Source organism: Suncus etruscus, chromosome 4, assembly GCF_024139225.1.
Source record: "Suncus etruscus isolate mSunEtr1 chromosome 4, mSunEtr1.pri.cur, whole genome shotgun sequence".
NCBI lineage: Eukaryota > Metazoa > Chordata > Mammalia > Eulipotyphla > Soricidae > Suncus > Suncus etruscus.
In genome coordinates this window covers 12,188,006-12,258,815 of record NC_064851.1, presented here as the reverse complement: position 1 = coordinate 12,258,815, position 70,810 = coordinate 12,188,006, and the positions used below count along the sequence as shown (strand labels likewise).

The 70,810-nt window shown below is 45.4% G+C and overlaps 3 protein-coding genes and 1 pseudogene across 4 annotated transcripts in view; 3 read left to right on the top strand and 1 right to left on the bottom strand.

Annotated features, from left to right (window-relative positions):
* Positions 1-2,059, top strand: part of FGF6 (fibroblast growth factor 6) — an 18,182-nt gene extending 16,123 nt beyond the window's left edge. Inside the window, 1 exon segment of the mRNA XM_049772124.1 lies at positions 1,883-2,059. Within this exon segment, the coding sequence (XP_049628081.1) occupies positions 1,883-2,059 (177 nt within the window).
* A 16,461-nt stretch (positions 2,060-18,520) lies between these two features.
* Positions 18,521-20,494, top strand: LOC126006549 (pre-mRNA-processing factor 17-like). Of its 2 annotated transcripts, none has more exons than XM_049772022.1 (2): positions 18,521-19,089; positions 19,324-20,494. In XM_049772022.1, exons 1-2 carry the CDS (start codon positions 18,521-18,523, stop codon positions 20,492-20,494), a joined length of 1,740 nt encoding a protein of 579 aa, XP_049627979.1. The 2 variants fall into 2 exon arrangements, with proteins under 2 accessions (XP_049627979.1, XP_049627980.1); XM_049772023.1 differs by having other exon boundaries at positions 18,792-19,103; positions 19,338-20,494.
* A 31,660-nt stretch (positions 20,495-52,154) lies between these two features.
* LOC126006945 (ubiquitin-conjugating enzyme E2 variant 1-like) lies at positions 52,155-52,585 on the bottom strand (annotated as a pseudogene).
* A 4,276-nt stretch (positions 52,586-56,861) lies between these two features.
* Positions 56,862-68,821, top strand: FGF23 (fibroblast growth factor 23). Its single transcript, XM_049772482.1, has 3 exons — positions 56,862-57,057; positions 65,124-65,227; positions 68,384-68,821. Exons 1-3 carry the CDS (start codon positions 56,862-56,864, stop codon positions 68,819-68,821), a joined length of 738 nt encoding a protein of 245 aa, XP_049628439.1.
* The last annotated feature ends 1,989 nt before the right edge of the window (positions 68,822-70,810 follow it).

Genomic DNA, 70,810 nt, shown 5'->3' with positions numbered 1-70,810 from the left:
AAAATGTGTCTATAAGGGCTGAGCAATAGCACAGTGGGTAGGGCATTTGCCTTGCACACAGCCAACCCAGGTTTGATCCCTGGCATCCCATATGGTCCCTCAAGCCTGCCAGTAGCAATTTCTGAGTGCAGAGCTAGGAGTAACCCCTGAGCACCGCCAGGTATAACCCAAAAAAAAATGCCTGTCAGGGAGATAGTCTTGGGTGGGGGTGCATCTTCCTTTAAAGACTAAACCTGGATCCCTGGGTTTCCCACCTTCTCCCTTCCTGGTACCCTATCCTCCATTCCTTCTCAGCTACTTGGTGGCAAAGGCACGGGAGCAACTCCTGTCCCCAAGATCTTGGGCAGGAAAGAGTCTTCTTTTCTAGGAATAAAGGAGGACATGGGTGATTTATGGGGAATGAACGTGTTGATGGGCTGCAGGATGTCAGCTGAACAGGTGGTCCACAATCTCCTCTACCAAATTAGTTCCCCAAGGGGGGTGATCTATCACAGCCCCAGACTCCACGGCACCACCTGCCACTTCAGAAACCCCATCCTTTTTCCCCTCTTCTCCCTCCTAAAGCACGAAGCTCCTCACCTCATTGTGTTCACACTTCCCTGGGGGAGTCTGGATTCTGGAAGATTACCAGGCACCTTTCTGGGCTCTGAATCAGAGCAAAGAAAGACTTTTTTTGGAAAGGGATTGAACACCTGGAGGACAGACAAGGTTGGCCCAGAGAAACACACCCAGGGAAGAACTTCAACACCTCCAAGTTTCCCTTTTCCAGAAAGGCTCCCCAGACACACAGAGTGCAGGCAAGAGAACCAAGGCAAAGTGGGGAGAAAGGGAGGAAGCCTCCCAATGCTATATAACCAGGAAGAGCAGGAACTTGTTGAGTTAACACCCCAACTCTCAAGCCCCCCTCCAATCTGCTCTTCTTTTTTCTGGTTTTTGGGCCACACCCAGCGGTGTTCAGGGTTTACTCCTGGTTCTGCACTCAGAAGTAGCTCCTGGCAGGCTCAGAGGGCCATATGGGATGCCCGGGATCAAACCCGGGTCTGTCTTGGTCTGCCACATGCAAGGCAAACACCCCACTGCTGTGCTATTGTTCTGCCCCTCTTCCCAGTTTTAAATGAGATTAGATGAAATTTTGTTTTATTTTGTTTTATTTTAGAGCACATCCAGTGGTGTTCAGAGGTTACTCCTGGCTCAACGCTCAGAAATCACTCCTGGCAGGCTTGGGGACCATATGGGATGCTTTCCGCATGCAAGGCAAAAGCCCTACCTTCATGCTATCTCTCCGGCTCCCCAGATTAGATGGAATTTTGTTTTGCTTTGCTTTGGGGAACATCCAGTGGTATTCAGAGGTTACTCCTGGATCTGTGCTCAGAAATCGCTCCTGGCAGGCTAGGATGCCAGGAATCAAACCCAGGTCTGTCCTGGGTCGTCCACTTGCAAGGCAAATGGCCTGCTGCTGTGCTATTGTTCCAGCCCACAGGGGTTACTCTTGGCTCTACACTCAGAAATCACTTCTGACAGGCTCGGGGACCACATGGGATGCCAGATAATGGGGTCCATATGGGATGCTGGGGATAGAACAGGATCTGACCCATATTGGCCACGTGTAAGACAAACGCCCTACAGCTATCACTCCGGCTCCTCCACTCTGCACTTGACCCTTCTTTCTGGTCCTTTCTCTGTTTGGGATCAAGTATCATGCTCAGTAGGAAGTGGTTGGAACAGAAGCCGGAAGCCCAGGAATCTAGTAGTATCTGTTCGGGCACCCTGGCCCTTAGCTTGCTGTAGGCCCATAAGAGGGAGGGCTAAAGCTATGGCCACCCTACACTTCCACATCCTTTGCTCCAACTCTGAGTCTCTGCTCTGTCTGCTTCTTTCCCAGCCCAGCTTCCAAGAGGAATGCAAGTTCCGAGAAACCCTCCTGCCCAACAACTACAACGCATACGAGTCCGACCCACATCAAGGGGCATACATCGCATTGAGCAAATATGGACGCGTCAAGCGGGGAAGCAAAGTGTCAGCAGCCATGACGGCCACTCACTTCCTCCCCAGGATATAAGGACACCCCCTCTCAAGCCCCTGGGAGAGAAGACTCATCGGTGGAAAGCCACATGCTTTCTCTTGGAATTTTGCACACATGATATGTCCCCTTCACACACACACACACACACACACACACACACACACACACACACACACACACACACACACATGAATGCCAGAGGCCAGTGTCTACTGTTTCCGGGGAGGTGGAGACAGAAATTTGGGGGGTCCCCTCAGCCACTGGACTCCCCCAAAATATCACCCACCCAAGAGAGAAGTGAAGACAGCCAGCATGTAAAAGTGGCCACACTCTGAAATGCTGAAGGAAAGGAGATGCACCATCTGTGTGTTGAGGGGGGTCATGTGCTTAGAGAAGGGCCAGAGTACAAGGCCTAGTATGGATGCTGAGCTTCAAATCTCCTTGCAGGGTGGGTTTGTAGGGTGCTTTTTTTCTGCCTCTTTCCAAAATCATCTTTCCACTCAAACCAAGGGGTAGTAAGTAGGAAGCTGTGGAACACAGAGTAGGAAGTGGAGCAGGCCTGGGACAAGGTCCACTTCCTGCTGGGAGGGCCTTGTGCTTAGGATATGCCATCTGGAGAGGGGCAGTGCCTGCCACAGGAGGGCAGTTCAAGCAGGTTGGAAGCAGCAGGAGGAGGGATGTTTTCTGGTGAGCTGTTGGGCTGGAGAGTCAGAGCTAGCCAGGACTGCAAGAATAGGCCACGGTTAGGCTTCTTTCCAGCATCTTTGCCTACGTTGAACCGGATCTTATTTTAACCTTAGATGACAAGGATCCTAATCAGGGCCACTTCTTTGGCGAGGGACTGAGCGGGTACAAAACAGGCCCAAAGGAAGTGGCGAGTTTTGGCTTACAGAGAATCTCTCTGCAGCCACATCCAGGAACCTTGCCCAAGTTCTCACCGGATACCTTCACTTCCTTCTTGATCATCTTCCCCCGTGTGCCTCCACCCAGGGTCCTGGAAGCCCTAAGCAGGACCTGTGACCTCCAGAGTTCTCCCCCCATGACACCTGACCCCCACCTCCCCAACCTCAGCCAAAAGAGAAGAGTGATAATCCCATGAAATCAAGTAGACAAGCCTGAGAGGCTCCATGCAAGGCCTTCCCTGTCCTCTATGCTTCCTGGCCTTGGTGATTATTTCAAGCGGAGGTTCCCCCCAAGAGACTATAAACGTGCTCTGCCCTGGAGCCTGTGAGTTCCTAACCCATCGGAACATTCCTAAATCTGTAGCAGGAGAGAGAGCCCAAGATCGGAGGGCAATTATTTTCAGCACACGGCAACCATGGAGTTACAGAATGACCTGGCCCTCCCCTGCTCCGCTAGGCCTGAAAGATAAGCCCTCATCAGCTGCGAATTCCTTCTCTCCCACATACCTCTCTATTTGCAGATGGGCCCCTCTATAGATAGATTGGAGGCGCAAGCCTGGAAGCTGCAGATGAAGGCTGCAGTGGGAGAGGCAGACAGCACAGGGTGAAAAGGGGAGCACAGAGAGCAGATACTGGGGGGGCAGGTATACCCCATGGTGTCAGAACTCAGGTGTCTGTTTGCATATGCTTGAGTCTTGCACAAAGACTGCAGGGAATTGAGGGCTCAGAATACAGGCAAAGAGGCCCAATTTCAGTCCATCTTAACTATTAGGAAGATCTGTGGGGCCCGGAGAGATAACACAGCAGCGTTTGCCTTGCAAGCAGCCAATCCAGGACCAAAGGTGGTTGGTTCGAATCCCAGGGTCCCATATGGTCCCACTTGCCTGCCAGGAGCTATTTCTGAGCAGACAGCCAGGAGTAACCCCTGAGCAACGCCGTGTGTGGCCCAAAAACCACACACACAAAAAAGGAAGATCTGAAGGGCAGGTCTGCTGGAAGCAGAAGACAATGCTTGAGTCTTTCAAGAGGTCTTATCTGAACCTATCTCATTATCAGTCTGGTCAAAAGGGATCATCGGCATGGCTGCCCTGTAACACCCAAGTTCTATGCCTGGTAGACAGAGGCAGGAGGCAAGGAAAGGAGAGAAAGTGGATAATCCGGGAGCTCAAGAGAAGGGAGCTGGGGCCAGAGTGATTGCACAGGGGGAGAGCGTTTGCCTTGCATGTGGTCAACCGGAATTCAATCCCCAGCATCTCATATGGTCCCCTGAGCCTGCCAGGAGTAATTTCTGAGCTCAGAGTTAGAAGTAACCCCTGTATGTGGCCAATTCTCATCTTGGCCCTCCATGTAGTGTAGCTCAATCTTCCAGAAAAAGAGAAAGGAGGCATTAAGCATTTTAGGGGCCAATGCCAGGCTGCTTTCCTCCTCCATATTTCTGTAAATTTGGCCAAGCAGTCTCTTCTAAAAACTCATGGAAGTGCCCCCCCCCATTTTTCCTAAGGAGTTTCCCCAAGTTTTCATTTAAATTTTTCATGCTGGGATATGAGAAGGAGAAAGTACTGATCTGCTAAGAATTAGCATGAGGACCATGCAGCTAGGGCTCTTTCTTGCCTTGCATATCTGCCAACCTGGGTTCAATCCTAGCACCTCCTATGGTTCCCTGACGCCTCTAGGAGTGATCTCTGAATGCAGAGCCAGGAGTAAGGAAGCTCTGAGCAGCCCTGGGATGTGGCCCAAAAAACCAACAAGAAAGAATCACTCAGGAATGTCCACATTACTGGTACTAAGAGCCATTCTCTCTGATATTGGGGTGCAAACAGCCCTGTTGGGTAGCACCTGGAATCTCTTCCCAAAATTGGAAAGGAAGAAATGTACTGTTGATGCTGTCAAATGTCCTGGGCAGAGAGATTCTCTCCATTGCTCTCTCTTGAACTTACACATAATTGAAGCTTCACAAACTTGAGTGTCCAACCTCAGAGAAGGCAGAAACAGGGGAAAACTCTGGGTACAGGAAGGCTAGGGATGGCCAGTTCCTTGTCTCTTGCTTCCATGTCTGAGCTCATGTATGAAGCTGTCTCCTGCCTCATCCCTGAGTCCCACTGAGTTCTGAACTCAGTTGTCAGCCCACTGGAGTTAAATGGTTACAGAAGATGTGATAAAGGCAGGAGGTTGAAGGAACCCTCCACAACTTTCCACAAAGCTGTACAGGAACTGACGAGTCCTCCCACCCCCAAATTATGAGCTACAAGTCTCATTTATAGATCTGAGTAGGCCTCTCTACTTTCTTGAACCTTCTTCAAGCACAACTTTAGGAAAATTAAGGGGGGTAGGGAGATGCAGGAATCCCCAGTTTTTTCCTCTCTTCCAGAAAAAAAGATGAGGAAAGAAAGTATGTGTACACCCTTCAAGATAGACTTCTCAGCTATCTTGCAGTGTACCCCCCAAGCCTCTAGGCAAAATCTAAGCCCCCAATTTGCAGTCCATCAATGAGGAAGTGGTCCCATTCTAGCTGTTGATTTGTTGCCATATATGCAATCCCCTCATGCCCTTTCCTTCTCCACTCTCTGGGAAGTTTGAGCCTCCCTGCCAAGAGCAGCCTAGATACCCATCACAGATTCCCATGACACCCCGTGAAGCACCCCCACCACCATGCAATAGGTGTGTAGCTTGCATACAACTACCTATACATGCATGCATCTACATGCACACATTCACACATACAGGAGCAGGCACTGCAACCCAGGTCAGGACCCCTCAAAGGCTTCAGGAGGTAACAGTCTCCCTGTGTATCTGACTCGGGCTGTAGCTCTCTCTCTTCTGGAGGCTGGAGCTTTGTCCATGGGACAGTAACCCAGGCCTGGTCATCTCTCCTCATTCTAGTATTGCTTGACATTGTGGATTTCTGTCATTGTCGTCCCTCTGGAATCAGTGCTGGTCTTACATCTCATTCAGAGCAGCTCACTCAGTCTTGTTCAGAGGGAAGGAAGAGGAAGGAAAACTCAGGAGCTGTGTTTTCCATCTCTCTTGACCAGAGCTGCAAGTCCATAATCTTGGCCAATCTGTGCCATTTTCACTGGTGCCATCATAGCTTCTAAATATGGTGGCAACAGCCTCCAGGACAACTTCCTGACCCCTCTATCCCTGCCCCTTTCCCCTGTAGGGCACAAGCTTTAAACAAAGCCTCCTGGGTCAGTCTACCCCATCTCTTTCCTTCAAAGACTCTGCATTAGCTCTCTCTGGGGAGCCATTCTCTGTCACTTGTCACTCCCATACCTGGGACCTGTGTTTCTCATATTTGTGCACCATCACCAAATCCTTGCCCCCACAGCAAAGAAATACTGGATCTTTCCTTGACTGTGCAAAAAGTTGAAAAGGTGGTAAATAAGACAAATGGTCCAACCCACACAGGACCAGCCTGAAGTGGGATGAACAATGCCCAGAACAGCTCCAGGTCCCCAAACCCACAGAACCTTATTTAAATACCTCAGGAGCCTCAGAAGCCGCCTCCTGTCAACTGCCTTCCTGTGGTTCCCCTTCCTCAAAACCAAACAGTCCCAGTTCTTTCGTGTGCTTGTATAATGGGATACCTCTATTTCATTTTTTTAAAAATATGTATGTGCTATGCACAAACCATACCTTGTTCCAGGGGGGAAAAAAAGTAAAAGGTCTTTTTTTACATTCTTGCAAATGGTGTGAGTCCTCCCCTCCTCTTAAACCTGACAGCAAAGCTCTGGATGGCGCCTCATTTTCTATTCCTTTTCTTCTCGGAGAAAAGTGGAAAGCACAGATCCCCTTTCCAAAACCTGTAGAGATTCCAGAGCCATGGGGGTCACTGACACTGTGACATTGTGGGGCTGAGGATTATTCTAATTGGTGGCATTGCAAATTAGGAAAGGCCTATAAAGTCATGCATTGCTAGTGGGCTTGGCAAGTGGGTTATTATAGATCCTTGGTGCCATGAATTACTAGGCAGTAGGGAAGTCATCAGGGTCTTTTTGATTCAACCATAGTATTTGAAAATGAAATGGGGGAGTCCTCAGCTCAGCAAAATGAGGCCATTCCAAATCCAGGCCTTGAGCAAAGCCAGATGACCACATTTTGTTTATTTGTTTGTTTGTTTATTTCTTTGGTTTTTGGTGTTTGGACCACACCGGCAAAACTTAGGGGTTACTCCTGACTCTACACGTAAAAATCGCTCCTGGCAGGCTTGGGGGACCATATGGGATGCTGGGAACAGAACCCTGATCCATTCCAGATTGGCCGCGTGCAAGGCAAATGCTCTGCCTCTGTGCTACCGCTCCAGTCCCAGATAACCACTTTTTTTGTGACTAGACATTCCTTCATTCTCTTTGTCACTCATCAAGGAACAATTACATAGCCACTCCTCTGTGCAACATTCTGGGGTAATTTGGGGGAGATGACATTGTTTAGGTAGACATCCCAAACTCTCACAACAAAGTTGTATCTGTAAAAAAATAATCACAAAAAGGCCATGTGACTCAATGATAGAGTCCAAGAACGTGCATGTCTGGGTTAAATCCCAGTCATTGTATGATTCCCCACCTCAGCACCACTAAATATGGCCTTGGTGGCTTCCCAAGCACGGCTGGTACCCCCCTCCCCCAATTACCCAAAACAGCCCAGAAGCTAAGTTGCTTGCCTTGCTTGTGGCCAACCTGGGTTTGATGTATTCCTCAAGCTCTACCAGGAGTGATCCCTGAACACCGCCAAGTTTGACCCAAACCTATAAACAAAAACACCCCTGCAGCCCTCACAGAGAGGCTACCCAGAGTCTTGGATGGGATTCAGGCATCATCTTGGGGCACTTGCCAGTTGCTTAAACAACTGAAAATGCCCTTGCCAGGAGATAAGCTTGCAAGAATCAGCACCAAGCTCAAACTGTGTCAATAGACTGAAAAACTGAGCTAGCTCTGAAGCTATTGTGCCTTGCCCACAGCTGACTCCAGTTCTGTCCCTGGCATTCCATATGGTTCCCCGATCCAACCAGGAATCATCTCTGAGCATAGAGCAAGGAGTAAGACCTGATTATCACTGGGTTTGGCCCAAAAACGCTCCCCCACAAAACAACAACTTAGAAAAATAGATGTAGGATCCCTGGGACAGACCCACACACACATGCTCACAAGCATTCTTCTTCCAAGCTACTTTGGGCTCCTTCTCCTGTGAGGCTGGTCAGAGGTCACACCTTTGAGTGGTGCTCATACACATCTCAGTGCAGATTGGTCTGAAACCACAGTTGGGCCTGGCACCCCAAACAACAGAGCTACCAGAACAGAGATCAGCTCATTTGGTGACACCAGGGATCAATGGCTCGACATTATGCTTGTAAACTCAACTTTCTTCACTACTGTGCTCTCTCTAAGGCCTAACTACTGTTACCTCTCATAATGGTTTGGGTTTTTACCCTTTTTTTTTTCCTTTTTGTTTTTGTTTTGGGATCACACCCAGTGATGCTCAGGGATGACTCCTGACTCTGCACTCAGGTATTACTCTTAGCAGCGCTCTGGAGACCAGATGGGTGGCCTGAGTTGGCCATGTGCAAGGGAAATGTCCTACCCATCGTGCTATCTCTCCAGCCTCATAAGTATTTGTTTTGTTTTGTTTGAATTTGGGGGGTGGTCCCATCCAGCAATGCTGGCTCGGCACTCAGGCATTACTCCTGAGAATGCCTGGAACATATAAGATACATATGGGATACATATCAAACCCGAGTCAGTCACTTGCAAGGCAAATGTACTATCTGTATTCACTGTACTTTCATTCCAGCCCCAACTTCGCTCCTTGTTTTTAAATAGATGTGTTTATTGTTTTTCTTTCTTTTTTTTCTTTTTATTATTTTGGTAGTGAGATGTGTTAAGAGTTTCTTGGTTTCTGAGCGCATAGCCAGGAGTAACCCCTGAGCGTCACCGAGTGTGGCCCAAAAACCAAAAAAAAAAAAAAAAGAGTTTCTTGGTTTGCTAATAAAATGATGTTGGGGGAAATGAACGGTTATAAATATTTTATCAAGAACACAGAAAACTGCAATTCCCCAAAAATCATTTTTATGGGAAGGTGGGAGGGAGTCACACCAGATAGTGCTCAGTTTCTATGCTTGGTGGAGTCACTCTCAGAAGTACCCAGGATATCAAACCCCAGTCTCCTGTGTGAGAGCTGAATTCTCTCTCTCTCTCTCTCTCTCTCTCTCTCTCTCTCTCTCTCTCTCTCTCTCTCTCTCTCTCTCTCTCTCTCTCTCTCTCTCTCTCTCTCTCTCTCTCTCTCTCTCTCTCTCTCTCTCTCTCTCTCTCTCTCTCTCTCTCTCTCTTTCCCCCCCCCCCAGTTTTGTTTGGATTTGTTTTAAACACCTCGTTTCTAAAAAGTTACTTTTTTAGTTCCCTTGCCCCCTCATACTTCACATGGCTGCCCCTATATCCCTATATATTTACACCTGGACTTTCCTTTCTAGGGGTGTCCCTGAATAAGGGATCCTCAAAGGCAAGGAAATGAGAACTAGACCCTTTGGTACTGCCCCCTAGTGGTGGCTTTCTTAATACTTAATGGTTTCTCCTCGAGATTTCAATAAATATCCATTAAATGCCAATTGCGAGATAGGACACAGAAGTTTTGTTGTTGTTGTTGTTGTTGTTGTTTTGGTTTTTTTTTTTGGTTTTTTGGGTCATACAAGGCAGTTCTCAAGGGTTAATTCTGGCTCTGTGCTCAGCATTTATTCCTGGCAGGCTCAAGGGACCATATGGGATGCTGGGGATCAAACCTAGGTGCATGTAAGGCATGCTATTGCTTGAGTCCCTATTTATTTATTTTTGGTTTTGCTTTTATTTATTTTCTGTTTTGGAGGTAGATGCTCAGGGGCAACTCCCAGCTCATGTCTTTGGGGGGGTGTCACTCTGAGCAGTGTTCTGGGACCATTCTATACCAAGATTGAACAAGGTTGCCCATAGCAGAGCATGCACTCCAACCCTTTGAACTTTGTTTTTAAATATGAGAGGAAAGAGAAGAGAGGGGAGAGAGTACGAGGATATGAGGAAAAGAGAGACGACAAAAAAGTGAGAAAGAGAGAGGAGAAAAGAGAAAGGAGAAGGGAGGAGAGGGAAAAGAAATGAGGGAGATGGAGAAAGGAAGAGGTAGAGGAGAGAAGGAAGAGGTAGGGGGAGTGAATAAAGAGAAAAAAAGGGGAAAGAGAGAAGGGGGGAAGAAGGGAGACCCTTCATGACTCATCATTTGAAACCAAGCATCCTCTTGGTGCTCTGAAGTCCAGAAGGATCCATGGCACCAGCACTTCTCTGTCTCTGTTCAACTGAGACTACTTCCTACCTGGCCTGCAGTCCCACTGGTGAGCCTTTAGTCGCCTATCATGATCAGCCTCTTGATTTTCATCTATGTTCCTCTTAAAGAGTGGTGGGAAATTTACAGGGGGGGAGCCTATGGCCCCCTTTTGAGAAATACTGCATCATACTGTAATCCCCCTTTTCTGGGGCTCCCTTTAAAAACCCACAGTAAAAAACAAACAAACAAAAACATTTATAAAAGGGGTCGGAGATATAGCATGAAGGTAAGGCGTTTGTCTTTTATGCAGAAGGAAGCTAGTTCAAATCCCGGCATCCCATATGGTCCCATGTGCCTGCCAGGGGCGATTTCTGAGTGTGGAGCCAAGAGTAACCCCTGAGCACTGCCGGGTGTGACCCCAAAACAAAACAAAGCAAAAAACCCACAGCGAAAGCCAGAAATCATGGTTCCTGCCTGCCACTACTCACATTAGGCTTTCCTGCATATCTGCAACTGGGATAAGCTTTTGTGAACCCACGAAGCTTGGTGAGAGACAGAGAGCAGTAACTAGTAAATATGACTGTATGGCATCTCTGGTATCAGGCCACAAGGACATGCACCTCTGTCCTTCCCTTATACCAGTGCCGGGTACTGGGTACCACAGTGGTCAACTGCAGGTCCTTCACATGACAGCACCAAGGCAGGGGACAGGAATTCAGAGGCTGATTGATGTGTTTGCCCCTCCCCATGCTAGTGCGGTTCTATGACATTAAGGGCTAGGGGAGATATATAGTAGAGGGGGTGACATGGCACTTATCTTATACTGCTGATCCCCAGCATCATATGTGGTTTCCCTGAGCACTACCAGCTAGGAATAAACCCTGAGCACAGAGCTAGGAAATAACCCTGAGTTCCACAGGGGTGGCCTAAACCACCCCTTACCATGTGCTTTTTGTTGTTGTTGCTGTTTTCATTTGGGGGCCACACCTGGCTCTGCACTCAGGAATCACTCCTGTTGGTGCTGGAGAGGACCATATGAGATGCCAGGGATCGAACCCAGTTTGGCCGCATGCAAGGCAAACTCCCTACACACTGTACTATTGCTCTGACCTTCCCCACACTAATAGTGAAAACACTAAATTATCAGACAGTACTGGGATGTATTATGAGTATTCATATATATGTCAATATATTCATATAACAATATATATCAATACATATATCAATATATCACAAGATATTAATCTGAAGAAACAAAATTGGTCATTCAAAAAGCCAATTTGTACTCCTGTGTTCATCAAAGCAGTGTTTCTTTTGTTTGTTTTTGGGCCACGCCCAATGATGCTCAGGGGTGACTCCTGGCTATTTGCAGAAATCGCTCCTGGCTTGGGGGACCATGTGGGACGGGGATCAAACCCAGGTCTGTCCTGGGTCAGCTGCATACAAGGCAAACACTCTACTGCTGTGCTATCGCTCTGGCCCATCAAAGCAGTATTTAAGAAAGCTGAAACATGAAATCCACCAAAAGACATCCATAGGTAACTAAAACAAGAGGTGGGATGGGGTCAGAGAGATGGCTCAATGGGTAGAGCACCTTCAGGTGTGCCTGCATGAAGCTTAGGTATGACCCCAGGATTACAAGGTTCCCCCAAGAACTTCTGAGAGTCACCACCAAGTGCAGAATCAAGAGTAGCCCCTGAGCACTCTCCAATGGGGTCCTTGCCCCTAAACACCAACTAGTGTGTCCCATAAACACACAAACGAACAAAATAAAAAGAAGATATGATTTATACATTCTATGGTTTATATACTCTGCCATAAAAACAATGAAACTGGGGCGGGAGAGATAGATAGCACAGCGGGGAAAGCATTTGCCTTGCACACAGCGCGTGGAGGGGGAGGGAGAAATGGAGGGAGGGAGGGGGAGGGAGAGAGAGAGAGAGTGATGAAGCTGTGTCTTTTGCAAGAATATAGCTGGAAGGCAGTGTAACTCCAGGAAGTGAGTTAGATAAGATAAAAAAAAAAAGGCAAAGACCATTCCAGAGAGTGTCTTTCCAGGAATATCTGTAATGAAATCTAAGAGCTAATGTAATGGTTAGTAACCACAACCTTTAGCTTCTAATGAAGCTTAGTGGTGCTTATCAGAGAGGAAGGAGGGAGGCAAGGAAGGGTCAATCGGACCCTTGACCTGGCCCACAGACTTAAGGCAGTGAAGGCAGAAGACTCCAGCATGCCTCAATACTTCACACAATTCTGTGTGCTAGATGGCAGAGCACGCATGTCCATCCACTCATTCATTTTGTACTCAGTGGCCACTTCTGGCTCTGTACCTGGCTCTCACTCCTGGCAGGCTTGGGGGACCATATAAGATGCTGGGAATCAAACCGGAGTCTGTCTGGGTTGGCCATGTGCAAGGCAAACACCCTACCACTGTGCTGGATCTCCAGCACCACATCCACTCATTCATAATGTATCTTGGGAGGGTAGGGGGGTGGGTCTTACAAGAAATCTCCCAAGCCCTCCCCCCAAGAATTGTCAATCAGGGGCCGGCGAAGTGGCGCTAGAGGTAAGGTGTCTGCCTTGCAAGCGCTAGCCAAGGAAGGACCGCAGTTCGATCCCCCAGCGTCCCATATGGGCCCCCCCAAGCCAGGGGCAGTTTTTGAGCACTTAGCCAGGAGTAACCCCTAAGCATCAGGCGGGTGTGGCCCAAAAAACAAACAAAAAAAATTGTCCATCAACATAGTCTGGCCCCTATGGAGCTGTTTGGAAGTCAATGATTTTTGTTTAATCATTTGACTTGGTGGGAGGCCACACCCAGCCATGATCAGGACTTGCTCCTGTCTCTGCATTCAAAGATTTCTTCAGGGGTACATGAGTGATCCTCTGAGATGGCAGAGATTGATGTGGAGTCAGCTGCTTGCAAAACCTTCACCCATGTACTATTTTTCCAGTTCATTCCACAGTGTTTGGGTGGGGGTTGTTTTCGGGCCACACCCAGAGACGCTCAGGGATTATTCCTGCTCTGGGCTCAGAAATCACACCTAGCAGGCTCGGGAGAACCATATGGGATGTCGGGTCCATCCTGGGTCAGCTGCATGCAAGGCAAACATCCTACCGCTGTGCTATCTCTTCTGCCCCCTCCACCATGTTTTTAAGAACCCTGAGGTGCTAAGAATCAAGCCTGAGCCAATTGCATTCAAGACCCAGATCTTCACCCTTGAGCAAAATGAGAAAATGAGAGAAAGTGAAGATAAAGGCAACAGATACAGTCATTGAATGAGAGAAAGTGAAGACCAAGAGGTCCCCATGACCAGTTCCAATGACCCATTGACACCTCATTTCCCTGCCTCCCCTCTCTGGCTTGCACCTTTATAAAGGTTGGTCTGCCTGCACCTCTGTCTGGTCTGGATTTAGCAGGGCTGGAGGGGGTCCTTCAGCTGTTAGGATCCTGAGTCGAAGAGCAGAATGAGACTGTACAATTGAGATTCCATCAGCTACAAACCACAAATTAGCTAGCCAGGGCTGCCTCCCCAAGGGAGTGACCTCTGCCAAGGTCATAAATCAGTTGATATAGGAAGGGGAGGAGGAGGTTGTAGCTTCTGATGATCTTTAAGATGACTGGCTGTTGAAACCCAACTACAGTCATATTTGTAATCAAAGTGTTTAAATAAAGATATCAAAAAAAAGTCAGAAGAGATGAAGTCATGAAATTTTTCTATACAGGGATGTACATGGAATCTATTATGCTATTATGAAATAAGTCAGAGGGAGAGAGATAGAGAATAGTCTTCCTCGTCTATGGGTTTTAAGAAAAATAAGACATTTTTGCAATAATTCTCAGAGACAAAAGGAAGGAGGGCTGGAAGGTCCAGCTCACGACATGAAGCTCACCACAAAGAGTGATGAGTGCAGTTAGAAAAGTAATGGGGCCGGGTAGGTGGCGCTGGAGGTAAGGTGTCTGCCTTGCAAGCGCTAGCCAAGGAAGGACCGCGGTTCGATCCCCCGGCGTCCCATATGGTCCCCCCAAGCCAGGGGCGATTTCTGAGCACATAGCCAGGAGTAACCCCTGAGCATCAAACGGGTGTGGCCCAAAAAAAAAAAAAAAAAAAAGAAAAGTAACTACACTGAGAACTATCATAACAATGAATGAATGAGAGAAGTAGAAAGCCTATCTAGAGTACAGGCAGGGGTGGGGGGAGGGAGACTTGGGACATTGGTGATGGGAATGTTGTGCTGGTGATGTGGGGAGTGTTCTTTACATGACTAAAACCCAACTACAATCATATTTGTAATCAAGGTGTTCAAATAAAGATATCAAAAAAAAAAAAAAAGACGATTGGCTGTTGTTCCAAGATAGGCTGTTCCAGATAGGCTACCTGGTATGGCCAAGTAACTTGGGGCTGTCTTAATGGAAACAGGCTTGAGAAAGAGAAGCTTAAGATGTGGGGCTGGGTCCCGGAGAGATAGCACAGCGGTGTTTGCCTTGCAACCAAAGGTGGTTGGTTTGAATCCCGGTGTCACATATGGTCCCCCCATGCCTGCCAGGAGCTATTTCTGAGCAGACAGCCAGGAGTAACCCCTGAGCACTGCCAGGTGTGACCCAAAAAAAAAAAAAAAAAAGATGTGGGGCCGGAGAGATAGCATGGAGGTAAGGCGTTTGCCTTTCATGCAGGAGGTCATCGGTTCGAATCCCGGCATCCCATATAGTCCCCTGAGCCTGCCAGGAGCAATTTCTGAGCCTGGAGCCAGGAATAACCACTGAGCACTGCCGGGTATAACCCAAAAACCAAAAAAAAAAAAAAAAAAAAAGGATGTCTAGGACATATGGCCCTTTTAAAAATAGAGTCCCTCCTTGTTCAGAACCTAGAGCCCCACACAGCCAGGACCAAGGTCCTCTCTCATTTGGAAACTACTCTGAATGTATTACACTACCGGGTTATGATTGGGGGGTCAAGGGAGAGCGTCCCCCCTCCACCTACAAATGACCAAATATGAGCCATGCTTCCTAGTGCTTCCTCTGAGACAGTCAATGACCTGAGATGAGATGCCAGAGCTAAATTTAAAGCTTCCCTAAATCCCTCTGGATCCCTCCTGGGATCTCTCTCAGCTTCAGCCCCAATGATGTGTGTGAAGAGACTTTATTTGGGAGGGGGTGGGTAACTGGAGGCCATGCTTGGCAGTGTTCAGGACTCAAGGACCATAAGGGATGCCAGGGATCGAACCTAGGTTGGCTGAGTGCAAAGTAAGCACTCTCCCTACTATACACTGTGTTATCACTCCATGCCCCCAAGAGGCTGTGCTTTGTTTTGTTTGGGGGCCACACCCTCTCCTCTGGCAGTTCTCAGGAATAACTCCTAGCTCTGTGCTCAGAAATCCCTCCTGGCAGGCTCGGGGAACTTTATGGGATGCTGGGGATTGAACCCGGTTCCATCCTGGGTCGACAGTGTCCAAGGCAAACTCCCTACCGCTGTGCTATCACTCCATGCCACAAGAGGCTATATTTTTAGAGCATCCTTCTGAGCAGGACTCTGGCCCTTTTCGGACATTAGCTCATTAGGGGCGGGGTGAGGACCTGGAGAGGAGAGTGACTTTCCTTTCCCTTTAAGGCAAAAGAAGGGGCCCTCTTGGGAGGATGAGAGAGGTGGGGCCCAGGGCAGCTGTCCAGTGTGACCTTCACAGAGACATAGAAACTTCCCAACTGCCCTGTTGGCACCAAGTCCTGGGCTCTGCAGCTTGGGTGTCCAACAACAAAGAAAAGCCAGCTCTTCTCCTAAATTTTTCTTGTCCAGAACAAATCCAGTTGCCAGCTGGCTAACAGTCCCCTCGGGAGCACTTTTAAGGACAGAACAGAAGCTTAGAGAGAAATGTGTATGTGTGTGTGTGTGTGTGTGTGTGTGTGTGTGTGTTTAAATGTGTATGTGTGTGTTTATGTGTGTGTTCAATGAAGCAGAACATGAACCTTTATTTTTTATTTTATTTTATTTTATTTTATTTTATTTTATTTTATTTTGGGGTAGTTGGACCACACCCAACAGTGCTCAGGACTTAATCCTACTTCTGTACTCAGGGACCACTCCTGGCATGTTTGGGAGTTTCTGTGGGGTGCTAGAGATCAAACCCATGTCAGCTGCAAGCCAGGCAAGATCCCTCGCCTCTATATTACCACGCTGACCAGGAACATGAAATTTCCTGCTTTTACACTAGTGGCATCAAGGATATCTTTGCCATGGTGAGGCATAGCCATCCATCCTAGAACTTTTACCTCTTCAAAGTAAAAACATGGTGCCAGGGGCTGGAGCGATAGCACAGTGGTAGGGCATTTGCCTTGCATGTGGCTGACCCGTGATGATCCAGATTCGTTCCCCAGCATCCCATTTGGTCCCTGAGCCTGCCAGGGGCAATTTCTGAGCTCAGAGCCAGGAGTAACCTCTGAGTGAGGCCAGATGTGGCCCAAAAACCAAAAATAAATTAAAATAAAAACCTAGTGCCAGTGAAACCATCAGGCCCTGCCCAGTCTCCAATCTCCCACCCCCAGCTGCTTCCCTCATATCCACCCACTCCAGCTCTTCTCTGACTTCTGTATCCCTGAACTTGGGGTCTCCAGGTGTTTCATGTACTTGGAGCTTGCCCTGTGTCAAGCTTATTTAATAATAATTTATTGTTTATTTAATAATAATGGCTCTGAGGTACTGGGATGCCGCATGGGGAGAGTGAGCCCTTTTTCCTCTGCAGAAAGAGCAACATGCTCAGTGAATGAATGAGGTGAACAAGTAGTATGTCACGAGCCCTGGGTGCTGATTCTACGTGGGGCTGAGGGGAGAGCACCCCCCACTTCTCTTCCTGTGTGGAAAGCAGAGGAAGCTATGGGGAAGCCCTCTCAAACCAACCTTCGATAAACATTGCTGTGATTCCTGTCATCTCTATTTCCCTGTCCGGACTTATGGGAAGAAAATTTCCTCTTCCTGCCTTGTTCTAGGAATCAGGCGGAGCCCTAGAGCCTGGGACTGGGAAGGAAGCTCTAGGCTATTCAGCCTCCACCTCCCCTCCAGCCCCAACACACCCAAAGTGTTTGCTTAGTCCTTGGACACCTTCAGGACAATACCTAGATGTCCTTCAGGAACCTTAACTCTAGAACTTTCCCCAGGGAAGAAGTGAAGCTCACCATCACTCCAGATCTGGTCTCTCATTGTGCCCTATTCCTTGTGGGCCATTGGCAGTCTCTGGGCACCTTCAAAAGAGAACCCCTTAGAAATGTTCTGTGCCAGGGAGAGACATGAGACTGGAAGTGCCACAGCAAACACCATGCATTTCACTAGTCCTTCATATGAGATCTTAGTTTTGAATTTTGGTTTGGTGTTCAGGACTTCCTCTTGACTCTGTGCTCAGGAGTCACTCCTAGTGGGGCTTGGAGGACCCAGAATCAAACCTGGATTGGCTGCATACAAGGCAAGTGCCCTCTCCCACTGTTCTATCTCTCTGGCCTCCAGTCACTCATGAACTGAAACTGTAAGTCACTTTGTTAGCTCCAAATTCGAGATCCATCACACACACACACACACACACACATACACACACACACACACACACACACACACACACACAAAACAGAGTAGACGAACACTCTGCAAATGCATAAGGGAAAATTTTATTTACCAGCATGCTGGGGTAGACCCTTGTTAGGCAACAACCCCGTAGTCAAATTTTCAAATACTCTTATAGGGTCACAGAGGTTTTAAACTATCACAGTTAACCTTTAATTTGATTGGCTATTGTCTAGTGTTTCTTTTTTATGGCTAGATATCTAGAGTAGAATACTGTGGTTTTTAGGGCTTTGGGGTCTGCATCAGCTAAGTAGTAGAGAAGGGGCTCAGGTTTCTACTGAGCTCTCATGGCCTTGTCCATCCACGGATGTTGCTAGTTTATCTAACTATCCTGGTATGTGTATGTAAACATTTTAGTGAGATTATTATGTTACTGACCCTACCTGATCTGTGATTGTGCCCTGCCCTAGGGTGTGACCTGGCATTCTGCTCCCACCCTAGGGTGGTACCTGATTCTGCTCCCACCATTGGATGGTACCTGATCCCACCATTGGGTGGGACCTGATTCTGGTGGATAAAAGAAAGGGTCTATGGAAGGTAGGGGCTTTTTGGCTGGAGCTGACTTGGGTTTTTGCCTTCAGTCTTGTCCTCCGAATAAAGCTGATATTTTCACAAGCCTGACTTCCTGCTAGCTCTTTGCCCATCGCGATTGTAGGACCTGAGAGCCGCTTCTTCCACCCGGGCCTGGTCTCCTTTGAAGATCTGTTGCCATCATGTCGGCAGCAATTGCAGCTCTGGCTGCTTCCTACGGGTCAGGTTCGGGGTCCGGGACAGGCTCGGACAGCGAAAGCTTAAGGTGTCCGCTCTCAGCCGATGACTCTTTGATGCACTTGACTAAATCGCCTTTGGCCAAGCCTTTCTTAGCAGTGGCGGTGGATTCGGCTCCTGAGGTGGCAATTAAGGAAGATCTGGAGACTGGGGTTCATCTTGACCCTGCCGTCAAAGAAGTTAAGTATAACCCAACCTATGAGACAATGTTTACTCCTGAGTTTGGACCAGAAAATCACTTTAGGACACAGCAAATGGCTGCCCCTAGAAATATGCTTTCTGGATATGCTGATCCTGCTCATATCAATGATTTTATATTTGAACAGCAAAGAAGAACTTTTGCCCCATATGGTTGTGCATTATACCCTTCATTGGATAATCATCAAGTAACTACTAAATATATTGGTTCTATAGAAGAAGCTGAAAAAAATCAAGGCTTAACTATTTTTGAAACTGGTCAGAAGAAAACAGAAAAGAGAAAAAAGTTCAAAGAAAATGATGCTTCTAATATTGATGGTTTCTTGGGACCTTTTTCTTTTTTTTTTTTTTTTTTTTTTTTTTTTTTGTTTTTGGTTTTTGGGCCACACCCGGTAACGCTCAGGGGTTACTCCTGGCTATGTGCTCAGAAGTTGCTCCTGGCTTGGGGGACCATATGGGACACCGGGAGGGGGGGGGGTGTTGAACCGCGGTCCGTCCAAGGCTAGCGCAGGCAAGGCAGGCACCTTACCTTTAGCGCCACCGCCCGGCCCGGTTTCTTGGGACCTTGGGCAAAATATGTGGATGAAAAAGATGTAGCCAAGCCTTCAGAAGAAGAACAAAAAGAATTGGATGAAATCACAGCAAAGAGGCAGAAAAAGGGCAAACAAGAAGAGGAGAAACTTGGAGAGGAAAAGACAATCTTACACGTTAAAGGAATGTATGACTATCAGGGCAGGTCCTATCTTCACACACCTCAGGATGTTGGTGTTAATCTGCGATCAACAATACCACCTGAGAAATGTTACCTTCCCAAGAAACAAATTCATGTGTGGTCTGGACACATCAAGGGCGTCAGTGCAGTCAGATTATTTCCTCTCTCTGGCCACCTAGTGTTGTCGTATTCCATGGACTGTAAAATCAAGCTGTGGGAAGTTTATGGAGACAGACGGTGCCTGCAAACATTTATTGGTCACAGTAAAGCTGGCAGGGACTTCTGTTTTAACACAGCAGGGACTCAGTTTCTCAGTGCAGCTTATGACAGATACCTTAAACTCTGGGACACTGAGACAGGACAATGTATATCAAGATTTACAAATCAAAAAGTACCATACTGTGTCAAATTTAATCCTGATGAAGATAAGCAGAATCTCTTTGTGACTGGGATCTCTGATAAAAAGATTGTGCAATGGGACATTAGAAGTGGAGAAATTGTACAGGAATACGATCGGCATTTGGTAGCTGTCAACACCATTGTTTTTGTTGATGAGAATAGGAGATTTGTGAGCACATCTGATGATAAGAGTTTAAGAGTTTGGGAATGGGGAATCCCTGTGGATTTTAAATATATAGCAGAACCCACTATGCAATCTATGCCTGCAGTGACTTTATCTCCAAATGGGAAATGGCTGGGATGCCAATCAATGGACAATCACATATTAATTTTTGGAGCACAGAACAGATTTAGATTGAATAAGAAAAAAACTTTTAAGGGCCACATGGTTGCAGGTTATGCTTGTCAAATGGACTTTTCCCCAGACATGAACTATGTAATTTCAGGAGATGGAAATGGAAAATTAAACATCTGGGACTGGAAGACCACAAAACTCTACAGCCGATTTAAAGCTCATGATAAAGTGTGTATAGGTGCTGTGTGGCATCCTCATGAAACATCTAAAGTCATAACATGTGGTTGGGATGGTCTTATTAAATTGTGGGATTAATGAGGTTAATACAATATCTAGGATCATTTTGATTCAACAAATATTTTTTGTCTTCCTTATCCTTCGCTCTCTCTTCCTAGTCCTTAACATTTAATTTTCAGGAATACAGTCACCTGTGCAAATCATCTCCTTCACCCACAGCTACATGCCTCATGATCTCGGCCTGAGGAAGAAATCCTTGACTGTTGGAGTTTTGTACCCTGTACCAGGCTGCAACCTGCTTTTCCAGATTCAAGTGTCTTTTGCAGGTCTTTTCGGAGTTCCAGACCTCTCATCTTTACAGATTGGCATTGGAATCTGTAGAAATTTCACCTTTTGTAATTTTCTTATAATTGTAATCCTTTGAATTTGATACTACACTTCGTTAGACTATTGTAATTAATGTTTTTCCATCCTAGTTTTTAATCTTAGGAATTGATGTTGTATTACTTTAGGGTTTTGCTTTCTTGACTTTAGGTTAGTGGGTTAGATATTGTTGTCTATAATTTCCTAAATGATGTTTTTGTCTGTTCTCAGGGTTTTCTCCATGGGCGCATCATAGGCAAAATACTAGGTTTAAAAGGAGGTTCTATCCATTTTGAATGGGCCCTCAAGTTGTTTATTTACACAGGGAGGGTCTTTGCCTTAAACATTTTGTTTTGGTTTGTGACTTAAGCTCCCATCTATAAATAATCAGCCGTACTTAATACATCAATTTCGGACATCATATGGACTTCTGCCTGGACTAAGAACTTGAAATAAGTTTAGATACCTATTGATCATCATTGCAGTGGCCCTGCACTGTGCAGGGGTTGTGTGCCTCTTCCTCCGAAATAAGGGCCTAATTCACTGCCCTCAAAGATGGGCTTTCTGGTCTACTTGGACTTTTATGGAAAAGTTGCTTTTTCTCGGCTGCTACTCAACCTTCCTGGCATCTCTTCGAAGGCTCTCTGTCTACGGATTACAACTGGGCTTTCTGATTGCCCCGGGAGCACCCCATCACCTACTAGATCCTTGACCATTGAATTCCAGATTCTCCATCTGCTTTTCCAAGGAAGAACTTACTTGGAATTCTTCATCTTGTACTTCGTAGATCTATTATCTCAGGAGCTTGTAGTTGATTTTTTGACACATGTTTCTGGTTTTAGACACCCTGTGTTTAGGTTAGAAGTTTTTCTTTACATTTTCCTGTGATGCACTTATGCAAACAGCCACTCTTTTATTATTGCTTAGTTTTTCCTTTAGTAATTGTAAACAATATGAATTACTTTTGTATATTATTAATGTTTGTTTAATAAAAACAAACGAGGGAATTGTTCTGTATGTAAACATTTCAATGGGATTATTATGTTACTGACCCTACCCTGATCGGTGATTGTGCCCTACCCTAGCCTGTGACCTGGCATTCTGCTCCCACCATTGGGTGGGACCTTATTCTGGGGGATAAAAGGAAGGGTCTATGGAAGGTAGGGGCTCTTTGGCTGGAGCTGACTGGGGTTTTTGGCTTCAGTTTTGTCCTCGGAATAAAGCTGATATTTTCACAAGCCTGGCTGCCTGCTAGCCTTTTACCTGCCCCATTCACCTCAGAACCACTGGCTGAACAGGATGGCAGACGGTGCCCCAAGCTGGAGGAGAAAGACCTCATCCTCCATCCCTCCATCAGTCAATCCCATCAAGGGCAGTATTGCAACATGTGCCCTTGAAGTTCCTGGAACTAGCTGTTCTGGCCTAGTTCCTTCTGCCATATATTTGAGGCTTGTCATGGCAGCTTTCATTTCTAAAGCAAAGCCAGGGTTTACAGAAACAAATTGCAGTTAGTTTCAAACTTACATTTCTTTTAGGTTTTAATGTCTCCCCTCCCCCTCTTCTTCTTGTTCATGGGTCAATCTTGACCACACTCATACTGTTGTTCCACCTCAGGGCAAATTTCCCATCCCAGGACCCACACCCATGGGGCAGTCAGCTGTAGGAGATCTTGTGGAGCACAATCAGAACCCTCCCAAAAAAATTACACAAGTTAAAATTTAGAGGAGGGACTACTGGGGTAACAGTTTGACCCACAGACCCTCCATCCACAGTCTGAATAAGTGTCCAAATATAGTTCACAAATAAATTAGGTGTTCATTTTTTTTGTTTGTTTTTGGGTCACACCCAGCAGTGCTCAGGGGTTACTCCTGGCTCTATGCTCAGAAATCATTCCTGGCAGGCTTGGGGGACCATATGGGATGCCTGGATTCAAATCACCATTCTTCTGCATGCAAGGCAAACACCCTACCTCCATGCTATCTCTCCATCCCGGGTGTTCATTCTTGCCAGTTGTCCTGCATCACCGCTGTCAGCAGAACATCAGGACTCTGCATTTTGCATTTTGGTTCTAGGTTTTAACGATTTAAAACTGCTATTTCTCACCCTGGGACAGAGCTGTACCCACTCCTACCTTCTAATTGATCTCTGACTTCTTCTCGTCCCTCCACCCAAAGTTGTACACTCATTGCCTGGCACAGGGGAAGAGGACAGGCCCAGAGGAGCCATTACTAATGTCAGCTGCCCAGTGACAGGCTTTCCAAATGACTGCAGATATTCACATTTCACCACACTCAATGGAAGAAAAGAACAAGAGATGAGAGGTCGGGGAAATCGTGCAGGGCCAAGGGCACATGCCTTGTGTGTGACCAACTCTGGCTTGATCTTCAGCATCAAACAGTTCCCTGAGCACTACTGAGCATGAACCTAGAAGTAGCCCAGCACCACCAGTATGAGTCTCTGACCAAGTTAACCAACTATGTTTGAGAGGGTCCCCTGGACCTCCTGAGCACTGATTGAGTGATCCCCAAAGCAAAATAGAATGAGGGATTACACATTTATTTAGTCCTGGAATGAACTGAATGGGATTTATTCCAAAAGATCCATAGGAAAGAAAAGAAAGAAAGAAAGAAAGAAAGAAAGAAAGAAAGAAAGAAAGAAAGAAAGAAAGAAAGAAAGAAAGAAAGAAAGAAAGAAAGAAAGAAAGAAAGAAAGAAGAAAGAGAAAGAAAGAAAGAAAGAAAGAAAGAAAGAAAGAAAAAAGAAGAAAGAAGAAAGAAAGAAAGAAAGAGAAAGAAAGAAAGAAAGAGAGAGAAAGAAAGAGAGAAAGAGAGAAAGAAAGAAGAAAGAAAGAGAGAAAGAGAGAAAGAGAGAAAGAGAGAGAAAGAAAGAGAGAAAGAGAGAGAAAGAAAGAGAGAAAGAGAGAAAAAGGAAGGAGGGAAAGGAGAGGAAGGAAGGAAGGAAGGAAGGAAGGAAGGAAGGAAGGAAGGAAGGAAGGAAGGAAGGAAGGAAGGAAGGAAGGAAGGGAGGGAGGGAGGGAGGGAGGAAGGATTTGAGGTTAACTTAAGCTAATATGCATGTACATGGAAATGTAAAAAATACTATGCCTCTAATGTTTAAGGAGTTACGTAAGTTTTATGGCTTTAGATTGCCTTGTGTGCTGTTAAGAAATATTATAATGTGTTACAATCTGGGGACTTGAGGGACAAAGTAATTGTACATGGATTCTGTTTTATTTACCTTAATGTTCTTTGGCTGAAAGTTCAAAGTTAAGATATCAGCAAGGGGACGTCTTCTGAGAATTATGTTATGGGTGATTGTCCTTCCACTGTAACTTTACCTTGTCCTCTTTCTTTGCATCTTTGTTCTCATAATTAAAAATTTTTAAAATTTAAAAAAAAGAACAAGGAAGGAAGAAAGGGAGGGAGGGAGGGAGGGAGAGAGGAAAAAAGGGAAAGAGGGAGGGAAGAGGGAACGAGGGAGGGAGGAAGGAGCCATTGAGCATCTCCCAACCGCACATCTCACCCCTAGTGAGGCTGGACCGGTCTGTCCATTCCTTGAATCATAACTAACTGCAGCTAGAGCAGAATGAATAGGTGAAGAAATCCCAGCATGAGGAGCACCTGCAGCGTTTTTCCCTCATGGAGGGATGAACACAGGAGAAAGAGCAGCCTGGAGAGAGAAAGAGTAGCCTGGGGCTGGAGCTGAGGGAACCCCAAGATCCTCAGGCCATGCCCTGCTAACAACCACTCCAAGGAGAGTGAGATGAGGCACTGGTCTTTCTCCTGCCAGCCTTCACTAATGCAAAGAGAAAAGGGGGTCTCTCCCCAACCCCTGCTCTCTCAAATCTCTACCCTATTCCTAGCCCAACCCTCTTTTGTGACTCTGTACCTTTGGTTTCCCTTCACTGATCTTCCCTTTTGACATTTGTCTCTTTAGATGAACTACAATTTTACTCATGATTGAAGCCACAGCTCCAAAAACGAGGACCACGTTTGATAGTTTCTCTGATTTTTACTTCCAAAAACAGGCCCTTCTGGGGTCAGAACCATACATAGTACAGTGGAGAGGGCATTTGCCTTGCACACAGCTGACCTGGATTTGATCTTCAGCATCCCATAGGGGCCCCTGAGAGCTGCTAGGAGTGCCAGGAGTTATTTCTGAGTGCAGAGCCAGGAGTAACCCCTGAGCATCACTGAATGTGGGCAAACACACACACACACACACACACACACACACACACACACACGAGACCTTCTGGGACGGTTCATCTTGAAATCCCCTAGGAACCATACAGGAGACAAATTCTTAGAGAGAAAGCTGAGAGATCTCTCTCAAGACTTGAGTGTTGGGTGAACATTGGCATTAATCAACAGGAAGTGAGTAGTTAGTGTTTAAGTAGAGTCTTCCTCTGTCGGCAGGAATCTAGACCTTTTCTCAATCTGTTGGCTTCTCCATCCATCATGAAGCATGTCCCGGGTCTTCACTCAGTTCTATCTCTGAGCTGGGCTGTCCATAAACTCTCTCAGCCTTTGAATTACCTGCCAGTAGGAAGCTGGTCATGGAGTGGGAGTTGAAGACAGGTGCCCCACAAGCATGGAGTACTGCATGAAGGATATGAGGGAGGAACAGCGCCAAAATTCTGAGAGCTTCCAGGACTCTTCTTGGACATGTGAGACTGACCTGGATCTTAAATGAAGAGCAGGATTGAGGTGGCAGAACTGAGAGATTGAGAAGTCTTCCAGGATATGGAAACAGCAAGACCCAGAGGACAAGGTCTGCTCAGAAGCCCTGGTTGGCTTTCAGTTCATGTTTCTTAGATGCTTTTGAATGTGTTTGCTTGTTGGTGGTGATGATGGTTTTTTATTATTTGGTCTTGGAGCCATACTCAGTGGTGCTCAGGCCACACCTGGCTCTGTACTCAGAAATCACTTCTGGTGGGGACTCAGAGGACAGCAGGGGATGCCGGGGATTGAACCAGGGTCAGCCATGTGCAACGCTCTACCATTGCTGTACTATAACTCTGGCCACTTGTTATTGTTTGTTTGCTTGCTTGTTTTTAACCACATCTGGTAGTGCTCAGGAGACCATATGGAATGACAGGAATGGAGCACAAGTCAGCAGCATGTCAGGCAAGTGTTCTAATTGTTGCATTAGCTAATCAGGTTCCACTTTTAGATTATTAAGAACATTGGTTGCTGCTAGGAAGGCAAGTAGATCTATTAGGTTAAAGGGTACATGTATATAATAAAATTTAGATTTGGATTTTCAGGGGTGAACTAAAGCTCATCTGTACACATTAATTTTCAACTGCTATCTCTTCAAATGTATAATGTAATGATCAGTGCTATTTCTATTTTATTTTTTGTGGCCCAATAAAAGGAAAGAGAGGAGAGAAGGCGAGTGAGGAGAGAAAAGGCAAGAGGAAAAAAAGAGGAGGGAGGAAGAGAGAGCAGAGAAAGAGAGGGAGAGGAGAGAGGGAGAGAGAGGAGATAAAGAAAAGAGAAACGAGCACCAATCAAGCCATCAATCAGGTCCCACCTTATTTCCACTTTAAAATCAAAACCAAGGGGCCGGGAAGGTGGCGCTAAAGGTAAGGTGTCTGCCTTGCAAGCGCTAGCGTAGGACGGACAGCAGTTCGATTCCCCCGGCGTCCCATATGGTCCTCCCAAGCCAGGGGCAATTTCTGAGCGCATAGCCATGAGTAACCCCTGAGCGTCAAACGGGTGTGGCCCAAAAACAAAAAAAAAAAAATCAAAACCAAGAGAATTTCTGGGCTGAAGAGATAATATGGAGGTTAAGAAAATTCCCTATTATGTGACCAACCCCAGTTGGATCCCCTGCACCATATATGACTGCCAAAACACCACCAAGAAGAGTTCCTAGGCACAACTGTGGCCCAAAAATCAAGAAGTAAACCAAATTTTGTTTTGTTTTGTTTTGAAGCCACACTTAGTGGTGCTCAGGAGTTACTCCTGACTGTGCTAAGAAATCACTTTTGCAGGCTTGGGTGACTATACAGGATGCCTGGGATCGAACCTGGATTCTTCCTAGGTCAGTAGCATTTGAGGTAAATGCCCTACTGCTGTGATATCACTCTGGTCCCAGTGAATCAATTCTGTGTGTCTCTGTCTCTCTAAATCCTAAATGTGTCTGCCTCTCTTTCTCCCAGAGTCACTTGCAAACCGAATTGAAGTTTTGCTACCTGTGCATCCACATTCAGCTTTTTATAGAACAAGCTGTGACCCATGAACATGAGCATTGTTTCCTGGTTTGACCAGAGCACCGTTGGCAGGATGGTGGCAAGACTTTCCAGATGTGGGTGCCTGACTGCCCACTGAATCCTTTACCAGATTCAGAATCGAGAATCTGATTGGCATCATTCATCTGACATATTTCCCTACCTTCACATGGACAGCGTGGTGTCACCTGTTGTATGATACGTCCTCTGTATCATCCCAGCTAGTCCCTTTGTTTTGCACAGAATGAAACTGGTACCCAGGGGGATAAATAAGGTGAGGTCACTTTCAGCTAACTCAAAATTCTGCCTTTCAGAGCTCTGAAGGGCCACATCTCTTTCTCTTTCCCCGGGACTGGCAGCATCTGCCCTCTTCCCCTGTAAAAGTAGTCTCACTTATCTTATGGGGTTTTTTTTGTTTTGTTTTGTTTTTGTTTTGTTTTTAGGCCACACCTGGCATTGCTCAGGGAGTTACTCCTGGCTGTCTGCTCAGAAATAGCTCCTGGCAGGACACGGGGGGGACTATAATGGGACACCAGGATTCGAACCAACCGCACTTTGGTTCTGGATCGGCTGCTTGCAAGGCAAACACCATTGTGCTATCTCTACCGGGCCCTTATCTATGGGTTTTAAGAAAAATATAAAGACATTTGTATGTAATAATGCCCAGAGATAGAGACCGAAGGACCAGCTCACGATAAGAAGTTCACATCAAAGAGGTGGCAAGTGCAGTTAGAGAAATAATACGCTAACAACTACCATGACAAAGTAAATGAGTGAGAGAACTAAAATCCTGTCTCTATAGCAGGCAGGAGGTTGGGGGAGGAGGGGAAGATCAGGGGGCATTGATGGTGGGAGATGTTGCCCCTGGTGAAGGGGTGTTCATTTTTGTGACTGAAACTCAACTACAGTCACATTTGTAATCATGGTATTTAAATAAAGAATTATTTTAGGTGCTGGAGAGATAGCATGAAGGGTAAGATGCTTGCCTTGCATGCAGGAAGGGACGGTGGTTCGAATCCCAGCATCCCATACGGTCCCCCCGAGCCTGCCAGGAGTGATTTCTGAGCATAGAGTCAGGAGTCACACCCCTGAGCGCTGCCAGGGGTTGACCCAAAAACCAAAAAAACAATTATTTTAAAATTAAATTAAATTAAAAATAATAATATGGGAGAGACACAGGTCTGGAAAAACTCCCTCTCCCTACCTCCCATTTCTCCTTCCTCTCTCTCTCTCCTTTCCCTCTCTTCCTCTCCCTCTTTCTCTCCCTACCCTATCCTTCTCTTCCTCTCTCTTTCTCCCTCCATCCCTCTCTCTCCTCCCCTTCTCCCTCTCTTCCTCTCCCTGTCATTCTTTTCTCTCTCTCTCTTCTCTCCTCTTTCTCCCTCCCCTGTCCCTCTCCTCCTCCTCTTTCCTCTTCTTCCACTTCTCCCTCTCCTTCCCTCTTTCTCTCCCTCCTCTCCCTCTCTCCCTGTCACTCTTTTCTCTCTCTCCCTCTCCCTACCTCTCCCTTTCTCTCCCTCCTCCTCTTTCTCTTCTTTCCCTCTTTCTCCTCCCTCTTCCTCCTCTCTCTCCCTCCTTACCCTCCCTTTCTTCTACCCCTTCTCACCTCTCCCCTCTCTCCACTCCTCACAAAAACAGAAAAAAGAAAAAAAATACATTTTTACTTTGAAAAAAAGCATTAAGTTGCTATTAAAGTTTTATGGACTTCTTAAAAAAAAATTCTTCTCTTAAAAGGGGTTAACTAGCTAGTGCCCTGTGGAGTCATTAGCAACCTTTAATTAATATCTTAATATTGTAGTGAGAAACCTTGGTTAAATTGCCCAGTACTCTCAAACTGAAGCTTTCACTAACCATAGCAATCTATACCCTCCAGGTACTGGTCTCTACACACACAAGAAATTCAAAAATGTTTAATGAGCATCAATATCTTTAAATCTGAAGTGCTGGTACTCTCCCTTTCCTCCGTGCAGCCTCAAGGTCCAACGCTACCAGCCCTCTGCCAGTAGATGGGGAGGGAAATTAGCACCAGACATAAATTAGACATGTACAAATCAGTTGGAACGTGGTCGACAATTCTCGGCCATCATGAAGAAAACACATTTCATCTAAAACATGAGAGGCTGCAGGAAGGTACCCCACATATCTGTTCTGCATTTAAGGCTTTCCTTGGGGGTTCTCCAGCTGGTTTCCTGCCCTATTATGCCTTCAATGTCCTCTTACAAATGACCAGGACTGCTCCAGTTTCCTTGGGAGAGTCCATGATGATTATGTCCCCGAAAGAATCACTTAGGAAAAAAATCAAAACCAAATCAAATGACTGGGCTTAGCAGAACATGACCAATATGAGTCTCCTCCTCCTTTTATTCTAATCGCAGCACATTCAATATACAAATTCTCTAAGTTAGCCTCTTTGTATACCTTCAGTAGACTTTATTCTTCTGCTGAAATAAGTCAAAATTATTATTGGCCAGATGTGTGTTCATCAGGATTATCCTAGATGTCTCTAGAAAGTACTCCCCAAGTTTTGATAATGTGATTTCTTTAGTTTTTTGTTTTGTTTTTGTTGTGTTTTGTTTCCAAATGACCTTACTCTGTATTGGATCTGTATTTAGATTTACCCCTGGTGAGTCTCCAAGTACTGGATGGTATGCCAGGAATCAAAAGCTGGATTGACTGTATCCAGGCATTCCCTCTAACCACTGCTACTATCCCTCTGGCCCTAGAAAGAAAGCATCTAACTCAGTGTTTCTCAGAGGGAGTAATACTGACTCTTGAGGAGCACAGGAGCAATCCAGAAGAATAGTGGAAGCCTTGAGAACAATTTGAGGGTGTTTTCCAAGGGTAGTGAGTGATTTTAAAATATATTTTTTAATTCTAGGCAATGTGATTTTGCAATCCTATTAATGATCGGGTTTTATGCTTACAAAGTTCCAATACCATCCCTCACCACCAGAGCTCTCCCCTTCTTATCCTGTTCCCCAAGTAATTTTTTTTTTTCGCCAGAGACGAGAGAACAACGGGTTGGGTGTTTGCTTTGCACATGGCCAACCTAGGTTAATCCCCGGCATCCTTTATGGTCCTCTGAATCCACCAGGAGTGATTCCTGAGTGCAGGAGAGGAAGTAACCCCTGAACACAACTGGGGGTGTGCCCCCTTCCTGAATAATGCGAGTGGCAAGGTCAAGACCTCTTGGGAAGTTCTGGATTCAGTCAAGCTCATAGTAGGAACCAAAGGCTGTTTCCGAGATAATTGCCTCTCATTACTACCTCACTGACTGGTTCAGTGATGGAAAGTCCATCTGCTATTAGAGCCATACTGTTTGGTACATGGTGGACAAGGAGATTGGGTACAGAGAAGGAAGGCTGGGGAAGGGGAAGGGGCAGAGGAGATGGGCCTCTGAAACCTTGCTTGGTTTTGTTTCCCCAGAGCTGCCTCCTCCAGCGCCTGGGAAACGAAACATTTTCTGAGAAGTAATCATCATTGCTGGGCTCTTTACCTGGACCAAGTTTGGCAGGATGCGAGCCGGAAACAGGGCTTTTTCTCCTCTTTACTGGAATGGTGTCCTGGCCCCTGTTTTCTGGAATTAGGCTGCTATAGCCTTGCCCACTTCCCTGCTCGTTTAGAGAAAATCACTCTCAGGCATTAGACTGCACCTTCCATTGCACAGCGTTCTTTTCAGCTAGAGCCCTTTTTATTCTGGGGGTTCAGCCAAATCGGGACTGTGGGGGGAGAGAAGGGTCCTCCAGAATCTAGACTCTGCCCAGTACTCAAATGTTGACCAATCTAAGCTGAAAGATAAGAGAGAGAAAGAGACAGAGAGAATGGAGAAGTGAGAGAGAGATAGAGATAAAAGAGAGGAGGGCCATTTCCCAAAAGACCAACTAGTCTTGGTCGAATATTACCTCCCATATGTTACTTCTCCTGAAAACTATATGCATAGTAATTTTTTTTTAATGATTTGGGGCCATACCCAGCGGTGTTCAGAGGATACTACTGGTTCTGCACTCAGAAATTACACCTGGCAGACTCAGGGAATTATATGGAATTTATATGGGTGGTGCCAGGGATAGAACCCAGATCAACAAGGCAAAATGCTCTGCCCCACTATGACACCAGTCCCAGCAGGATGATTTTTGTATAAGGAAAAGTTTAATTATAAGAATACTAGGGGCCGGCGAGAGGTGGCGCTAGAGGTAAGGTGTCCTGCCTTGCAAGTGCTAGCCAAGGATCAGGACCGCGGTTCAATCCCCCGGCGTCCCATATGGTCCCCCAAGCCAGGAGCGACTTCTGAGCGCATAGCCCAGGAGTAACCCCTGAGCATCACCGGGTGTGGCCCAAAAACCAAAAACCAAAAAAAAATAAAAAATAAAAAAATAAGAATACTAAGTAAGGGCTGGAGAGACAGTATGGAGGCAAGGTGTTTGCCTTGCATGCAGAAGGTCATTGGTTTGAATCCTGGCATCCCATATGGTCCCCCGAGCCTTTCAGGAGCGATCTCTGAGCCTAGAGCCAGGAGTAACCCATGAGCGCAGCCGGTGTGACCCAAAAACAAAAAAAAACAACAGCAAAAAGAAAACTAAGTGAGTGGCCATAACTCATCGATAGAGCATTTACCTTGCACGAGACTGATCTAGGACTGACCTCGGTTCAATCCTCGGTGTCCCATATGGTCCCCCAAGCCAGAAGTGAAGTCTGAGCGCATAGCCAGAAGTAACTCCTGAGTGTCACCAGGTGTGCCTCCCAAAAAAGGAATACTAAGTAAAACTAGGGGCCTGGAGCCATAGCACAGCATTTGCCTTGCATGTGGCCAACACAAGACAAACCCTGGTTCGATTCCTGGCATCCCATATGGTCCCCTGCGCCTGCCAGGAGTGACTTCTGAGTGCAAAGCCAGGAGTAACACCTGAGAGCTCAGGCTATCCTGAGCCAGTTCCACCCAGGTTTGGGGGTAAACCCAAGTTGTAAACAAACAGAAGAACCCAGAGATTATCTTTGTTTTGGGTAAAATAAGGTGTAACCTAAACACTTAAATACTGATTTTAGTAACACCATGGAGAGAGAATAATTATTCAAATTGACCCTTGTTGATCTAAGTTTTGATGATTCTATTGACCTTTGTGTTGTAACCAATAATGTGAAGTAAATTTGTCTGTGCCTGCATGGAGGCAGTCTAGGGTGGTAGGTGGACAAATGGGGACTTTGGTGAAGGGAAAAATCACACTGGCAGTGGTATTGTTGTTGGAACATTTCATGCATATTGGAACATACATAAAAAGACTGTATGATGAACATCTTGGTAAATCACAGTGTTAGAATCAAAATTAGGGAGCGGGAGACCAGAAAGATAGCACAGTGGTAGGGCATTTGCCTTGCACCTGGCTGACCCAGGATGGATCCCTGGTATCCCATATGGTCCCTAGAACCTGCCAGGAGTGATTTCTGATAGCAGAGCCAGGAATAATCCGAGTACTGCTGGTGTGGACCAAAAAAAAAAAAATAATAAATAAGAATAAAAAAAAACACCCAAAGAAACAAACAACAAAAAAAAACTAAAAAGTATTAGGGAGGGGCCGGAAAGATAGCATGGAGGTAAGGCGTTTGCCTTTCATGCAGGAGGTCATCGGTTCGAATCCCGGCGTCCCATATGGTTCCCCGTGCCTGCCAGGAGCAATTTCTGAGCCTGGAGCCAGGAATAACCCCTGAGCACTGCCGGGTGTGACCCCCCCAAAAAAAAAGTATTAGGGAACAAATTGTGCCTGTTCTTGGACACAGCTAGGCATTCTCTGAGAAGTCAGTAGACTTATCATTTAATAGTTGCTCATAAATCCACTTCAAGACAGTCCCTGGCTTTCTCTGGAGAGAACCTTCTAGTCTCATCTGTGGTTTTTGTGCTTGGATATTAGCAATTACTTTAAAAGTCTTTCTCAGAGAAGAGACCATTATGACAATCATAGTTGAAAATAATGACACTAGATAAGAAACTGGGTGCTGAAAGGAGATAAAGTATAGGCATGATACCCCTCATTAACAATATTGAAAACCACAGAACCTAAAAGGTAAAAAGAGTGAGAAAAAAGAATAGAAGAGGGGAAAGGATGTACATGGAATCTATCATGCTGAGTGAAATAAGTCAGAGAAAGAGAGAGAGAAACACAGAATGGTCTCACTCATCTACGGGTTTTAAGAAAATGAAAGACATTCTTTTCAATAATAATTTTCAGACACAAAGAGAGAAGGGCTTGGCAGTTACAGCTCACCTCATGAAGCTCACCACAAACAGGGATGAGTTTAGTTAGAGAAATAACTATATTTTGAACTATCCTAATAATGAGAATGTATGAAGGAAATAGAAAGCCTGTCTAGAGTACAGGCGGGGGTTGAGTGGGGAGGAGGGAGATTTGGGACATTGGAACGTTGCACTGGTGATGGTTGGTGTTCTTTACATGACTGAAACCCAAACACAATCATGTATGTAATAAAATTGTTTAAATAAAAAAAGAAAAAAAGGAAACATAGAAAAAGAAAAATGATAATGAGGAGAAAGAAAAAGCGAAGAAAGAGGAAGAGGAGAAAGAGAGAGAAGAAAGAGAAGGAGGAGGAGGAAGAAGAAGAAGAAGAAGAAGAAGAAGAAGAAGAAGAAGAAGAAGAAGAAGAAGAAGAGAAGAAGAAGAAGAAGAAGAAGAAGAAGAAGAAGAAGAAGAAGAAGGAAGAGGAAGAGGAGAGGAAGGGAGAGATGGAAATGAAACTGGGGACATTGGTGGCAGAAGTATAAACTGGTGAATGGTGTTGAACATTGTATGACTGAAATTCAATCATGAACAACTTTGCAACTTGTGTTTTGTTTGTTTTTGAATTTTGGGTCACACCCAGCAGTGCTCAGGGGTTACTCCTGGTTCTCCACTCATAAATTGCTCCTGGCAGGCTCAGGGGACCTTATGGGATGCTGGGATTCGGACCACCATCCTTCTGCATGCAAGGCAAATGCCCTACTTCCATGCTATCTCAGGCCCCTTTTTTTAATTGTTAGAAATGCCCTTTTTGTCTCCAGCATTGCCCTGAGTACTTTATTCATCTGATTGGTAGAGGACAATATTATCTTTCGCATCCATTTCATATGTTGGATGAAATTTTTTTTTTTTTTTTGGTTTTTGGGTCACACCCGGCAGCAGTCAGGGGTTACTCCTGGCTCTACACTCAGAAATCGCTTCTGAAAAACTCGGGGGGCCATATGGCAAGCCGGGTTTCGAACCACCATCCTTCTGTATGTAAGACAAACGCCCTACCTTTATGTTATCTCTCCGGCCCTACAACTTTGCGACTGTGAAAAAATAGTGTTTAAATAAAATAATTAATTTTTTAAGAATATATTAGAAAAAAATTGTTTTGGTTTTTGAGTCACACCCGGTGATGCTCAGTGGTTACTCCTGGCTATGTGCTCAGAAATCGCTCCTGGCTTCGGGAGCCATATGGAAAGCTGGAGGATCAAATCGCGTCCATCCTGGGTCAGCAAGGCAAATGCCCTACCACTGCTCCATTGCTCCAACACAGAAAGATTAAAATAATTTGTAAACGCCTCTTTTAGAATCACTGAAATACTATTTACAAGCAAACTAGGATCCTAGCAGCTAAGTAGTTCTTGGGCATATCTCATCCAGGGCCAGTCAGAGAAGTTTAAAAACTAGTATTTGGGGCCTGAGAAAAGAGTTCAAAGAGTGAGAGTAAATGTTTTACGCAGGAGACCTGGGAGCATCCTCAGCACTGCGTGATCCCCAGGTACTGATTCTTCAAAAATTCCTGAGCATCACTGTTGGGTGTCTCCCCAGCCCTCTTCCAAGAGAAAGAAAGGTGTGGGCTGACCTCTGGCCAGTAAGGTTTAGCAGGCCCTCAGTGGGTTCTGGCGTTTCATACCTCTTTTCATACCTCGATTCATGCCTCTTTCGGCTTTCAGATGGGCAGAAACTGGTCTTTCTCAGAGGACTTTACAGAAAACCACCAATCGGTAATTCACCCTATTCTGAAGTTCCCTCATTTTCTCCAATCCATTTCTCCAATCCATTTTCTCCTTGGTAGGCACTTATGATGGCAAGTTTCTCCCACTTCTTAGCTTGGAAGAGCAGTCTGGATTTCTCTCTATTGCCCGCTGCTTTGCACTCACAACTCACCCATTCCTTGTTTCCTGGCACCTCCACCACCCCATGCCATGTAACTATTAATAGAATTAATAATAGACTTCTGGGCAGGAGTTTGTAGTTCAGCAGAAAAGCACATGTGTTGCCAGGTGTAAGCACTGGGTTTAATCTCCAGCACCGTGTACATAAAAAAAAAAATAGAATTCAAGGGCTAAAGAGAGTACAAAAGGTAGAGGACATGCCTTACAAAATGGCTGACCCAAGTTTGATGCCAGGCACTATACATGGAGCCCAAAGCCCTGCCAGAATTGATCCCTAGCACAAAGCCAGGATTAAGCGCTGAGTAGCTTCAGGTATGGCTCAATAAGCAAATAAACCAAAATATCCATCATGTGTCTTTGTTGACACAATGTTGACCTTCCACATCATCTGCCAGCTAATGCCTAGCTCGGCCTGTCTGCCAGTGCTTGGCTCTGTCCTTTGGCTTCAACCTCAGAAGTCACTTGAAAACATCCCCCCAAAATAAAAAAGAGGCCTCACTGGTCAGCTGTGTGCTCAGTTCTGGACTGACCTCTGGTCCTGAGAGAGAAACAGAAACAGAGAGTAAAATAAAATCTTAGAAACCATATGGGATGCAAGTATCAAACAGATATCAGCTCCAGGCGAGGCAAGCACCTACTTGCTGCATGATTTCTCTGCCCCTTTCTTTCTCTTTCTTTCTTTCTTTCTTTCTTTCTTTCTTTCTTTCTTTCTTTCTTTCTTTCTTTCTTTCTTTCTTTCTTTCTCTCTCTCTCTTTCTTTCTTTTTCTTTCTTTCTTCCTTCCTTCCTTCCTTCCTTTCTTCTTTCTTTCTCTTTCTCTTTCTTTCTTTCTTTCTTTCTCTTTCTCTTTCTTTCTTTCTTTCTTTTTCTTTCTTTCTTTCTTTCTTTCTTCTTTCTTTCTTTCTTTCTTTCTTTTTTCTTTCTTTCTTTCTTTCTTTCTTTCTTTCTTTCTTTCTTTCTTTCTTTCTTTCTTTCTTCTTCCTTCCTTCCTCCTCCTTTCTTCCTTCCTTCCTTCCTTCCTTCCTTCCTTTCCTTCTTTCATTTTTCTTCTTCTTTTCTTTCTCTCTTTTTCTGGGTTTTTTGTTTTGTTTGTTTTTTGTTTTTTGGGTGTCACACCCGGCAGCGCTCAGGGCTTACTCCTGGCTTTACACTCAGAATTCTCTCCTGGCAGGCTCAGGGTACCATATGGGATGCTGGAATTCGAACCACCGCTCTTCTGCATGCAAGACAAATGCCCTACCTCCATTCTATCTCTCTGGACCCTTTCTTTCTCTTTTTTACTTTCTATTTCTTTTTTCTTTCTTTCCCTCCCTCCCTTCCACCTTCCTTCTTTCTTTCCTTTCTTCCTTTCTTCCTTTCTCTTCCTATTGCATGCTTTCTTCCTTCTTTTTTCTAATTCTTTCTCTTTTCTTTTCCTCTCCCTTCTCTTTCTTTTCTCCCTTTTATTCATTTTTCATTTGTTCTTTCTTTTTATCTTTTTATTCTTTTTTTTTTTTTTTGCCTTTTGCCTTTTGGGCCACACCCAGCAGCACTCAGGGATTACACCTGGCTCTGCACTCAGAAATCACTCTTGGCAGGCTCAGGAACCATACAAAATGCCAGAGATCAAACCCAGGTAAGCAGCATGCAAAGCTGCTCTCTGCTGTGTTTCCCATTGTGTTGTCACAATGCTTTCCTTCTTTCTTTCTCTTTTGTTAGCTCTCCTTTTTCTTTCTTCCTTCCTTTCTCTCTTGTACTCCCATTCTTTTGTTTTCCTTCTCTTTTTCTTCCTTTCTTCTTCCTTGCCTTCTTCTTTCCCTTCTTCCTTCTTCCTTCTTTCCCCTCTTCCTTTCTTTTTTCTTCCTTCTTTGCCACACCAGTTTTTAGAGGCTACCCCCAACTCAGTCCCTGGGGTAGCTCCTGATAGTGCTCAGAGGAATCAAGTGATGTCAGGGATAAATCCTGGGATTTATCAAGTGATGTCAGGGATAAATATCCAGCACCAGCTCCAGGCCTGTGGGCATCTCCCCACCTCTGCTGTATCATTCCTTAACAGACAGAAGTTATGAGAACCTGGCTGGATGCTATTAAACTATGAAAGAGATTTTCAAAATTATAAAGCAATGTCATTCATTTTGATATTTTGGTCAGAGTTAGAAATTAAAGCATATTTCAGGGCCAGAGAGATAACACAGCAGTAGGGCTTTTGCCTTACACGTGGCTGACACCTGGGACAGACCTAAGTTTGACTCTGAACGTCATATATGATACCCCGAGCCTGCCATAAGTGATTTCTGAGTGCAGAGCCACAAGTAACCCCTGAGTGTCACCCAAAAAAAGTTAGGTTAACAGATAGTTACTAATCGTTTGTTCGTTTGTTCATTATCTTTTATTCTTTCTTTTTTATTATGAAGGAGATAACTTTTCTATTCACTGTTTTCTTCATTTATGGCCAGTCTCTTTATTTTCTTCATCATCTGGGGCCTGCCCCCCAGATCCGATGACATCTCCCAGATATATCTGCAATGCCAAGTGTTTTCTAAACTAGATGCTTAGAAAACAACTAAACATATTTAACTCTTTTAAAAGATCTGGTCTTTCAGGCCCGGAGAGATAGCACAGTGGTGTTTGCCTTGCAAGCAGCCGATCTAGGACCAAAGGTGGTTGGTTCAAATCCCGGTGTCCCATATGGTCCCCCGTGCCTGCCAGGAGCTATTTCTGAGCAGACAGCCAGAAGTAACCCCTGAGCAATGCCGGGTGTGGCCCAAAAACCAAAAAAAAAAAATTATATCATTTTAGAAACCAAAGAGATAACACTGTGGTCAGTGTGGTCACTGTGTCAGTGACCCAAATATGATCGCTGGCCCAGCACTGTAGGACCTTAGCAGAATTACATTGTCACAGTCTTGCATTCAACTTCCCAGCAAGGTCAGCTGAGAATTGCTTAAAGGGGGCTCCTAGATCCTAGAGTATTGCTTGGGAAAACCACCCAATTTTTCCTCAAAGTTAATGTCCATTACATCAAAGAGCAACAGATATAGTCACATAAGCCAATGGTCTCTGAATTCCATGTTTGTTTCTCCACGTTTGTTTCTCAGGGGACCATATGAAATGCCAAGAGTCAAACTCCAGTCCATCCCAAGTCAGTCGCATGCAAGGCAAATGCCCTACCGCTAAGCTATGGCTCTGAGCCCTCCTCCATGTTTGTTTCTATGATTTTGTTTCTAGAGCCACATCCAGCAGTGTTCAGGCTCAGAAGTGACCCTAGAGGTGTCTGGAGCATCAGGTGTGGTTCAAGAAGTCCAACCTGGGTTCAACCACATGCAAAGCTAAGACCTTAAACCCCTGTACTATCTCTAACTGACCCCCCACCTCCCTGCCTTCCTTACTTTCAAGAGCTTGAAGGGGTCCTGAGACTAAAGCCTTTGTGAGCTTCTATTTAGATTCATTAATATTAGCTTCACAGGGATTTCAACAAGCCCTAGAGCTCTTGGTCTCTGAGAAAAGTGAACATGGATGAGCAAATGTCAAATTCTGCCAGGCAAGAAGGAGAAGTATTAGGGGTGAGTAATTCATAATTACTGTTGTCCACTACAGCACACGATATTTCTGTTTGTTGCTTGGTTTATCTGGGCTCTACACCTGCTGATGTTCAGGGCTTACTCCTGGTTCTGTGCTCAGGGATCTCTCCTGGTGGGGATCAGGGGACCATATGGAATTCTGGGGATTGAACACAGGTTGGCTGCAGTCAAGGCATGCATCTTACTTTCTGTATTATGGTTCCTGGCCCGAGCACTTCAATTTTTGTTTGTATGTTTTGGTATACTCAGTGGTATTCAAGGGGTACTCCTGGCCCTGAGTTCAGAAAGTATTCCGGGCAGACATATGTGTTCTTTGGGGCCCTATAGCAGTTGGGTGTTTTCCTTGCATGCAGACAACATGGGACGAACCTAGGTTCAATCCCCGGCATTCCTATGGTCCCACAAGCCTGCTAAAAATCCCAAAAAAGAAAAAAAAGAAAAGAAAGTATTCCTGCAGTGGTATGACCATATGGGTTCTGGGGATTAAATCTAGGCCAGCTAAAGTACAAGGAAAACACCCTCTTTGCTATGTTCCGGCCATGCACTTGATTGATTTTTTTTTTTTAGGCTTTTTGGACCAGATCTAGTGGCACCCAGGCATTACTCCTGGATCTGTACTCAGAAATCATTCCTGGCAGGCTCCAGTGACTATATGGGATGCCAGGGATCAAACTCAGGTCTGTCTGTCTATCTATCTATCTATCTATCTATCTATCTATCTATCTATCTACCTATTTGTCTGTCTGTCTTTCTGTCTATCTGCCTGCCTGCCTAATTATCTACCTGTCTGTCTGTCTTTCTGTCTACCTACCTATTTGTCTATTTGTCTACCTGCATGCCTGCCTATCTATCTGTCTGTCTGCCTCCCTGCCTACCTACCTACCTATTTACCTAATTATCTACCTATCTATCTATCATCTATCTATCTATCTATCTACATATACATATCACTTTTTTGCACCAGGACTGAAAAAGGTTCATAAATTTGGGGAAGATGGGAGTTAGAGAAACATGATCAAAAATTGCCACCCAGAGCATAAGTGAGGCAGCCCAGCCCTTCCAGAAAGCAATTTGGCAACATACAACAGGAGCTTTGAAAATGATTCAAGACCTTTGGCCCAGTCTTTCCATTTCTAAGAATCCACACAAAGGAAGTACTGAGAAATGTGAATAGTCTGTGGACAAGGGTATTATTTAACAAAATGTTATCTTCATTCATGGAAACAATATGAATGTCTGACCGTGGCACGAGTTCAATACATTCAAACAAAGCTGCTGACATCTATCTAGGTTTTCTCTCACACCAGGAATCAACAACCAATGGGTGTGACTTTGGTGATCAGGAAAATCATCAAGATAAAAATGATGACTGAAAAAAGTTTTTTTTGGGTTTTGGGTCATACCCAGCTGCGCTCAGGGTTTATTCCTGTCTCCATGCTCAGAAATATCTCTTCTAGAAGGCTCAGGGGACCATATGGGATGCCAGGATTCGAACCAATGACCTTCTGCATGAAAGGCAAACACCTTACCTCCATGCTATCTCTCCGGCCCCAGACTGAAAAGATTTAATGGCCTGGGCAAATACGATAGAATTGAGTGAGAAATACAGTCTATCTCTGGTGGCCTAAGAGATATAGTCTTTACAAGGTAGCCAAGTATTTACAATATTTAATATATCATTAATTAAGAATATCACAGTCTTTTCAGGGAGCATTTGACCATGGTAACATTTCTCATTGTCATTATCTCCAAGGTGTGAGATAACTGTTTTGTTCTCTCTCTCTCTCTCTCTCTCTCTCTCTCTCTCTCTCTCTCTCTCTCTCTCTCTCTCTCTCTCTCTCTCTCTCATGCTATTTTCCAAGATTTCAGAATGAGCATGTTGGGTGTGCTTGTTTGCTTTTTCAAATCATGAGTAGAATAAAATTATCTTTATTTCTACAGATGAAATTGGTCAGAAAAGGCCGGAGCAGTGGCGCAAGTGGTAGGACATTTGCCTTGCATGTGCTAATCTAGGATGGACCATGATCCAATCCCCCTGCGTCCCATATGGTCCCCCAAGCTAGAAGCAATTTCTGAGCACATAGCCAGGAATAATCCCTGAGCATCATTGGGTGTGACCCAAAAACAAACAAACAAAAATATTGGTGCAGAAAAAGGAGAAGCAGCAGTAAGCTCAAAGATCTTGTTTACTGGACAACGAAAAGGAGTGTGCTCATAACCTCCCCTAACATTTATCTAAAGTACTAACTTGCCTTTATAATAGGACCAGTTTTGCTCAGACCACTGATAGGCTCCAGTCCATGCCAATCCCTCACTTTCTCAGTCTCTACATATCTAGAACAAAAGTCTAGCTTGGGATCTGCAAAGCTCCTTAGTCAGTTGTTTTAGGATTATATGATTGAAAATTAACATAATGGGGACAAGGAGATAGAGCAAAGGGTTGGAACACATATCTGGTATGGGGAGAGCCTTGAATTGTGTCTCCTGTAGCACATGGTTTTCCAAAAGCTGTACGAGGTCACCTTGGTAACCTCGAGCACAACAGAGGTGAATTCCTGAAGAAAGAAAAATACATAGAATGACATAGTCAGGTAGAGATTTCATCTTCCAATCTAAGACTCACTATCATTATAGATCTGGTGACATATGCTGACTCAAACCAAAGAGCCACTCATTGTAAGCCTTGTTGTGTGAGAAATATCCCCTCCTGGGCCTAAGTGATAACACAGCGAGGCGGCATTTGTCTTGCACGTCACCAAATCGAAATGGACCTAGGTTCCAATCTCCAGCATCCCATATGGTCCCCTGAACCTGTCAGGAGCGATTTCTGAGCACAGAACCAGGAGTAACCCCTGAGTGCCACCGGGTGTAGCCAAAAAAAGGAAAAAGAGGGCCAGAGAGATAGCACAGAGGTAGGGTATTTGCCTCAAATGCAGAAGGATGGTGGTTTGAATTCTGGCATCCCATATGGTCACCGAGCCTGCCAGGAGTGGTATCTGAGCATAGAGCCAGGAGTAACTCCTGAGCACTGCTGGGTGTGACCCAAAAACAAACAAACAAACAAACAAACAACAAATATCCCCTCTCCTGCAGAAGCCTTAGGGGCTTCTTCTGACTACATTCAGAAATGTCAAAAAGAATAAGTGAGGTCAGGAGAGGGAAAAAATTGTTATAAACTTGAAAATGCTATCATATTTACATTGAAAGGAAAAAATACTATCATAATATATTAAAAATACCATATTTGGGTCCAGAGCAATAGCACAGTGGTAGAGCATTTGCCTTGCATGCAGCCAACACCAGATAGACTCTAGTTTGATTCCTGGCATCCCATATGGTCCCCTGAGCCTGCCAGGAGCAATTTCTGAGTGCACAGCCAAGAGTAATTCCTTGTGCTGCTGGGTGTGACCCAAACATCCAAAAAACAAAACACAAAAAAACAAACAAACATACTCTCATCCCAGAGATAATGGCAATCTTGACAACTAGTGAGAACAAACATTTCTCCAGGCAGTTGGGTGAAATATTTGTATGTAGGCTGATGAATTAGCTGCATATTTACGGTTTTGTCTTGTTAGGTTTGAATTTGGATTTAGGGGTTCTCACCCAGCTGTGCTCAGGGATCACTCCAGGCTCTTTGCTCAGGGATAGATAACTCCTGGCAGTGCCCAGGGAGCCATAGTAAGAGAGGTCCCTGGGTCTCCTGATCATTGCTTAGGAAGCCCGTAAAATAAACTAAAATAAATGTAGCCCTGGTTTCTCATTTCCCTATTCATAGGAAACAGTCAGTTAAGTAGCACCTCTGTAAGTCCAAAGCATCTATCCCTATGATTGAAATAAATGAGGATCTGTAATACTGTTACCCTAAAATTTTTCTTTTGGGGAGTCCAATGAGCAGAGCATTTTCTTTTGTAGTTTTTTTTAATTGGGGAGCAGGGGAGAGCCATATCCAATAACATTCAGAAGTGCTTATTTCTGGCACTATGTTCCTACAGGCACTGGATTAATTTCCTTCAAGCCCGTGTTCTCTCTTCAATATGTATAATGCTTGCTTGTTTTTTTTATTTGCTTGTTTATTTTCACTCTTTCTCTCCTCTCAAAAAAAATTTTTTTTTACATTCGGGAATGCTTAGAAGTTATTCCTGACTCTGCATACAGGAACTATGCCTGGCAGAGCTCGGTGGACCATCTGGGATGCCAGAGATCGAACCCAAGTCAGCTGCATGCAAGGCAAGAGCCCTAACCACTGTACTATCTCTCCTGCCCCTTCTATCACATTGTTCTAAGCTAGTTTTATTAAATAAAATCCATCTTGCTGCCCAAACATCCAATGATAAAATAAAAGTGTGGCAGAAGGGAGTTGCAGGGGCCGGCGCGGTGGCGCTAGAGGTAAAGTGTCTGCCTTGCCAGCGCTAGCCTAGGATGGACCCCGGTTCGATCCCCCGGCATCCCATATGATCTCCCAAGCCAGGAGCGACTTCTGAGCGCATAGCCAGGAGTAACCCCTGAGCATCACCAGGTGTGGCCCAAAAACTAAAAAAAAAAAAAGGTGGGGAGTTGCAGGCGCGTGGCCAGGGCCGACAGAGAAAGGCCCATCCCTTCATCTCACCATTATCCATTGTTGCATTAAGCCCTTTGGATGGGCTTCCACAAGAATAATGAGGGGTTGGGTTACATCCATCACCATCCAGGACTTCATAATTAATATGTTTTTCAACATTTAGGCACTGGACTCAAAGAATCAGGTTCATTTCTGGCTTCTGTTCTGTCTTTATGAATAACAAATCACTTATTCCTTGGTGTGCTTCTTACTGGAGATCTCTCTCTAAGCCCTTCTGGGTTTTTTTATTTTGTTTTGTTTTGTTTTGTTTTTTTTTGTTTTGTTTTGGTTTGGTTTGGTTTTTGGGTCAGACCCGGCAGCACTCAGGGGTTACTCCTGGCTCTATGCTCAGAAATTGCTCCTAGGGCCGGAGAGATAGCATGTAGGTAAGGCATTTGCCTTGCATGCAGAAGAACAGTGGTTCGATTCCAGAAAGAAAGAAAGAAAGAAAGAAAGAAAGAAAGAAAGAAAGAAAGAAAGAAAGAAAGAAAGAAAGAAAGAAAGAAAGAAAGAAAGAAAGAAAGAAAGAAAGAAAGAAAGAAAGAAAGAAAGAAAGAAAGAAAGAAAGAAAGAAAGAAAGAAAGAAAGAAAGAAAGAAAGAAAGAAAGAAAGAAAGAGAGAGAGAGAGAGAAGAGAAAGAAGAGAGAGAGAGAGAGAGAGAGAAAGAAAGAAAGAAAGAAAGAAAGAAAGAAAGAAAGAAAGAAAGAAAGAAAGAAAGAAAGAAAGAAAGAAAGAAAGAAAGAAAGAAAGAAAGAAAGAAAGAAAGAAAGAAAGAAAGAAAGAAAGAAAGAAAGAAAGAAAGAAAGAAAGAAAGAAGAAAGAAAAAGAAAAAGAAAAGAAAAAGAAATTGCTCCTGATAGGTGCAGGGGACCATATGGGATGCCGGGATTCAAACCACCGACCTTCTGCATGCAAGGCAAACACTTTACCTCCATGCTATCTCTCTGGCCCCAGCCCTTCTGTTTTTTTGTTTGTTTGTTTTTACTTCCCATTAACCACTGCATTATTTCAGCTTATTAGCATCTCTCATTTCAAATATTTTTATTATTTTCCAGCTCCCCTACCTACATAGATCTTGTCTGTTCTCAAATCTATCCCTCAACCTGCTGACAGAATGATCACTCTGGAAACCCAAGTTTAGTCATGCCTATTCCTTGCTCTGAATGTTCAGGACACTTCTGAAGGCTGGTAGCTCTTGTCTTTGTTCCTTATCAACTCCATCTGCATTCATGTCTGCCCATACTCCCCTCACACATTAACACATGCACTCCTTTAATCATGTGGCTATGCTGAAATTCTTTTTTTTTTTTTTTTTTTTTGGTTTTTTGGGCCACACCCTGTGACGCTCAGGGGTTACTCCTGGCTATGCGCTCAGAAGTTGTTCCTGGCTTCTTGGGGGACCATATGGGACGCCGGGGGATCGAACCGCGGTCCGTCCTAGGCTAGCGCAGCAGGCAAGGCAGGCAGGCACCTTACCTCCAGCGCCACCGCCCGGCCCCTATGCTGAAATTCTTACAGCTCTCAAAATAAAAATAAATTGATGACAGCGTTTCCACATACGATCTCCCTTTTCAAAATAATTCTTTTCTAGGGTTGGTAGGATGGTACAGTGGGTAGGGTGCTTGCCTTGCCTGTGACCTACTCCAATTCAATCCCAGCACCCCCTGAGATACCTAAGCACTGGCTAAAAATAATTCCTGAGTGCAGAGCCAGGAGTAACCCCTGAGCATGTGATAATACCTTTCTGTTTTGGTTGGGTTTGGGGTACACCTATCAACTGGTGTTCAGTGGACCACCCCCAATATTTTTTATCCAATTTGTCTGGTAGTTCAATATGAGGGCCCAAGGAAGCAGTGTTGGGAGAACCACCAGGATCACCCAAAATCCAGGGCCACACCTAGTGATCCTCAAAGGAAAAAAGGGTGCCAGGAATTATACTGGAGTCAGGCAAAGGGAAAACATTCACCTTAACTTCTATACTATCACCCCAAACCAAAAAATAATCTTGGGTCAGAGAGATAACTCAAGTGATAGAGCATCTATTCACATGTGAAAAGCCCTGAAATCTACCCACAAATCTATAGAATTTTCCTGATGGTCCCTGAGCAGCTTCATGTCTGAGTGGCATTACTTCACAGGACTGAATCAGTGGGTCAAAGATCACAAAGAATGAACCTAGAACCCATATCCCACCCTACCCCTATACTTCACTGGGTATGACCATGATAGAAAAACAATCAGAGCAAATAATGTTTCCTATGTCACAGCACCTTGTCCACCCAACTTCCCAAGCTCCACACTGCAGCCAACCCTTCCGTGCAGCCGGACTTGATTTCCCCGGGCCAATCAGAGGCTCTTCTGCTGCCTCCTAGTACCCTTGGGACACACCTCCTTTATGGCACAGATCCTGGGGTCATTTCCTCACCATGCTGAAAGCTTCCAGAAAGCCAGGTGTTGCAGGAGTGACATGAGGGATGTTGACTCCTCCCTTCAATTTACAGGTGGGCAAGAGGAGAGTAAAGCCCACCCTGGAACTAGCTCCCAGCCAGATAATTTACAGGATGCAACCAGAAACCAGATGTTAATCACAAACTTTTCATGCATAGAACAACATAAACTGTATTTGTTCCTTTTTGAGTTGTATACATGCTACCATTGGTTTGCCCTCAATCTGTGCCTATTACTCTAACACATACAGACACACGCAAAAGTCACAAGATGCCCTGCACCAACTAGCTAGACCTGCATTGTGCTTTCATGAGGAAACAATAATCCCATATGCCTTATCTTTACATTAGGGAATTATTCTGCATAAGCAGTCAGAGATTTAGACTACAGCATTTTCTTTTTTTTTTTTTTTTTTTTTTTTGGTTTTTTTGGGCCACACCCGGTAACGCTCAGGGGTTACTCCTGGCTATGCGCTCAGAAGTCGCTCCTGGCTTGGGGGACCATATGGGACGCCGGGGGATCGAACCGCGGTCCGTCTCCTAGGCTAGCGCAGGTAAGGCAGGCACCTTACCTCCAGCGCCACCGCCTGGCACCTAGACTACAGCATTTTCTAAAGGTAACATCTCTTGACTGTAAAATTACCCCATGTGCCGTATCTCCAACCCCAGGTGAACAAGTCTGAATCAGAATCACACATGAAATAATCCAAACCAGGCTGAGGTTGAAACATGTATAGTCTGGCAATCTTCTACCTCATATCTTCAACAAGCTGTCTGCCAGAACTGCTGTTTTTATTGAGTACAGAAACCACCCCCAGGTGGGACGGTAAAGACATAGATAGCTCCACCCAGGTTTACATATAAAACAACCTTTATTTTATTTTAAGTTTTAACCAAACAGATGCAAAGAAACCAGGGATGATCTTTGTTTTAGGTTAAATAAAGTGTAACCTAACATTGACCATTGATTGTAGAATTTAGCACTATGTCTACAACCTATCAGTACATATATCCTGCATGGTTGCATAATATCTCACCTGGAAATATTTTTATAAAGGTAAGAATGGAAAATATCATGATAAGATATATGAAGAAACAGGATTATTGGGGTCCTTAAATTATTCATGGAGGCACATGCCTGCTAAGAGCAAAACAGCTTTGAAGTTGGTGGGAAATGACCTAGAATGTTCTTTGTCCTCTGTCTTCTGGGTTGTTCTCAGTGGCTGATCTAACTGGAAACCAGGTCCTTCCCTCCCCACCTTCTAGAGGGCAGAGAAAGGCAGACCAAAAATGGAGCAAATAACACACTGTGAAGTAAATCCTGAAAATTCCATTTGTGCTCAAGTAATGAGCAAATGTATGAATTCACATTAACAAGAAGTTAACCCCGGAGAGATAGCACAGCGGCGTTTGCCTTGCAAGCAGCTGATCCAGGACCAAAGGTGGTTGGTTCAAATCCCGGTGTCCCATATGGTCCCCCATGCCTGCCAGGAGCTATTTCTGAGCCGACAGCCAGGAGTAACCCCTGAACACCGCCGGCTGTGGCCCAAAACAACAACAACAACAACAAAAAAAAAAAACCAAGAAGTTAAAAGAAGCTTTAGGATGAATTGAACAAGTGACATCATCAAAAAGGTTTAAGTAGGGATTAGGGGGTCTTATGTTTGTTTGTTTTGGGGGGAGAGCATATGAGCAATATGAGCATATGAGCAATGCTCATAGGTTACTCCTGACTCTGCACTCAGGAATCATTCCTGGCAGTGCTCAGAGAACCATATGGGATGCTGGGGATCTAACCCAGATCATCCGCATACAAAGCAAGCACCTTAACCATTGTACTATCACTCTGGTCCCAGACTTAAAGGGTCTTAAGTAACAGAGCTCAAGGTATGTACAAGGTCCTGGGCTTGATCTCTAACTTGATCTCAGAGTTCCCTATGGAACTAGCTTCAGGTCTTCAAGCACTTCCAAGTGAGGACTCCATAACAATAAACAAAAAGTAAAGGGAAATGATTAGCATGATATTAGAGGGTCTGAGGGAACTCTGAAGAAGTACAAGTCATGAAGGGAAATACAGGGTCCTAGATCAATAATGTATAGTTGAGAAGACAACAAGTGTGTCATGGGAACAAATATTTACTCTGGAATCAATCACTTCTGTGGACTCTTAATATTTTCATATCTGGGGCCAAAGCGATGGCACAGGGCATTTGCCATGCATGTGGCTGACCTGGGACAGGCCAAGTTCGACTCTTGGCATCGCATATGGTCCCCCGAGCCTGCCAGGAGCGATTTCTGAGCACAGAGCCAGAAGTAACCACTAATCACCACCGGATGTGGCCCCAAAACCAAAAAGATAAAAATTCCCATATCTTGGGCTGGAGAGATAGCATGGAGGTAGAGCATTTGCCTTGCATGCAGAAGGATGGTGGTTCGAATCCCAGCATCCCATTTGGTCCCCCAAGCCTGCCAGGAGCGTTTTCTGAGTGTAGAGCCAGGAGGAACCCCTGGGTACTGGCTGGTGTGACCCCAAACAAACAACAACAGCAAAAATATTCCCATATCTATAAACAAGGACCACAGTCTTTCTCACTGCCCTCACAGGAAATGAGAGAACTGAGGTAAAATTCCATGAGATCTCAGGGCCTGGCTCTGTCTCTCTGTTTCTTCTAACAGGTGAGAAAACTGGGGCTAGGAGAGGTAAGGTAACAGTCGGCAGGTGGTCCAGGCCTTGCTCCAAAGCAGTCAGGGCCTCCTTTTCCCCCCTGCAGGACTCAGCTGGCCATAAGCAGAAGGACTGGGGCCTGGGAAGGGGTCACAGGGGTCAACATCTGGAGGTGTGAGGAGGCTGCCTTCTGGCCTGGCCTGGAGACATCAGCTCCTCCCAGCCATGCGGCACAAGCATCCTGTCTGCCGCCTCCCCCATGTGTCAGCAGCCATGACCTCAGGCAGGCTGAGGGGATGCCTCCTCCGGAAGCCCCACATCCTGCATTCTGCTAAAAAGCCACAACGTGTCAGGGCGCCTGTCCCCACAGTAGCTCATGGCCAGCCAGGCCTGACAGGCTTGGGGGGGCTGAGGGAACGGCCCCATGACTAGAAATAGTTCTCTAAGAAGTGAATAGTGGCTACGTGTCCTCTGAGAGGGGAGGAGGCAGGGCCGGCAGTTGAGGAGGTCCAGGCAGGATCCTGCGATAACGTGTGTGCGGATGCGGCAGCCTGGATGTAGGGGGCTGGCCAGGTCACGGGCTGCAGGCGGGGAGGCGAGTGGGCACCAGGATGTCTGCTCCCCTTTGTGGGCTGCGTGACAAGCTCCAGGCATCCTGAGAGGGAGGCAGCCTCTGAGCACTGACTGGTTCAGGACACACACACACACACACACACACACACACACACACACACACACACACACACACAATACAGACACACAGAGATGCACACTTTCTCATATGTATACACTCACCACAGAAACTCTCACACAACATACACATATATTCTTCTATACTCTCACACAGACACACATGCACAACCACAGACTACACACACATATACAAAGGAAGCATAGGACATGTTTGTTTGTTTGTTTGTTTGGTTTTTGGGTCACACCCGGCAGCGCTCAGGAGTTACTCCTGGCTCTAAGCTCAGAAATTGCTCCTGGCAGGCTCAGGGTACCATATGGGCTGCCAGGATTCGAACCACCGTCCTTCTGCATGGAAAGCAAACGCCCTACCTCCATGCTATCTCTCCGGCCCCATAGGACATGTTTAATAGAAGGGGTAGCCTGACCAAATCCATAGGCAGGGGAACCAAGGACTCCAGCTATTGTCCTATCTTTGACATCCTGGAAGATACAAAAAATGTCCAGATGTTCAATCCCCGCCCCCATTCTCCCCTCGAATTGCCCCCTGTTCTCACCCGTGGCTTGACTCCCTGAAAACCAGGAGGGTCAGAAAAGAGTGAGGTGTGGTTAGTTAGCAGAGTTCTGCATCCGGAGCAAGAATATCTGAGTTTGCCCCCAGCCCCCTGTTGTCCCAGTGCAATATGACGCCCAGTTTGTTCCTATGTGAAATGGGACTTAATATCTTAATATCTCTTAATAATATCTCATGGGATGGTTAAGAATACCCTCACGTGGGGGCCAGAGAGATAGCACAGCGGTGTTTGCCTTGCAAGCAGCCGATCCAGGACCTAAGGTGGTTGGTTCGAATCCTGGTGTCCCATATGGTCCCCCATGCCTGCCAGGAACTATTTCTGAGCAGATAGCCAGGAGTAACCCCTGAGCACCGCAGGGTGTGGCCCAAAAACTAAACAAAACAAAGAATACCCTCACAGGAGGGTCAGAGAAGTGAAGATACACTGGGAAAAGGTGATAATAGAAACCTTGCTTATCACTGGGAAGAACGAGGTTCTTTGTGATGTGAGATAGGACATGGAGTGTGATTCTCACTATTATTTGTCTTTTCTTGAGCTCCACATTGAAGCTTTTCAAATTCAGCCCTCTCAGAAAGGTTCTATAGGATGCAGAGTCAATCTCGGAAAGCATTTGGCATTCATGTTTTCTCTCTCTACAGGTAAGACCAGAGTATCACTGACTCAGAACTGGTATGCTCTCTTCTTCACTTAGGAAAGGATGGGCAGCAATGAACCCCAGGGTTCCAGCTACCATGGGCAGAGAGGGACACCCCCATACACTCTCAACCCAGGATCTTCTGGAAACACGATTCAGAAGGTTCTGCCTTGGAATGAAAAATGCTTCCATGAGAGTTGAAGAGATTGTATGTAAGGTGCTTGCCTTGTTCACCACTGACCTAGGTTCAATTCCTAGAACCCCATATGGTCCTTCCAGTTCTGCCAATATTGATCCCTGAGCTCAAAGCCAAGAGTAAGCCTTGAGCACAGGTATGTGTGGCCCAAACACCCAAAACTTTAAATTAGTTGATGGAGGAGAGAAATTTCTGGAGGTAGTTACAAAAACACAAAGTCTCAAAAACTGGTCAAAGGTAGAGATATAAATAAATATAGTGAAATATTTAATTAAATAAATAATATATAAAGTTATTTTAAAAATAACATATGGGACTCATGTTTTGTGGGTGAATGTCCCAGGTTCACTCCCCAGCATCACCTGGACATTCCCCCGCTCAAGCACCTCCTGGGGCAATGACACCCTCAGGAATTTAGGATGTGGGTCAAAGCAATGGTAAAGTACTTACCTTGTACACAGCAGACCAGGGATTAATCCCTGGTGCCATATATGGTCCCCAAGTCCTCCCAAAAAATAGGTGTAATGAGCTAGGTGTAAGCCCTGAGCACTACCAAATGTGGCCCAAAACCAAAAAATAAAATTAAATAAATTCCCTTAAAATTTTTTTCAGGATGTGACTTAACATAACTGTTACCTACCTATTTACTCACACATTTAAACATGTAATTGAAGTTTCACCTTTTTGTTTTGTTTTGTTTGGGGGGTCTCACTTGGTAAGAACCCAGATCCATTCTGGGTCAGCTGTGTACAAGACAAACAGCCTACCGCTGTGCTATTGCTCTGATCCTGAAGTCATACTTTTCAAAAAAAAAAAAAAAAAGATCCTGCTTTTTCATTCACATCCAGTTCAGAAGCATTCAAAATTCTTATTTTCTGTGATTCTCTTCCTTCGACCTGCACTATATGTTGACTATAGAAAAAGCATGCTTTCACAGACAAGAAAACTCTTTTTCATATAGAGCACAGATACATACAAAAAGCAACGCCTTTTCCAAACTTGTATTTTGTTATAGCACAACATTGTTGGGTTTGTTTTTGGTTTTGGTTTTTGGTTTTTAGTTTTTGGGTCACACTCGGCAGTGTTCAGGGGTTACTCCTGGCTCTACTCTCAGAAATCGCTCCTGGCAGACTCAGAGGACCATGGGGTGGCAGGATTCGAACCAATGACCTTCTGCATGAAAGGCAAATGCCTTACCTCCATACTATCTCTCCAGTCCCTATAGCACAACATTTTATTTCAAATGGACAACAAATTAGCATCATGAATAGTACCTTAAGATAAACCAGATTTTTTTCCTTTGATTTTGGGGCCACACTCAGTGGCGTTCAGGGGTTACTTTTGGCTCTGTGCTCAGAAATCACTTCTGGCAGGCTTGGGGGACCAGATGGGATGCCAAAGATCAAACCTGGGTCCATCTCAGGTCAGCCGCATGCAAGGTGAACTCCTTACCATTGTGCTATTTCTCCAGCCCCATAAACAAGCTTTCAATGGGAGCTTTTATTTTTCCAGTTCTTTGATGTCTAGAAAATGGACTATTGTAGGAAATTACGATTACTTAAATCAAATGAGGAGGAGGGGTAATTTTTGTGATTAATTGATTTATTGATGCATCTGTCCTTCAGATGACTTAGGGAGGAGCTTCATATTTTCTCTAGGAATCATTAGGTTCCAAAGCTCTTTGATGCTATAGAAATTCTGCTATTTTGCTAGCACTAAAATGACTCTTGAATCTACCAAGCTATTCAAAGTATTAAATCCCATCATATTAATTTTTGTTACAAATCTTACAAAGGAAAGTGCTTTTGGGTATACTTAAGTCTGTGTTCTATTTTAAGGCTGTATATTCAGTTTTCAGAAATTGTTCTTAGAAATCCAATTATTATCCCCTATCTGTCTTGTAAGTGGCATGTCTTTGCCCTCTTCTAACCCCCAGCTAACTGTGTCATCTCGTACTCTTTTGGGGCCTTCTTTGAGTTCTTTCAAGAGTCAAAAATTGCAATTTTTACTCCTGAACCCATGGTGGTCACCATCTTGCACGACTGTCGCCCACAGTTGGCCTCTCCTTCTCAAACATGTTTTTTATTATCGTGAGCAAGAGAACATGGTACCAGAAAAAGTAGTGTTTTTTGTTTTAAAGATAGCAACTGGTTTTCGGGGTAGAGAGAGGTCCAGGCTCAGGAAAGGAGAAACCAGGCCCACTGGGCTGAGGGTCTGAATTATGCCTGCCTCAGAGCTGGCAATGCCTCAAATTTTTCTAATCAAATTCTTTTTCTATTCAATAAAAAGCAGAGTTCAAAGCCTTAAAAGTGAAGCTGAGGGGCCAAAGAAATAGCACAGTGGTAGGGCATTTGCCTTTCAAGTGGCCAACCCAGACTGACAGTGGTTCGAATATTAGTCCCCTGTGCCTGCCAGGAGTGATTTCTAAGCACAGACCTAGAAGTAACCCCTGAGCGCTGCCGGGCGTGGCCCAAAAACAAAAAACAAACAACAACCAAAAAAAATGAAGCTGAGAGGCCAGAGATAGCATCCAGAATTCCATCATCAAAACCTGCTCTTGGAGTCAGAGAGATAGCATAGAGGTAAGATGTTTGCCTGGCATGCAGAAGGACAGTGGTTCGAATCCTGGCATCCCATATGGTCCCCTGAGCCTGCCAGGAGTAAACCCTGAGCACTGTCAGGTGTGACCCATAAAAACAAAAACTCAAAGACTTGCTCTTTCGGGGCTGGAGCAATAGCACAGTGAGTAGGGCATTTGCCTTGCTGCTGACCTAGAATGAACCCAGGTTCAATCCTCAGCATCCCATATGATTCCTCAAGCCTGCCAGGAGCGATTTCTGAGCCCAGAGCCAGAAGGAATCCTTGAGTGCTGTCGGGTGTGGTCCCAAAACACCAAAAAACAACAACAAAAAAAAATAATCAGTTCTTGCCACTTGCACAGTACAAGTTGGTGAGGGTGAGCAGAAGATTAAAACAAAGAAAACAAATCATTTAAGGCATGACTCTAGAACCTTCACTGAAGGCATCAGAAGCATCTGATGTCTGAAATGTGGCAAGTGAAAGCCTTCAGCCAATGAGTGGCTTCTCTGGCTCTCAAAACTTATTCCAGGGGCCAGAGTGATAACAGTGTCAGAGCATTTGCCTTGCACGTGGCCAACCTGGGACAGAACTAGGTTCTATCCCTGACATCCCATAGAGTCACCCAAACCTGCCAGGAGCAATTTCTGAACTCAGAGCCAGGAGTCAACCCCTGAACATCACCAAATGTGGCCCGCAAACAAAAACTTGTTTCAAAAAAAAAATTAAGCAAAGAGTGCTGAGCTTCCTTTCCTTCTTCTCAAGTCATTGCAAATTGTCTGCCACAGCACATAAAACTGGACAGTATCATTGAGGGCTTAGGGTTCATGGGCAGGAGTAGTGGAGTGAAAAATATTTCCCAGTCAAACCTTGGATCAGCACCTCAAAATACATATGGCCATGCTCTCCTTCCCAGGTCCTGGGGTTTCCCAAAGCTTAGTTCCAGCTCCCTCTACTCTGGGCTTGGGAGAAAGGCCTGCTCTGGGCCTTTATTCTGGAGAGTCTGCCATGACAAAAGTGGGCTGGAAGGTTGCTTTTGGGAGGAAAATTAGGAACATTCCCTTGGGAGAGAAAGGAAGTCAGTGAAGGAGACTCACCTGGAAGCTGGGGGCTCTGAATAAAGAAGTGAACTGTTCTGAAAGTGACCTCCTAACCCCTTCATGGAGCCATTGTGAGTCTCCAATTGGAAGATGTGAGATAAATGTGAATGTTCACAGGGAAGAACAGGACTGAGGCAAAGTAGGGGCTATATGCTCCTCAGAGACCAAATTCTGGTCAATTATTTCATGTTTCTGAAGAATTGCTACAAGATCTTAATAGGCTTCTGAGATATAGTTGTACGTTGGGTCAATGGATACAAGTTATGTGTGAGGTGAGTGGGTCCAACAGAGATTCCAATTGAATAAGAAATGGGTGTTAACTTTGCTCAGAGAATAAAACACTAGAAAATACTTTGAGAAGGCCAAGCACTTTTCTGAAGGACAGCTTTGAGAAGAAATGACCCTGTGTCCTGCCAGGCTTAAAGTCCACCTTTCCAAAGTCAGGAACTAAAACCATAAACAGAGACGATGGAGATGGAGCTGAGGTGGAGACTCAAAGGAGAAAGGAAGCAGAACTTCCCTGAGCTGTCTCCCCCATCACACAGTCTTGGGCCCATCTTTTTTTTCACCCAGTCTTGCATCCATCTTTTTTGTTTTTGTTTTTGGGCTACACCCAGAGGCTCTCAGGGGTTACTCCTGGCTCTGCACTCAGAAATCACTTCTGGCAGACTCAGTGGACCATAGGGGATGCCGGGAATTGAACCAGGTCTGCCATGTACAAGGCAAACTCCCTACTGCTGTGCTGTCTCTCATGTCCCCTCTTGCAACCATCTTGATTCCTCCAATCTCCTCAACCAGAGCTTGATGCCACTCAAGCCAATGTTCCCTGTGGGAACTGGTTATGGAACTTTCCTTTGGGAGAAGGAGGGAGGCAAATGTCTGGAACCTCCCTTATCAAGAGGATTCTGAGAAAAAGAAGCACATAGATGAAGGAAGGAAGGAACCCAACCATGGAGACGCCCTCCATTCCCCACCCATCCTTGCAGCTAAATTCCCCCACATGGGACCAGGAAAAGGACCAGCAACTTCCAAGGCAAAAATTCCTGTCAGCAAAGCTGGCTGGAGATGAGCAGGGCTGCCACCTGCTGTCCCCAAACCAAGGAGAGTGAGAGATGGAAGTGAAAGATGAAAGTCACAACTTCCGGCTTCATAAGCAAAGGAGTTGCAGACAAAAGTAAGGATGAGCTCTGAGTAGCATCTCAGAGCATCTCAGAGCATCTCAGTTTGTCTGCACCTATATAAAAGGTCATATCTCATGCTTCCATCAAGGGACTTGTCTCTTGGGGGAAAGAGCAATGTTGGGTTTAGGGGTCACACCCAATTCACTTCACTCAAGAATCATTCCTAGCAGTGTTTGGCAGACCATGCAGTGTCAGAGATGGTATGTGCCAGGCAAGTGCCTTGATCTTTGGATTCACTCTTCAGTGATGGTACAAATAATGGCTCTTTTTCTTATCTGCCTCCTCCTGTAGTTTGGGGAAGCTCTTGAGCAGGAAGCTCCTTTTGCTCTTTCTTTCTTTTTATGTTTGTTTGTTTTATGTATACATACCTGGCAATGCTCAGGGTTGCATTCAGGGATCACTCCTGGCTGGCTCATAGGAGCAGATGAAATGCTGGGGTTCGAACCCATGCTAACTGCATACAAGACAAGCGTCCAAGCTGCTCCTTGCTCTCATTTGTTTGAATCCCCAAGACCACTTCATACATCCCATGCCTTGTGTACTAGTGGGGAACCATAAATGTGGCTGCCTCTTGTGTGGAGGCTCCCCCTACCTAGTGTGAGTCCCCATAGCTGACTCTCCACAAGACTGTATGTGTGAAGACTAGCTACCCTACACCGCCACCCCATAATAGGCCTGAGAAAAGAGTTTGCCTAGAAACCCACACCCAGACATTTTAATACTGAGCTCCCCCTGGCTCCTGAGTTCTGGTCATCAGCCTAAACTATTTACATCTTCATGAACTCTCTGGACTTATCTCTCAACTATGGGAGAAACCCAAAGGCAATGGTGTAGTCTGAGACGGTCCCAGCTAAAAGAAACCAAAGCATGAAGCCTGCAAGCTGCAAGCAGGCCGAGCACTGGGAAGACTGAGCTTCGGATGGGATTTAAAACAACTAAGCAAATCAAAATGGGTTGTCTTGATAGGAGATTAATTGCAGAGGAGCTGGGGCAGCCTGAGTAGAGTTTTGGGAATCGCCTGTTGCCTTCACACTTCCTGGTGGAAGAGGAACAGGATAGCATCCTACCCAAAGAAGTAGATAACTTTTGCCCACACATCATTCACTGTTTGGCTTGAAATTGAGGGGTGTGTGCGTGTGTGTGCATCGTGTGTGTGTGTGTGTGTGTGTGTGTGTGTGTGTGTGTGTGTGTGTAAATGACCTGCCTCCAAGGTCTCTGCTCTCCTTCAAACAGGCTGATTACACAGAGGATGTGGACTGCGGGGTTCTTCCTGTTTGATGTCACACTACTACCCTTTAAAAAGTCTGAGGGCCCATAGGAGGGAATGCAGCCTAGGATCCTTGAGCCAGAGGTTCTGCCTGCCAGGAAGAAGAGAGAAAAGGACCAGAGAGCCACCCTCCCTCCTGTGGAGTCAGGTTTCAAGCTCAGTGCCAGCCACTCAGAGAGCAGCAATGTGGGGTCCCCGCCTGGGTCTCCTGGTCTGCCTCCTGGGCTGTGTGGACCTGGTCAGTCCGAATGCATCCCCACTCTTTGGCTTCCACTGGGGAGGCCTGACCCATCTGTACACAGCCACCACCAGGAACAGCTACCACCTTCAGATCCACAAGGATGGCCATGTGGACGGCTCCCCCCAGCAGACCATCTACAGTAAGTGGGGCCTTGACATAGGCTGGGAGGAAGGGATGTCCTCCCATCTGTCCAACTACCTTAAGGGGCCTTGGGAAGCCTTGGATTGGGCCAGCCCGTTGTTTTAGCCTTCTTGAAGAGAATCCAGGTGTATGTGTGGTGTGTGTTTAAACTTTGAAAGATTCTGCCAGTGCTCAGTGGTTTCTCCCATCCACAGTAATTTCTGCTTTCATTGAAATCTCTCTTTTGCATAATAGTCACTTTCTCTTTGTCCTACCCAAGGAATCAAAAATATATAGAGAAAAATGCAAGGGAGCCTTAGGAGGGATGGTGTCAGAGACTTAATAGGCACCTGTGTTCCAGCTCATGACTTTTAGACTGGGTCAGCAAAGAGGTGAAAAAGATTCCCATTATCAGACTGATGACTGAACAGAAAATTTAGGACACTTTCCAACTTGGAGCCTCTAGTACACAAATTCTCAGGCATGATGTATTATATACAGATTATCCAGGTTTGCTGTCCTGGTGAGTCTAAACAAGTGCACAGTCCCTTTCTGTAATTATTTAGACCTATATTTATGCATTCACCCATCCATCTACTCACCCACCTATCCTCCATTCATTTATTCATCTACTTGCATACCTATCTATATACCTTCCACTTAGGCATCCTTTCATTCATCCTCCATCTATCCAACTATCTGTCCATTTATCCACCATTTTTCCATCCATCCACATCCATCTATCCACTCATCCACTATCGATAGATTTATCAGTGGCCTCAGAGGTAACCAATTTGGTATGAGTTATTGATTCTTCTCTGTGGAGCTGGTTGAGATTTGCTGGCAACATGACACAATTGGGATATTTCTAAAGAGTAGGCTGTTTTAGGCTGGATCACAATACACAATAGCTGATCCATTAGTTATAATTCAAGTGGGGATCCCCTCTATGTGTTTCTATCATGTAGTGGAAGGTGGGGTGCATGTCAAAAGACAATTGTGATCTAATTTAGGATAACAAGTAAAATTCACTCTATTGATGTTGAAAATGCATCTGAAAAAGAATTCAATACAACACAGATGAAAGGAAGGAAAAACAAACCATAGCCTCTGTTTAATTGAAGAAAATTTCCAAGAATACAAATTTTCCCTCATAATAAATTCACCAAAACTTTGTGTAGCTTTGTTATGTTCAGGCATTCATTCCCCAGAATCAAAGGTCTTAAACTGGAAGTTAGGCAGATTATGTGTAAAGTCAGCAGTGCCTTTTCATGGAGGTTCCAGAGCTCAGTGAATGGAGGAAAAAGGCAACAGGAAGAAAGCAAAACCCCTCCGAGTTCCAAAACTGGGACTCAGAGGCATAGAATTAGAATCAAGAGTCAATATCTTAGAAGCCAACTTTGAGACTCATGGCAAAAGTCTGCATGGTGGGGCCGGCGAGGTGGCGCTAGAGGCAAGGTGTCTGCCTTGCAAGCGCTAGCCAAGGAAAGGACCACGGTTCGATCCCCCGGCGTCCCATATGGTCCCCCCCAAGCCAGGGGCAATTTCTGAGCGCTTAGCCAGGAATAACCCCTGAGCATCAAACGGGTGTGGCCCAAAAAAACCAAAAAAAAAAAAAAGTCTGCATGGTATGTGGACACATTTGAAGCCTCCAAGGCCAAAGATTTCTGAACAACACACAGAACCAAATAATGTACTATGCTGAGGGTGGGGCCAAAAGGCAGGCAATGGGTACAGTACACAGCACTCAGCCTACTGAGCAGGTGAACCGAAAGGACTTTTCTCTGAAATATCCACTGGCTTCAGGCTCTAAAAAGGCATGAAGAATCAGTTGGAATGAAAAAAAAAACAAAACCTAAGATAGATGTAGAGTGAGCTGAACTGACTTCTGATTTTTACTTCAGAGCAATGGGACTTTGTTCATCAAATAGATACAGAAATTAAGCATGATGTTTCTGAAAAATTTAACCCATGCATGGGGTGGACAGAGGTAGTGGCAAGAAGGGGGGAGAGATAGCACAACTGGAGGGTGTTTGCCTTGCACGAAGTTGACCCAGGATGGATGGTGGTTCAAATCCTGGCATCCCATATGGTCCCCTGAGCCTGCCAGGAGCAATTTTTGAATGCAGAGCCAGGAGTAACCCCTAAGCACCTCTGGGTGTTACCCCAAAAAATAAATAAATAAATAAGAGGACAGTAGTGAATATTGTTTTTTTTTTTTCAGTTTTGGAGCCACACCTGGCAGCTTTGCACTCATAAATCACTCATGGCAGGCTTGGGGGACCATATGGAATGCCGGGGATAAAACTTGGGTCCTTCCTGGGTCTGCAGTATGCAAAGCAAATACCCTATGGCTGTGCTAATCACTCTGGCCCGAAAGATTTTGGTTACTCTATCTTACCTTTGGCTCTAGTCATCTAAGTCATCATGTTTATCATTCCAAAGAAATTTTACTGTCAGATATAAAGTTTTCTCAGAGAAAGAAGCATTGATGTCTAAAGATCACAGCTCAACTAACCTACATGTGGATGGTGGGTTTCCAATTATTCCATCAACACAGGTGAAAAGATGCTTTTGGTACTATGGATGGGGTGAATATCCAAATGCCCACTCTGTAATCAATTTCCCTTTCCAGGGAAATCCTATTACCTTAGAAAATTGTCTATCATCAGGTGAATGTCCAGCACCACCTTTGAGCTGTAGGTTGTCAAGAAATGATGCACCTACAAGACACTACCCTAGTATTAATACTGGGAAGTTGTGCCATTGCTCCCTGCAATCCTGCTCTAAGTAAACCCACCCCTCCAGTCCTCATCACCCCCACTTTGTAGAAATAGCAGAAAGAAGATGATTCTGACCCTAGTTAATAGCATTTCCCATATCCTGCATCTTCCTTTTGTGCACATTTTCTATGGACACTTTCTTCACATGGAACTGGATTCAAGGATGGAATTCACATAGAATTCAAGGATGCCTGAATCCCTTCCAAAGATTTTTTCTTTTTCTTTTTTTTCTTTTTATTTTCTTTTTATTTTTTTATTTTTTATTTTTTATTTTTTTTTTGGTTTTTGGGCCACACCCGGCAGTGCTCAGGGGTTACTCCTGGCTGTCTGCTCAGAAATAGCTCCTGGCAGGCACGGGGGACCATATGGGACACCGGGATTCGAACCAACCACCTTTGGTCCTGGATCGGCTGCTTGCAAGGCAAACACTGCTGTGCTATCTCTCCTGGCCCAGATTTTTTCTTTTTAAGAGCTTGAAGTGTTTTAATTTTTTGTTTTTGTTTGGTTTGGGGGCCACACCTGGTGGTGCTTAGGGGTTACTTCTGCTCTACACTCAAAAATCACCTCTGGCAGGCTCGGGGGACCATATGAGATACTGGGGATCGAATCCGGGTCCATCCTGGGTCAGCTATGTGCAAGGCAAACGCCCTACTGCTGTGCTATCTCTCCAGCCTTTGAAGTGCTTTTAAATCTATGATTCTGTGTGTCAGCTACAAAGTACTTGAACTGAATGGAGGCAGTGACAGTAAGATTCACCTTTTCTGGAAGGGGTTGAGATGAAGCAGCTATAGTAAAAATTAGTAGCCTTGGGGTCGGGCGGTGGCACTAGAGGTAAGGTGCCTGCCTTGCCAGCGCTAGCCTTGGACGGACCGTGGTTCGATCCCCCGGTGTCCCATATGGTCCCCCAAGCCAGGAGCGACTTCTGAGCGCATAGCCAGGAGTAACCCCTGAGCATCACTGGGTGTGGCCCAAAAACCAAAAAAAAAAAAAAATTAGTAGCCTCGGGCCAGAGAGATAGCTCAGGGTAGAGCGTTTGCCTTGCATGGAACTGATACAAGACTGACAGTGGTTCAAATCCCTGCATCCCATATGATCCCCCAAGTCTGCCAGGAGTGATTTCTTAGCACATAGCCAGGAGTAACCTTTGAGCACCCCTGGATATGATCCAAAAACAAAAACAAAAAATTACTAGCCTCTAGAAAGTACACATATTACCAAGGCTAAAAGGAATGACTAATTTCATGTTTAAAAGATATAAATGAAAATTGGAGAGATACAGCAAGTGGAGAACTTGCCTTGCAAACAGCTTAGGCAGGTTCGATCTCCAGTACCCCCAAAACTCTGCTAGGAGTGATCCCTGGACACAGAGTCAAAAGTAAACCCTGGGCAACTCTGGGTGTGGCTTAGAAAAAAAAAGAAAAGAAAGAATTGGGCCAGAGAGACAGCACAGTGGCCTTTGCCTTGCAAACAGTCGACCCAGGACCTAAGGTGGTTGGTTCGAATCCTAGCATTCCATATGGTCTCCCGAGCCTGTCAGAAGCTATTTCTGAGCAGATAGCCAGGAGTAACCCCTGAGCACTTCTGGATGTGGCCCAAAAACAAAAAGAAAACAAAACAAACCAAAAAAAAAAAAGAATGTAAGTAGTTCTATGAGGAAAAACGATGGTTGAATTTGAATAGCTGGCTCAAAGTCATGAAGTTAGGTTTTGTTTGTTGTTGTTGTGGTTGTTTTTTTGTTTTGTTTTGTTTTTTTGGTTTTTGGGTCACACCCAGCAGCGCTCAGGGGTTATTCTTGGCTCTATGCTCAGAAATCGCTCCTGGCAGGCTCAGGGGACCATATGGGATGCCAGGATTCGAACCAATGGCATGAAAGGCAAACGCCTTACCTTCATGCTATCTCTCCAGCCCCGTTTGTTGTTGTTGTTGTTGTTGTTTTTTAACTTTTTTAGGGCAAGAGTGATAGTACAGCAGGTAGGATACTTGCCTTGCACATGGCCAACCAGGATTCTATCCCCAGTATCGCATACCATCGCCCAAGCATAGCCAGGAGTGATTCCTGAGTGGAGAGCCAAGAGTAACTTCTGAGCATGATCAGGTGTGACCCAAAAACATAAACCAAAAAACGATTTGTTTTAATTGAATCAACATGAAATTTACCCCTGAGGACAGGCACCTATCTAAGCCATGGGACATGGACTGGTATGAATTGCATTGCAGTAGAACTGTGCTCTGCAATCTTTCTGCCAGGTGTGGGGTGGGAGCTGCGGAGGACACTGATCCTCGGACTCCAGCCCATGCTGCTTCTAGGAACATGTTCAGGTATTGTTCCCATCTGTCATTGAAGGAAATGCCCCTTAAATTTGGTTCCTACATGCTGCAGCTCCAGTGTGTGAATTTGTTTCTTTCTTCTACCAAACTACCATGTTGCCGGGAGATGTGCTGGCTTTAGACAAGAAAAACAACCTGCCTCTTGGGCTTGGCCAACTGTCATTTTGACTCCTGTTGGTTTGTTGTAGGTTTGGTTTGGGTTTTGTCAGGTTGAGGATCCAACCCAGGGCCTCACACACTAAGGTTTATTCCTCTACCACTGAGCCAACTCCAGCCTTGTTCCCAGGCCCTGCTCATGTGGGTTGGGTCCAGTCTATGCTCCCAGCTTTCCTTGGCTGGCCCAAGAGTCCAAGCCAGGAATAGCATTAGTGGGAGCAGGATCTAAAGCCCTTGTTCCTGACTCAGTGTCCCTGCCCTGACTGACTTGGACATTCACCAGGGCTTATCCTGGACACCCCCTCAGGGATCTTGGGTCAAAGGAGAAGGATGCAGGAATTCTGAGCGGACAGATGACAATGGCCCCAAAGATGTGCAGAAATAATTTTGAACAGCAAATGTTAGGGAATTAAAAAGCACTTGCAGTAGAAATCTGGCAGCTGTACTCTTAACACAAAATAATTTCTTTTGTCTCTAGGCCATACCCAGAGGTGCTCAGGGATTACTCCTGGCTTTACATTCAGGGATTAGTCCTGGTTGTGCTTAAGGAACCATACGAATTGCTGGGGTTTGAACCCCAGTCAGCCACATGCAATAGATATATTAATATTGCTCCAGACCCTATTTTTCTTTCCTCCTTCCTTCCTTTCTTCTTCCTTCCTTCCTTCCTTCTTTCCTTCCTTCCTTCCTCCCTCCCTCCCTTCATCCCTCTCCTCCTTCTTTTTTTTTTGGTTTTTTGGGCCACACCCATTTGATGCTCAGGGGTTACTCCTGGCTAAGTGCTCAGAATTTGCCCCTGGCTTGGGGGGTACCATATGGGACGCTGGGGGATCGAACCGCGGTCCTTCCTTGGCTAGCACTTGCAAGGCAGACACCTTACCTCTAGTGCCACCTCGCCGGCCCCTATTTCTTTTCTTCTTTCTCTCCTTTCTCTCTCTCTTCTTTCTTTTTTTCCTTCTTTCTCTCTCTTCTTTCTTTCTTTCTTTTAAGAAATTTTTATTTTTACCACAGTGGATTAAAAATCTTTCACAGTAATATATTAGGTATATAGTAACATTGAATCAAGGGTATTCCCACCACCAATGTTGTCCTCCCTCCAGCCCTGTTTCTAGCATGCATTCCATATCCCCCTCCTTACCCACTGGGCTGCTAATATAAGTGGTCCCCTCTGCATCTAGCTTGTTGTAGATTGGGTATCAATTCTGTTGTCGTTGGTTTTGGATTTGGTGTTTAAGTCATCATTTAGTTTTACTTGATGTTCATACAACTGTTTGATCTTGGTACCCTCCCTTATTTCTCCTCCAATTTGTCAGGTAAAACAAGGTGGTTCAAGTTATGCGGTTCTGTTAGAAGGAAAGAAGAAAGGGGGGGGGGGCAAAAATAAAAAAAAATGGGAGGAGTCCTTCTAGAGGCTTTTCTTTTTTTTCTTTGTTTTTATTTCTTTTTCTGAGGCTATTCTTTCTTTCTTCCTTCCTTCCTTCTCTCCTTCCTTCCTTCCTTCTCTCCTTCCTTCCTTCCTTTCCTTCCTTCCTTCCTTTCTCTTTCTTTCTTTCTTTCTTCTTTCTTTTCTTTATCTTTACAATTGTCTGTACTCAGAAATTACTTCTAGCTCTGCACTCAGAAATCACTACTGACAGTGCTCAGGAGACCTTATGCAATACTAACAATCTAGCCTGGGTCAATCATAAGCAAATCAAGCACCTTACCCACCTCTGCACCATCTCTTCAGCCCCAAAACAGAATGCTTTAGACTTCAGTCATTAGAACTTGTAAAAGTTTTCAAATAACAGGGTCATGTGTAAAGCTCATTGATCTATACTTCTACTTATAGTTTGTAGGGGCCGAAGAGATAGCTCAGTGGTAGAGCATTTGCCTTGCACACAGCCGACCCAGGATGGACCGGGGTTCAATCCCCAACATCCCACATGGTCCCCTGAGCCTACCAAAAGCAATTTTTTTTGTGGTTTTTGGGTCACACCTGGCAGTGCTCAGGGGTTATTCCTGGCTCCAGGCTCAGAAATTGCTCCTGGCAGGCACGGGGGACCATATGGGACGTCAGGATTCGAACCATGGCCTCCTGCATGAAAGGCAGATGCCTTACCTCCATGCTATCTCTCAGGCCCCCTACCGAAAGCAATTTTGAGTGAGAGCCAGGAGTAACCTCTGAGCACTGCCAGGTGTGGCCCAAAAATCACCCCCCCCAAATTTTTTAAAATAGAATGTAGGGTTTCACATTAGAATTCTATACAATAGAATGTTGTAGTGCTTCCCTCTGAGAAAGAAATAGGATCTGTATGAATGTGTAAGAGATTGTGTGACTACATAAGCCTGTGGAGAAGCAATGATGCGGACAGAGGAAGTATAAGAGGAAGGGGCAGTGGAGAATCACCAATCCTTTCAAATCAATCCTGGGGAGAGAGATATCTCAGTTGTACAGCCTTTGGCTGGCATGTGTGAAGACCTGAGTTCAATCCCCAGCACTGAGAATCGTTAATTTAAAAAATAATATGAAGCCGGAGCCATAGCACAGCGGTAGGGCCTTTGCCTTGAATGCAGCTGACCTGGGACGGACCCAGGTTTGATTCCCAGCATCCTTTTTGGTCCTGAAGCCTGCCAGGGGCAATTTCAGAGAGCAGAGCCAGGAGTAATTTCTGAGCACTGCCAGGTGTGGCCCTAAAACCAAATGATGATGATGATAATAATAATAATAATAATAATAATAATAATAATAATAATAATAATAATGACAAATGGAAGGCACTGTCCTGAAATTGGGGTGGTGATTGGAGACTCAGTTAAGTTTTGCTTTTCTCTCTAGGTGCCCTGATGATCAAATCAGAGGGTGCTGGCTTTGTGGTGATCACAGGGGTGATGAGCAGGAGATACCTCTGCATGGATTTCAAAGGCAACATTTTTGGATCGGTGAGTCTCTTTGTTGTGTGGGGTCACACTTTGCAAATTATTGCTTAGATAGACCAAGCTATACTTGGTTGGGTTCTAATAGGGCTTTCTACTCCTAGCTCTGAGTTCAGGGTGGCACCCAGGGGACCATATGTGGTGCCAGGAATCATCCCTTATTGCCTGCAAGATAAATGCCATCACTTTTGTCCTATCTCTAGCCCCAGAATATCAACTTAATTTTTAAGCTTAAAGATTCTATTTCCCCATGGTGATGCTTTCTTCTTTTTCTTTTTCTTTTTTTTTTCTTTATTTTGTTTTTGGGTCACACCCAGCAGCGCTCTGGGGTTACTCCTGGATCTATGCTCAGAAATCACTCCTGGAAGGCTTCTGGGGACCATAGGGGATGCCAAGATTTGAACCACTGTCCTTCTGCATGCAAAGCAAATGCCTTACCTCCATGCTATCTCTCTGGTCCATGATGATGCTTTCAATGTTTCAGTCTATGTATAATATATTCCTGCATGACAATTGGGATCAGGATCCAGACCATTGACTTTTGGAGTCTGAGCTGCTCATCTCTGCTTGTCAGTCCCTGTGGGAGGGTCTAGGACAGCCCCAAGGATGCTGTGGATGGGAGCTCTCTCTCTCTCTCTCTCTCTTTTTTTTTTTTTTGTTTTTTCAGCCACACCCGTTTGATGCTCAGGGGTTACTCCTGGCTAAGCGCTCAGAAATCACCCCTGGCTTGGGGAGACCATATGGGACGCTGGGGGAACCAAACCGAGGTCCTTCCTTGGCTAGCGCTTGCAAGGCAGACACCTTACCTCTAGCGCCACCTCGCCGACCCCTGGGAGCTCTCTTAAATGTGACTCTTGTAAAGATCACTTGAAAAGCCAGGGCACCAATGGGTGCCTTCATAATCTTGTTACTACACCTTGACCTGGGCCAAGTTTTTGAACCCCTCAAACGTCAGTTTCCGGGCCCGGAGAGATAGCACAGCGGCATTTGCCTTGCAAGCAGCCGATCCAGAACCAAAGGTGGTTGGTTCGAATCCCGGTGTCCCATATAGTCCCCCGTGCGTGCCAGGAGCTATTTCTGAGCAGATACCCAGGAGTAACCCCTGAGCACTGCTGGGTGTGGCTCAAAACCCAAAAACAAAAACAAAAAAACATCAGTTTCCACTCCTGGAATACATGAAGAAGAATGGGCCATAGTTAGTGAAGCTGGCTTGTGCTCTAGTGACAGCTCTGGCACTTACTGTCTCTGCCCTCAGCTCTGATGGCTGCAAGTGGGTGAATCCAGTGCATCCCCCACACTTTCCACACATAGGCACTTTCCAGAGGATTTTGAGACTGTCAAATAAACCTACTTTCCACATAGACACATGCAGTAGAAATTTTATTTTTGTTGTTGTTTTGTTTTTGTGTTTTGGGCCACACTAGCAGTACTCAGTGGTTACTTTTGGCTCTGTGCTCAGAAATTGCTCCTGCCAGTCTTGGGAGACTATCTGGGATGCTGGGGATCGAAATCTAGTCCATCCAGAATCAGTCACATGCAAGGCAAATGCCCTATTGCTATGCTATTGCTCAGTCCCCCCCCCTATTTTTTATTGCAGTAGAAATTATTTAAAAGCCAAAATTTCCTGCTGCAAGTACTAACCTATCAATTACCTGTGAGTATCTGACCCAATGGTCCTCAAACTTTTTAAACAGGGGGCCAGTTCACTGTCCCTAAGACCATTGGAGGGCCGGACTATAGTAAAAACAAAAATTATGAACAAATTCCTATGTACACTGCATATATCTTATTTTGAAGTGAAGAAACAAAATGGGAACAAATGCAATATATGGCTTGCGAGCTGTAGTTTGAGGACCAGTAATTGATTAGTACATTGAATAACTGAATAGTACATTTGGCATTTGCCTTGCCTTAATCACCACTGGTTGTGAACTAAAAACCAAAACCAAACAAATAAAGAGTACTGGGAGCCGGGAAGGTGGCGCTAGAGGTAAGGTGTCTGCCTTACAAGCGCAAGCCAAGGAATGGACCGCGGTTCGATCCCCCGGCGTCCCATATGGTCCCCCCAAGCCAGGGGCGATTTCTGAGCACATAGCCAGGAGTAACCCCTGAGCGTCAAACGGGTGTGGCCCAAAAACAAAAACAAAAACAAAAAAAAAAAAAATAAAGAGTACTTGGCTAGAATGGGTGGGAGAGGGGTGGTGGTCCAGTTTGATGTCTAAAACAAGTTTATTGCTCTTGTAATACTGGATATAAGCTTCCACCTTTTCAAAATCTGATGCCTTTTAACATCTCTATAGTCTCAGGCTTTTGGTATTGGTTTTAATCCAATTACCAACAGAGCTGTGTGGCAAAATACTTGAAAAATGCAAGCTTTGTTTTTCTTGCACACTTTCCTCCTTTTTTGCATATGTATGGTGCTAATCTCTTTTCTTTTCCTCTTGCTCCTCTGGCTCTTCCTTGCCGCTTTCTGTCAATACCTTTGTTGTTGCTGGTGTTTGATTTTTCTTTGTTGTTGTTTTGTTTGGGTTTTTTGTTTGTTTCTGAACAAAGATTAGTTTCTTTTTGTTGTTGTTATGATTTATGGGTCCACACCTGGCCAGGCTTGGTGGTTACTCCTGGGTCTACACTCAGAAATTACTCCTAGCAGTTTCTGTCTCTGTCTGTCTCTGTCTCTGTCTGTCTCTGTCTCTGTCTCTCTCTGTCTCTGTCTCTCTGTCTCTGTCTCTGTCTCTCTCTCTCTCTCTCTCTCTCTCTCTCTCTCTCTCTCACACACACACACACACACACACACACACACACACGGGAGGAGCCTGTTTTGCATGCTGCCTTAGACACCCACCACCCCATTTCATTTCTTCCCGTGGGGGAAATAGAGCCACGGCAGGCAGGGCTGATCTTAAAGGGTAGTGGGATCAGAAAGACCTGCTTGGGATCACTTTTCCAGGATCCAGCATGCTTTGCCCAGCTCTAAGCAAGCAAACCAGGTGCCTGGCAGGCCTGGTGGTGGTGGTGGTCACAAGCATAAGACCTTGGAGATGGGAATTGAGTTGGGTGCCAGGGGACAGCAGAAGGTGAAAGGCGATCGGTGGGTGGTGCCTTGGGTGGCTCAGCTAAGGGGGGCTTACCACTCAGCTTACCAGCCCATCTGGGCCCTTTCAGCACCACTTCAGCCCGGAGAGCTGCCGCTTCGAGCAGAGGACCTTGGAGAACGGCTACGATGTGTACCATTCCCCGCACCACCGCTTCCTCGTGAGCCTGGGCCGGGCCAAACGTCCCTTCCAGCCGGGCACCAACCCACCACCCTACTCGCAGTTCTTGTCCCGCCGCAACGAGGTCCCCCTGTTGCATTTCAACACCCCGAGGCCCTCTCCCAGGCGTCACACCCGCAGCGCCGAGGACAACTCGGATTCCGACCCGTTCAACGTGCTGCGCCCGCGGCCCCGGCTCCAGCCCGGCCCGGCCTCCTCCTGCTCCCAGGAGCTGCCCAGCGCCGAGGAAAACCTGGTAGTGGCGGACAGCGACCCGCTCGGGGTCATCCGGAGCAACCGATTCCGCACACACCAGGCCGACCAAAGGTGTCGGCCCACCTACACCTAGACCACCAACCCGGCCCGGTCACCCTCACTTCTTCCCCCCCCAAAATGACTCTAGCTGAGCTGCATCCCTGTATCCCTGCACCCCTCCATCCTGGTGCAAGGACCAAGTTCAGCATCCTAAAAGGCCTGGGGTTGAAGGCTACTGTATTTCACCGCCTAATTGTGCCATAATTGTTTGCATGTTTGTTCTTTTGTTTGTTGGTTGGTTTGGGGAGCCACACCCGGCCCTATCCAGGGGTTCCTCCTGGCTCTGCACTCAGGATTGACTCCTCCTGATGGTGCTCGAGAAACCATATGGGATGCAGCTGGAAGCTGCATGCGAGGCAAAGCAAACACCCTACCACCTGTACTATAACTCCAGTCCCATTGGCTTTTTTCTAAGTTTTCCTCCAGTTATCTCAGCACTTTTTTTTAAAATGTCATATTGGGGGCCGGAAAGATAGCATGGAGGAAGGGCGTTTGCCTTGCATGCAGAAGGATGGTGGTTCGAATCCAGGCATCCCATATGGTCCTCCGAACCTGCCAGGAGCGATTTCTGAGCGTAGAGTCAGGAGGAACCCCTAAGCGCCCCCATGTGGGACCCAGAAAGAAAACAAACAAACAAAATGCCATATAATAGCTGCCACCTTTTTTTTTTTTTTTTTTTTGTAGTTTAAAAAAAGGCATAAAAAGAATTGGCCTCCATTATGCGGTGATATAATGGTAGCGGTGAAATGCCATAAGGAGTTTCGTAGGGAATCTAGCTGGTTTTCCAAAGATTGGAGGAATTTTCCAGCCCAGGCTTGGCCTCAGTTCTTTTTCCGGAGACTTCTCCCCTTATTACTTGAGCCTGCAACAAGAAGCAAATGCCCAGCGAATTCACTGCTTTTTTTTTTTTTTTTTTTTTTTTTGGCCACACCCGGTGGAGCTCAGGGGTTACTCCTGGCTATCTGCTCAGAAATAGCTCCTGGCAGGCACGGGGGACCCTATGGGACACCGGGGTTCGAACCAACCACCTTTGGTCCTGGATCGGCTGCTTGCAAGGCAAACGCCGCTGTGCTATCTCTCCGGGCCCTCACTGCTTTTTTAGTGGAGGAAATACACTAAAGGCTTCCTCTGGGCTCCTTGCAGTTAGTTGTGGGTTAATGGAATATCCTTACTATGCAAGGGAAGCAGCTTGGGATGGGAGCATTGCTACATAGAGATGCTCTGCGGGCTGGGAAATGGAGTCCTTCTTACTAAAGTGGCATCAGGGAGGTTGAGGATGGGAAAGAGGGCAGATTGGTGGGTCCCCTAGAAAGGTTATAGCCCCAAGGCAGAATGTGCTGGCCTTAGGAAAAGCACTACAACCAGATACTCCTAGAACTAGAGGCTGAGTTATTTACTGCATGCTGGGGCTGATCTGAGTTTGGTTCCCCCCAGTTGGTAAATTCTTGGGGCTCTAGATGTAGCCAATTTTCCTATCCATAAGTCCTGGTCCTCCCCCGTAGGAGAGCAAAACCCTTTTCACAGGGCAATAATTGGCAGGCCCTTTCCATTTCTGCAACCCGTGCTTTAGATTCTCTTAAGGGAGGGATCTCAATTGCCTTCCTATTCCCATCAGTGAAAATGCAGATATGAACGAGGAAGACAGATATTAATAAGGAAGGAAGATTTTACACTTAGCTCACTCATGGTTTCTCCCCACTGCCATCACATCTCCAAACTCAGCAACAAATCTTTTCCTTCTACTTAAGATAGAACATGAAACTGTTTCTAGGGGCTGAAGCACAGTGGGAGGGTGTTTGCCTGTACAGGATGGACCTAGGTTCAAATTCCAGCATCTATATGGTCCCAGGAGCAATTTCTGAGCGCAGAGCCAGGAGTAATTCCTGAGCGCCAACAGATGTGCCCCCAAATCCAAAACCCAATCCCCCACAAAAAAAAAAAAAAGAAAAGAAAAGAAAAAGAAAAACTGTTTCTACCCGAGGTTTCTCAGCTCACTTAGAGAAATTAGTTCCTTTTCCATGAT

What these genes read in the sequence shown, in the direction of transcription:
- FGF23 (XM_049772482.1), top strand. Translation starts at nt 56,862, where the DNA reads ATGTGGGGTCCCCGCCTGGGTCTCCTGGTCTGCCTCCTGGGCTGTGTG. An exon ending in CCCCCAGCAGACCATCTACA is followed by an intron (nt 57,058 to 65,123) that starts GTAAGTGGGGCC and finishes TTTTCTCTCTAG; the next exon opens with GTGCCCTGATGATCAAATCA. An exon ending in AAGGCAACATTTTTGGATCG is followed by an intron (nt 65,228 to 68,383) that starts GTGAGTCTCTTT and finishes GGGCCCTTTCAG; the next exon opens with CACCACTTCAGCCCGGAGAG.
- LOC126006549 (XM_049772022.1), top strand. Translation starts at nt 18,521, where the DNA reads ATGTCGGCAGCAATTGCAGCTCTGGCTGCTTCCTACGGGTCAGGTTCG. An exon ending in AATGATGCTTCTAATATTGA is followed by an intron (nt 19,090 to 19,323) that starts TGGTTTCTTGGG and finishes CACCGCCCGGCC; the next exon opens with CGGTTTCTTGGGACCTTGGG.